General features: G+C 33.5%; 2 protein-coding genes, 1 long non-coding RNA gene and 1 pseudogene across 7 annotated transcripts; 1 reads left to right on the forward strand and 3 right to left on the reverse strand.

Annotated features, from left to right (window-relative positions):
• Window positions 1–879: 879 nt before the first annotated feature.
• LOC114754139 (uncharacterized) lies at window positions 880–3,603 on the reverse strand (annotated as a pseudogene).
• An 11,003-nt stretch (window positions 3,604–14,606) lies between these two features.
• LOC114754156 (exosome complex component RRP45A) lies at window positions 14,607–20,707 on the forward strand. Of its 5 annotated transcripts, XM_028942917.1 has the most exons (11): window positions 14,654–14,669; window positions 14,819–14,966; window positions 15,066–15,275; window positions 15,693–15,788; window positions 15,952–16,066; window positions 16,920–17,000; window positions 17,097–17,285; window positions 17,874–18,130; window positions 18,476–18,534; window positions 19,322–19,576; window positions 20,211–20,707. In XM_028942917.1, the coding sequence occupies exons 2-10, from the start codon at window positions 14,830–14,832 to the stop codon at window positions 19,537–19,539; spliced, it is 1,362 nt and encodes a 453-aa protein (XP_028798750.1). In that variant the 5' UTR covers window positions 14,654–14,669; window positions 14,819–14,829; the 3' UTR covers window positions 19,540–19,576; window positions 20,211–20,707. The 5 variants fall into 5 exon arrangements, with proteins under 5 accessions (XP_028798752.1, XP_028798749.1, XP_028798751.1 ...); XM_028942916.1 differs by having other exon boundaries at window positions 14,614–14,966; XM_028942918.1 differs by lacking the exon at window positions 20,211–20,707 and adding an exon at window positions 20,120–20,204 and having other exon boundaries at window positions 14,614–14,966.
• Window positions 20,708–28,250: 7,543 nt separating this feature from the next.
• On the reverse strand, window positions 28,251–35,916 carry LOC114754126 (30S ribosomal protein S9, mitochondrial). The gene is made up of 4 exons (XM_028942869.1): window positions 35,075–35,916; window positions 32,720–33,160; window positions 29,158–29,238; window positions 28,251–28,529 (listed from the first exon to the last, which is right to left on the reverse strand). The coding sequence occupies exons 1-4, from the start codon at window positions 35,691–35,693 to the stop codon at window positions 28,438–28,440; spliced, it is 1,233 nt and encodes a 410-aa protein (XP_028798702.1). The 5' UTR covers window positions 35,694–35,916; the 3' UTR covers window positions 28,251–28,437.
• Window positions 35,917–38,005: 2,089 nt separating this feature from the next.
• On the reverse strand, window positions 38,006–49,413 carry LOC114754129 (uncharacterized). Its single transcript, XR_003741109.1, has 4 exons — window positions 49,401–49,413; window positions 46,279–46,282; window positions 39,543–39,548; window positions 38,006–38,074 (listed from the first exon to the last, which is right to left on the reverse strand). It is a non-coding gene; the product is annotated as an uncharacterized LOC114754129 (long non-coding RNA).
• Window positions 49,414–72,089: the final 22,676 nt, after the last annotated feature.

A 72,089-nucleotide genomic window follows, 5' to 3' on the forward strand; every position in this document is an offset into this window, starting at 1 on the left:
AATATTTACTACCTCTCTCTAAACAAAAATCAAATTTGCCAAATAATCAGCACAAGAATGGCCTTCTTTGTACACATGGAAGACTGTAATATCAACAAATCTAATCAAAGAATATGCAAGTTTCATTAAACTAAATTTAATATTATATCCATCTTTAGCTTTAAACAATAGATTAACCATAGCTTCATAATCACTTTCAACAATCAATTTCATTATGACATCATTGCTTGCCATCTCCAAACCTATGATCAGCCCCCATATCTTAGCTTTAATAGTAGAACATTCCCCTAACTTCCTTGAGAACCCTCAAATCCACCTTCCATTAATCCTCTCAATAACCCTCTACATCTTGCCAAACCCCCTAACCTTTGGAGGCACCATCAGCATAAATCTTCATGTATTCTACCTTAGGAGGTTCCTATATGATCTCAGTCATAATTCTTCTAAACCCAATCACATCATTGTTATGATAGTGTAGCAAAATTTTAGAGGCGTATCTTTTAACCACAACATCAGTTTCACATGGCATTTCAAAGCCCTACTTAAGAAGCCTCTTACTTCTCTACTACCAAAGTTGCCAGCTAGCCATCACAAACACAATGACTTTTCATCTACCTCTTTATTTCAAATTCTATCTAAACTATTCACACTCTTGTAGCTGAAAAAAAAAAAAGAGGAGTAATTGTCCCTAAGAATAGCTGTATCCATAATTCTTTGGCCTCTTTACAATCATGCAAAAGATGCATTAAATTTTTCCATATTACCATATGAAGTACATTCAGATGAACCTCCCAATAAATTATTCCTTCTCTTAGCTATTAAAAGGTAATTGTGTGTAGCAATCCAAAAGAAGACTTGTATTCTTTTCAGTCCTCTCCATTACCAGATTAACTTCCAAACATTGTCATTTGGTTGTTGCTCATCTAACATATTAGCAACCACAAATTCCTTTCCCAAAGCAAAATTCCCCTTAATCTCATCCTCCCCAAATTCAAGTCTTGGTGGAGGAATAGCTACAATTGGCTTCCTCCCTTTCTCTGTCACCAAATCTCCCAACTTCATAAAATCCCAATTTCCCTTCCTATCCACCATATTATTCACTGTGCAATTGACTCTTTGGTTCAGTCTACATTCGATAAGAGTGTAAACACTAAAATATACATTCAAGCTGAGAAGTCAGACATGAGACTAATTCAGGATCTCCTACTCAAATTGCTATGAATACAAGTTAATATCAACAAAATAAAAGCAGATGAAAAAAAGAAATATATGATGAGTAAATTATAGCTAAACTATAGGAAGAAATGAAATAATATATGTGCAGCCACTAGCTCAGTCACGCAAAACATGACAAGGAAAGAATATAGTTTAACAGAATCATAACATAGCATGCTTAAAAAATAGTCAAGGATTCTGTTGTACACCTCAGGCTTTCCAGCAGAGAGTTCACAAACCAAAGAAGATTTGCCTACATTAAGAGCTCCAACGAGGCAGAGTGTAGGTGTTTCCAAGTTAATTACAGGCATCGCTCTTAAAGTCTGCAAAGTTTAAAAGTAGATGCACAATATAGTAGAGGAAACAATTGTTTAGAAAGAAAAATTCCTAATCCAATGGTTCTCCCAAATACCTTAGCAATGCCCAACAAATCATCAACAACTTTCCCTTCTTGGGCAAATATATCTTCAACTCTTTGAATGCCCTGCTATAAATATAATGTGTAAGAACCATCACAACAAGTAACAAAGAAGATGTTCCAAATAAGATAGAAAGAACACCTGATTCAGTCTCTCTTCTACTTCTCTCTTTGATGAAGACTACTTGAAATCATGGTATCAAAATGTTTAGAAAAAAACAGCAAGAGAAAGCAACAAGATGTTTGCATAAGAGAGATATCAAACTATTGAATCTTAAAAAATTCAATAGAGTCATGGTATGCATGTACAACTAACTCATGGTCTATGAAGATTAGGTGAGAGGGAAGAGAAAAGGAGATAGAAATTGGGCATATATTTTGGGTGGTGGGGTCCAAAGAGGGTATGCATGCCATGAGTGAATGGTCGTGGAAAGCCTATGCCCCTCAAACAAAAATTAAAACAGAAACTTAGCTATCATTACTGCTTTTAGGATGAAACAAGAAGGCCATAAAAATCATCAATTTTTTAAACATAAAGCATAATATAGACAAGAAAATTTATTGCTTCTATCAAGCCGAGAACAAGTTACAATGAACACCTAGTACACGCATAAAAGACTTTTACTAATCCTTACATTAAATCTTACAATACAACAACAACAAGAAGCCTTATCTCACTAGGCAAAGTCATCTACATACTAAATCTTACCATATATCACTATAAATAAAGCCTTTAAACAGCATGACAACTACATAATATTATCTACCCCAGACGTATGTTAAACTTAAAAACATCCAGAGTCTGATCCTATAGAAACTTAAAGTTATTTGATACACACACACACTAAAAAAATTGATCCAATACACATAAAACCAAATAAACTTTAATTTCATCATCAAGATGTGAGTTACTAACTAGACAAACCTTAGCACAAAGTGAAGCATGTTCTTTTTCAATAGATACTAACTTCTTCCTTAAGCATCTGCCTTTCCCAAGACCTGTTAAATAGTACATCCACAATCAACAAAATCATGATATTGTACAATGTGGAAAAAATGTCTAAAAGAACAAGATTAAATCCATGGTCAACAAAATTTGTACTTAGAGGATTTATAACGGCAATGGAAGCCCAAAACAAATGTTCTAATTGCTGTAGAGCAATTTTCCTTATATACCGTTTCATAATATCCATCTCCAACAGTCAATTCAATAAGAGACCTTTCATAAGAATGAAGATATGTTTTCTTTGGAAAGTTCTCCACATAAGTCCTCAAAGGAACAGCCAGTTCCTGAAAATATTTGCAATGTCAATTTTTACTACTTTTTTCTAAAAATAGAATGTGGAAGTTGTAACAAACATTAGAATAACATGAAATATGTGGAAGTTAAGAACATACTTTCATCAATGAATCAAGTTGCTTTGCAACCTTGTTCTTCTCCCTTTTTGTAGTGTTAACGATGCCTAGAGTTTAAAGAGACTAAAAATTAATTTTAACAAAATGTTCATTGATGGAAGACAAACATGCTAAGATTAAACAAAAGAATATCATTTCAATCAAAAACCTTTTGTTGGAGAAATTCTTCTTGCCTTCCTTAGTGCTGAACCAAGAATGTCAATAGATGGCATCACCATGGGTAGCTTTTGAAATGCTCCTATGGCTTCTAATTTTCTAGATTGTTTTTCCTACAATCGAATATCTAAATGGTAACCACAATTTGGTATGCACAACTATTTTAATTTAACACATTGTAAAGAAAGAATAACAAAGATTTGATAGTCACCACAATACTCAAAACAGATTTGAGATCTTAAAGAGTAGCAAAGAATGTAAAATACCCAAAGCTATACTCATACTCAACAATTGAGACATAGAGAAGAACCTTGGAATCGAAGGGTTTCTGTTTGAGTAGAAACAAGACAGAATATATACATTGCATTTTTTATAAGAGACAAGTTAGAACAGATTTGGAAGTCAAATTGGGAGATCAAGTCATTCCATAAGTGGACAAGTTTAAATATTTGGGATAAATTTGAATAGCATAGTTATCTATCAATCTTTTGGTGCTACTAATCCATTGATCATTCTAAAAGTTAATCCTTCTACCATTTCCTACATCCCAACAAATCTTGGTTCCTAGCTAAGCCCAATGCTTCTTAAATTCCTCCAAATTTTTTAGTCATAATTTTTCACAATGCATTCCTTTAACAAATTGTTATTTCTTCCATATATACCTATTTAAACTTAAGAACATAAACTCTTAGGTTTCATAAGTACATTGCATCCAATCCTATTAAGTAACACATCATTCGTAATACCAACATCTTTTAGGCCATATCCACCTTTTCCTTTGAAGTACAGAACATTTCCCAACTAATTGTATGCATTTTCTTCTTTCTATATTCAGAGTTCCAAATAAAACCCCTTTGGATTTTTTTTGCTAGTTGTTTTCTCAGACCCACTGGTATATGGGAGTGATGCATTTGAAAATTAGCCATATGATTGGTGGCAGATTGCACCAAAGTATGCCTTCTTACCAATGATAAATTTTGCTTTTTCCATCCACTAAGCTTTTACTGCATTTTATCAATAAGTATTTGAGACTTTTCTTTAGAATTTCTTCCTTTTGTAATTTGTGCACCCAAATATCTCCCTAAATCCTCTATTCTTTTCAAACTTGGTAAGTTACAAACCTCATCCGGCACAGCTCTGTCAATGTTGTTAGAAAAATAGATGCTAGTTTTAGAGGTATTAATTTTCTAGCCAAAAATAGTCCCAAACTTCTTTAAAACCTCCAGCATAGTACACATTTGTTCACTACTTGCTTCACAAAACAATAAAAGGCCATCACGAAACTATAGATGCAACACTTTCACACCCTTCCTTCCTAATTTTAAGGGCTTCTATTCCTTCCTTCCCACCCTATCCTCAATTATATGTAACAATTTCTCCATTCCTAATATGAAAATATAAGGAGATAAAGGGTCTCCTTGTCTCAATCCTCTTGGAGGATTAAACTCTTCCCTTTTTTCTCCATTCCATATAATGGCTGCTTTTGTAGTACTTATGCACATCAAAATCACCCTTATGACATACTCATCAAAGCCAATTTCAGTAAGGACTTTACTAAATTTAACTCCAAGGCGTCCTATCATACACTTTTTCAAGATCTATTTTTATTGTTATAAAACCTTTTTTGCCTCTCATCTTACTTATAAAGTGAATCATCTCTTTGGCAATTATTATATTATTTTGAATGCTTCTCTTTGGACCAAAACTAGTTTGATGGGGAGAAACCAATTTTCCCATGAGATGTTAAAGTCTATTCACAATCAATTAGTTAAGCCCTTGTATAAAACATTACAAAGAGCTATTGGGCGAAATTGACTCACCATTTTAGGTTGCTCTACTTTTGGTATCAAAACTAACAGAGTATTGTTAATCTCCCTTATTTTTCCTAGATTACTCCATAAGTTTATGATCAAATTCACTATTGTCTCACTAACTAGATTCTTAGTTTTGTTGATGAAAAATAGTTAGGAAGCCATCTTCTCCAAACGCCTTAAAACTTCCCATATGAAAGAACGCCCTATTAAACTCTTTAGCCTTTATATTACTCTTAATTCAACACAGATCTTCTGAATCTATTTTCCCCTAATGCTGGCAAGTTTCTGCTCAGCCTCTTTCCATAAACTCTTTTGTAAAAGGGTTTTTAGAAAACCTCTGGAAGAGTGATACAATTTCTGCCACATCTTTTTCCCATATTTTGTCTTTATTTTTCAATATTTTCACCTTATTTCTTCTTTTGCTAACCATGATCTTAGTATGATAATACTTTGTGTTCCTATCCCCTTGTTCAATCCGAATTCCCCTTGATTTTTGAAACCATAAGATTTCTTCTTATTTAAGAGTTTCTACTAGGTCATTCTCAAGCTTCCTCTCAAGTTAAATGAGGATAGAATTTTGCCTTTTGCTTAATGCTATATTGGACTCCAAACAATCTGTTCAATAGATTCCTCTTTCTAACTTTAGTTCTTCCAAAAACTTAATTATTCTAATTTATCAGGGCATCCCTCAAATTTTGTAATTTAATACATGCCATGTCATCTCCTTTCCAAGTTTCTCTTATCAGTAGCCCAAAACTACTATGAGTCTGGCAAGTAGCTTGATATCAAAAAATCTTTTTTCCTTCTTGTCTTTCCTTAAGATGAAGATTGATCATCAAGGGATGATTGTTTGAACAAATTTTGGGAAGAACCTAAACTTTAACATCCACAAACACACCTCTGCCAAATTATATTACTCATACATCGATCAAGTCTTTTATAAACTCTTTTCAAACCTTCCTATTTAGGGCCCTTCTGCATGAAATATAGGCCTTTTGTATCAATATCAATTAACTCACAACACTATATCTACTTAATGAATTTTCTACACCTTGCCTTATTAATTCTTCCACCCTTTTTTTGCCCTATAAGCATTTTGATTTCATTAAAATCCTCACACAGAACCCAAGGATCCATAATGATAGTACTCAAATCTTTCAAATTTTCCCATAACTATGTCCTTCTTTGTCCTTGAAGTCAAGTATAAATAGCAAAACATCATATCATTATTCATCTTCAGTCTACAATGAATCAACTACATATCTTTTAAGATTATTTGCACATGGGGTACATCATGCTCCCATAACATCTAGATTCTACCCAAGAATCCTTATACCTCAACTCTATTATTTTCAAAATCCTAGTTTTTGATTACTCTACTAGCACCCCATCCGCTAACTCTCGGCTCTAGAATTACCACAGCATCCATGACATACTTCCTTTTATAATTCTTTATAGCAGCTGTAAAGCTTTTGCTTGTTGCTTATTTACTATTTCATACTAAAATATTTATAGTAAATAGAACAATTATAATAAGAAAGGTCTTCAAACCTAAAGACCACATCACAAAAAGATCAATCAAGCTTATCAGGCCCATTAGCCCCCTATTATCCCTGAACTTATTCCTGAACATTCAACCAGGTTCTCCTCTACTCCATCAACCATAGGCTTACCCGGCTCAATAGCCTCTTTCCCTCTCATCCTCAAGCTACTTTCCCTTGGATCTATATTCTCTTTAACCACTATTTCAACTTCCTATCTCTTATAAATAGCCAAATTTGTTTTAAGTACAACAGTAATATCATCAATATTATAATCCATCATGACCACCTTATTCTTTTTAGACTCATCTTTTTTCTTGAGCACCATTTTCAACTTAAGCTCCTTCTTCTTCCTTGTACCATTTTGCTCATCCGATTGTACTTGTACAACACTTGTGGATTCAATCCTTACATTCTTGTTACCCAGGCTTCCTTCAATTGCTTCTTTCTTTATTTCATCCTTTCCACAAAACCTTCTTGCCCATTTGAAATATTTGTTAGAACCTTCCTTCTATTCTCAACATTACCATTCTTTGCCCCCTGTTCAACCTCCTCTATATTGAGCATAAAGAATCTAGAGGCTTTTTGTTGTCCCTGATCCAAGTTAATAAATTTTCTTTGTCTCCTAAGTCTTAAGACAATTTTCCAGAGATTGTTCTCTTCCTCTTCCTTATTCACAGTCTCTCTTCCATCACTGTATGCTCCCCTTGCATCTTCTAAACCCTCTTATGAAAATCATCAGTGTTCTTTTAAATGCCCAAAGATGCCATGCTTCATGCAAAGTAAATTCATACTTCGATAAACAACATTTAGGATTTACCCTTCAACATCAAATTCAAGAACTAAGTGCGTAGTTAGATCTAATTCAACATACACTCTAGCAAAATTTTCCCTAGTGCGATGAGTAGTATGCATATCTAGTCTAATAGCTTTTCCAATTGTGTTGCCTAGATTTAACATGAATTTCTTATCAAATAAAGGAGTAGGGAGATCAAAAAATGTTACCTATGTAACCATGGACTCAATCTTCTCATTCTTAGGATTAAATTGAGGCCCCCATCTTGCAACATTCAGATACATATCAAATATAACCATGGACCCCTAGTTAGTGCCTCATATAATCTTCATTACTCTGAAAACTAACTAGGAAAAAATTATTCCCAATGTCAAAGATCTTAATCTCCCCCTTCCTGGTCCATATTTGTTTCAATTTTTTCACCACTAAGCTGTAAATTGACTGCCAACCCATCAACTTAACAATTAAGGTAGACTTGAATGGTTGATAGGGCATCTCCTTCTCCTTCTTTTTCTCATCTATTTCTAACCTAACAATTAAGGTAGACTTGAATGGTTGATAGGGCATCTCCTTCTCCTTCTTTTTCTCATCTATTTCTAACCTCAACCTTAACAGAATGGAGAGATCTATCCTAATCCCCTTACTTGGGTTCAGAACTTTCTTAAAATCTATTCTCACACTATACCCTTATGCTTCCCTATCCTCCTCATCCTTCACCCATTCCCACTAGCAGGGTCTTGAATTCACATTCCCCATCAAAGATTCCCTATATTACATTAGGGATTTCTGATTAACATCAGCCTCTATCTAATCCTTTGCCCTAGCTGTCATATTTACCTGGCCAGAGAACTCACCTCCTTCGATCCTCACCTTCTTCTTCCTTCTACTCAGATCTTCCATATCTTCCTCTATCACTCCAAACCTCACAGTTTCCCTTTTCGCTATGAGCGAGTTGAGAGATCTTCCTTTTCCTCTATTGTAGTTGATGATGAAGCTCACACTGCAATTATTTTATCAATATAAGAATGCCTTCTTTAATTAAAATGAAAAATTGATTATGTATCCCTCTCAAGTGGTCTCTCATATCTTATAATTATTTTTTGAGACAAAACAATTTAAGTAATTTTGCAATGTTTAAAATTTGTGTGTATATATATAACTAAAAATTTCAAAAATATTTTTAAAAAACTAAATTGCAAATATAAGTAGCCTTTAAATAAATATTTTAAGCAAAGCAAGTGTTGAGTTGCTCCTTAAGATTGTCCTGCTTTTCATCACCACCTGAATTCATATGCAAGGCTCTGAAAGGAGATACTGATCTTCTTTTGGCTTGCAAATTGAGCTTAATGTACCTGTAATGGAAGCTAGTTGGTTTTTTTTATATGAAAAAAAGAAATTCCTAATTAAACTCATGTCCTCATTAGAAAATTATTAAAAGTGTAAGCTTTAATTTAAATTTAAGTATTTTAATTGGATTTAACTAAGATTTTAGTCAAAGAAAAAAATAAAATTTTTTATTATTTAATTTGACAATTATGATAAAAATGTAAATGGAAAATCACTTGCCAAATAATAGGCAGGAATTTAAAGCATATTTAAAATTTTTGAAATTTTCAATATTCTTTAATTTACTAATACCCTACAAAATGTAACATAAATATTTAAGATAAAATAAATGATTAATATAATTTTTGGTTCTTACAGTTTTTTCTCATTTTGGTTTTGGTCTTTAAAGTTTTGAAGCATTATTTTCAATCCTTTAAATTTGTCTATTTGACATGTTAGTTTTTCTAGATTAAAAAGGACTTGGAGCTGTTGACTTGGCAAGATGACTGGGTAATTTTACTGACCGAGCTTTTGATTTGGACATAAGACGAAAACAAAATTGAAACATGAAAGACATTGTAATGAATGCATGAGAGGCCATCCATAACATCCTGAGTTTCTAAACTTGAGGTTTAAAGACTTTTAAGCTTGGACTAGGGTGATTAAGCCTTGAATTTTATGGGAATAAAAGCAAATGTATTGTTTGAGGTTAATTAATGCATAAAAATACAAAGGATGATGGTTGAAAGCTATATCTTTTAGACTTTTTGGAGCAATCTTGGATTTCGAATATTTTAAAAAGTCAAACAATAATATTCTCAATGATTCTTTTTCCTTTTGAAAGTTGACACTTGATACTTTCCAATAAATCCTAATTTACAAATTTTGAAAATGTATAGAACAAAATGTGAAATTTTGAAGGTTAGAATACCTTGCTACTTATAAACGTTTGAGCAGTTTGGTAAATCATCTTTTTCAAGGACCAAATGATAATATTTTTGGTTGATTCCTTTTGAATTGAAAAATAGACAACTCAAGCTTTTTAAAGAGGCCTAGTTTTTAATTTTTAGAGACTCGTAGAGTTAGTTATAAGCTTTCAAAGTTGAACCTATTTATGTGTTTTTTGCTAGACGTTTGCTAGACATTTGCTATAGCAAACAACACCATGTGTTGATTGTGTCATTTGCTAGATGCTCACTAAATATTTGCTATAATGAACAATACAAAGTGTTGACTATGTCATTTGCTAGAAGTTTACTAGATAATTGCTATAACATCAAAATCTAGTTTTATGAATCAGTTGTAGAAATGATTTTAGAAGGTTGGAGGAGGAGAACTCATGGGGCCCTACAAGGATTTGGTGTTTTCAACCTAGGAGAGTATATTTGAGCTTCCAAAAATTAAAGTAAATATTCGTAACCTCATTTATACCCTTTTCTCTTAGGTTTTGCAAGATTAAGATAGTTGAATCTTAAGGTTCTTCAATTATTTCAAATGAGTTGAGGTTTTGACTGACTATTTTGAGTTTAAATGACTTATATGGATTAGCTAGGTGTTTAACCGGTTTAGTTATCTTGAATTTAGAGTTTTAAGAAATCTAAACGTAGGGTTTGTGATTTTTAGGAGGTTTATGATAGTTAATGATAATGTGCTGATTCAAAATGAGTTTTAATGATTGGGCTATGTTAATATGAGTTAAAATTGATGTTTAATTGGTTTAAAATGTTGATTTGAGTTGATTGGGTGTCAATTGAGGATTCCTATGAGTTGATTTACCTATTAGGTTAGTACTTTAATTTTTAGAATGATCAATTTGAAGTTGAGATGAGAATTATGTTAAGCTAGGGATTTAAGTTCCCACTCGTTATTGTTAGCCATTTGATTAGTTTATTAACTAATACGTGGTGATTGTGAGGTTGTGCAGATTATTTGTAATTGGCATTATTGTGCACAGGGCAACTTGATTGTGGTAATTGATCATTACTTAGGTGAGAGGTAACCACTTTTCACTCATTATATATGCTAATATGCTATTTGTGAGAGGTTTTATTGCGAAGTTATGGACGGTATTTTGGAATATAGTTGAAATTTATGTTGATATGATTGAATTAAATAAATCTTATTAGACAGGTTTTTTTTTAATATGCAATTCTTGAAATTTATGATATCATATTATAACTACGGGGTTTTGACTTGGGAATAGGCTATGTGATTTGGATTTGATCACTTATTGAATTGTTGAGCATGATGCATATGATGGGAATTGGTGAGTGAACTATGTGAGTTATCATCTCATGATGAGTACCTCTATTAATGTATGATAGTTGACTCTTTATGTTCTCCCATAGTAAGGGAACAACCTTTTTAGCTTTTATCCCCTAAAGTAAGAGATAGGCCTAGTAAGAGAAGATGGTCACATGGAATCTATTTGTATAATGATATTGAATTATGATTTATGAGATTGGAGGATTAAGATATGAGTTTTGAGAATTAGTGTTATTTGAAATATTTATATATGTTTATAAATGCCTTCTTAATTGTTTCACTTGACACCTTATAAGTACATATTGGTATCTATAATGAATTGAATTGTTAGTTACTAAGACTTATGTCTCACCCTATAGTTATTATTGTTTTTCAGGTGATAGTCATCGTGTGGGTCCATTAGGGAAGACTTTACAGGTTTGAAAAGTGATATAACCGTTCTATAGCATCCTTCTTTTAACTACGCGTCGAATATTCGTATATTGCCACATTAGAGCTCATTATACATACTCTAATGTGATTTAGTACTTCTAATTAAACTTGATATTGGGAATGTGTGCTGACAGTTGGCCGGAAACTGTTAGAATTGCATGGTATTTGTGAATCCACTTTTTGAATTGGTATATTTGAGATGTTGAATACTTTAATATCAATTCATGAATGAATATTATTCAGGAAGGTTTTAGTTGGGCTTGTTGGTGTATTGATATTTTGGGTTTGTGAAACCCAAGGCCTATTTGTTATATTTTAACATTAAACCGGGATTGATTTCTTTAATAATGTTAGACGGGTTGTATTCTATCAATTATGATTTGGTATGCAATTAATTTGGAATGGTTTTATTATCCATGATATCCTTTGAATATTAATTTCTTCTTTTTATATCATGGATACATTAATTATGAAGGAGTTTATCTTTTTTAATTATAATAGGTACACTGAAGTTAATTTTTATCCTATTTTATCATGGTTATCTTGTTAAACTAATAGTGGTTCTTCTTATAATTGTGGTAGTGTTTTCAAATTGTTAATTAAACTCTTTTCTACCTTGGTTAGCATTTGAAGTTGAGTTGAAATTTATTCTACCATGGTAGTTTTAGTGCAGCCTTTTCTCTTTTCTACCATAATAATATTTAAAATGGATGATCTGGCTAGGTAATCGTGGTTAAGAGAATCGATGTTACACCATAACCCCAAGGAATTTTGATACAAATGAAGAAGATTATTATAAGAATTTGGGTAGTAGTATTATGCAAAAACCCCTACAGAAACTGAATGCAAAAATAAGAGTTTTGAACTAGTACCTGAAAAAAGGATTAAGATACAGATGAATGTGTGAAGGTAGCCACATAACTGTGTTTCCTATTATGGCATTTATGTTTTTTTCAAACCTTTCCTCTTTCTCTTGTGCTGATTCCTTTTTCTTCCTTTTCAAAACTCATACACAAATATTTTTCAAAGTAAGATAATAAGAACAAGAGAGTAGCTTCAAAGATACGAGGAAGTAAAAGCCATTGGGATGTCTATTAGGAGTGATCATTCTAGTTGGAAGAAAATAGATACCATGAATTGAAACATAGTAGTTTACCTCATTATTTTCCTATTGTCTTTTGAACACAAAGGATTATAATAAATGTTGTTTAAAGCTGTTTCTATTCAAGAATGTCAAATCGATCATGGTTTTCTACTTTTGGGGTATTTGTTTAATAGTTTAGTTGGGTGGCAGGGGTGGGTTTAGGACTAAGGGAATGGTTAAACAGCAATTGCTAATCGGTTCAACATGGAGAGTCACAGCGATTAAGATTTGGCACAAAAAGCTTGTGAGAAAGTTATAGAATAAAGAATAGGAGGCTATTCAGTTGGTAATAGATTGATATTCAAAGCTGTGTTGGTTTACGGATAATGTTATAGGCTTGGAAAGGAGTTCAAGAGTAGGGAGGTTTTGGGAATCCAAAGAAAACAAACACATATGGACATGATTTATTCACCTCTATTTTGATAACCAAAAACAAAACTAAACCCAAAATAATTAAAATCACTTTGACCCGCTATAGTTTATTCATAAGTATCATTTGTTTATCCCAAAATGAGAAAGATAAACTTAGACCAATAAGTTGTTGCGGCTTATTTTAAAGCAAGAGGTACTTGGATAGAGGTATTTGTAGTTTTGACAAAGCCAGAGTCACTTATGGATCAACATTTTATAGATAGTGATTTTGAAGATACCTGCAAAATTCGAAGAATTATTATAAACCTGACAAAGGGTAATCTAAAACTCATTGTAATCTTCTGCTGCGTATATATGGTTGACCCTATAGATATCACCACTTGGCACGTCATAGAAGTAAGCCTAGGGCAATTGGATTGAATATAATTATTTTGCTCAGTTCAGTTTGCTCTTAGGCTTAATTAAAACCTACTTTTAAGAGCTCTACCAAGATGCATGATCGCCGGCAAGTGGTCCATTATGGCTTCCTCGGTCCATTTGCGTGTTTGCTAAGTTGCATTCTATGTTTCTAATTTCTTTGTCACATGTCTAGGTCAGAACTTTAGCAAGCAAAATTACCTAGTCATCTTGCCCAAGTAGCTCACATTAGTAAAGTTTAATGAGGTTAATGCCACATCATCAAAATTAACGCCGTCAATTTTAACTCGAAGTCCTTTTTAAACCGCAAGGACCAATGTTTCATATGGACAAAACTTAAAAGGACGAAAAACCCTACTTTTAAATTTCAAGGACAAAAATTGAAATAAAAGTAAACTATAAAGACTAATAATGAAATTAACCCAAAATGAGATCATAAAAGAGCAATGAGATTTAAAACACTAATGAGACATATTATGGGGAATTGTGTTAATTCTCCATTAACTAAATTGGCCAAAAGTAAAGGTGACTATTGAGCCACCAATGATCTATTAACATTATAATGCAAAAAAATATATAAGTTCACCTTCATTTTAGTTTTGGTCTGTCAAGTTTCAAACCATAGGTTTTGATTCCTTAAATTTCTTTTTGTCTAAAAGATTTGTCCTTATAATTTAATAAAAACCTAGACCATTTTAACTTTTGAAAAACTAAAACCTATAATTTGAAATTTGAGAAACTAAAGCCAAAATAAAGATAAAATTGAAGGAAAAAAATTATATTAACCCAAAATAGGATTAAAATTAATGGTTTTTGCCATGTCAAAAATTTTTTTTTTAATGACGGAGTTATTATTATGTGATGGAGAAATTTTTATATTTTTTTACTACATACCACGTCATTTAAAAAGTAATAATTGCAGTTTAACATGTAATTTTAAATATAAATTTTAAAATACTTAAATACTTTAAAATATATAATATTTATTTGATCATGTTTCTTTAAATGAAACATTATAAATTATTTAAAATTTCATGTTAAATGTCAAGTGTTATTTTTTAAATAACATGATATATAATAAAAAAAATATAAAAATTTGGTATGGCAAAAACTATTAACAAGCTCTAATTTTCTCATATTTAAAATAAAATAAATAAAAGTATAACTTTGCTTTTTAAATTTGTGTGATAATCAAATTTTAAAAAAACAAAGTCATGAATGGCATTATGGTAATTCGATAAAACACAACCCCAAAGGACTTAGCTCGTCATCGCTGGGCTCTAGTCTCCGCCGTTCTTCTTCTTCCGTAAAGTCACCGTTGGACCTCCACATTCCCCTGCGTTCACCGTCCCCCTCTGTGTGTACTCTTCTTTCAAATATACTGCGTCACAACACCGCTGCCGCCACACACTGTCTTCGCTCTTGTCTCGCATCGCGGCGTCGACCTTCATGCACTCAGCTTCAACTTTGCTGACTTAAAATTTTTCCTGATATAATTGTTTATAGAGTTAACTGAAATGGAGCAGAGGCTGGCTAATGCTTTGCATTTGACAATAAATGAAAAGAAATTCATTGAAACAGCTTTGCTTTCGGAGCTTCGAGTCGATGGTCGCCGTCCATTCGACTACCGTAAGCTCACTATAAAGTTTGGCAGGCAATTAAATTTCTTGACTCTTGCACACTTTACTCTGTTTAAAGCTGGCCGTATTTTTCCGTTGTTTCATGCTTCTGAATGTTTTTATGGGTTTCGCAGAGAGGATGGGTCGTCTGAGGTGCAACTAGGGCAGACCCATGTGATGGCTTTTGTAACAGCTCAGCTAGCTCAGCCTTACAGAGACAGGCCTAATGAAGGCTCACTTTCAATATACACGGAGTTCTCTCCCATGGCTGATCCTTCGTATGAGCCTGGTCGTCCTGGAGAATTTGCTGTTGAGTTAGGGCGAATTATAGACCGTGGTTTAAGGTGATTTTTGTTAACTTAGTTTTTTCAGCCTTCTGATTAAAAACAAAAAAAACAAAAAAAAAGAAAAAGAAAAGGCGGGATTCCTGATTATTCAGGCTTAATCGAATCCTACGTATGGGTTATTTTAATTTCATATATCCTGCTATTCTCCACGAGAATTCGGATTTATTGTTGTTTAATATATATATATATATATATATATATATATATATAGTGTAATCTCATTTAGAAATTGTGTGAGGAGGAATTGATTAGGTTCATATACTAGTCTTGTAAAGGAATAAGATGTTTCGTTCTATTTTCTCTGATGTGAAAGCTTTTGTGGAAAGGTAAACTCATCTTCTGTTTAAAGTACAGATCATTGTCTGTTCTTAATGTTTACCCAAATTTATCTGAATGTTCAAAGTGAATCTGCAGGGAAAGCAGAGCTGTAGACACTGAATCACTGTGTGTTCTTTCTGGAAAGCTGGTGTGGGCCGTTCGAATTGATATCCATATATTAGACAATGGAGGGTGAGCTGTAGTTTAATTTTCTCTGTATATTGTCAGCTTTGCTTCTCCTCTGGTTTTTTACTTTACATTTTAGTAGTTTAACTAAATCAGCTTAAATGAGTTTATTTCCAGCTGTTTGGAGATACTGATGCTAAATGTGTACAATTCTTTTCGTTGGGAATAGAAACCTTGTTGATGCTGCCAACATTTCTGCTTTGGCTGCTCTCTTGACATTTCGGAGGCCTGAATGCACGTTAGGAGGAGAGAATGATCAGGATGTTGTTGTGCATCCACCTGAGGTTAACTTTAGTTTGAGAATAAAGATTTACTACTTGGAAATTTTAACAACTTTCCTAGTTTTGTTATTTTGATGTGAAATTACGCTAAAAAAATCCCAACTCATGAGGAAGTTTCGCCATGGAACTGCAATATGATCTTGCAGCAATCCATGACTTCAAGTATTGTTTAGTTATGTTCCATTGTTATTTATACAAGTAAGCTGGGAACTCATTTGATTTTGTGTTTTGAAGTATATTTTGTTTAAATCTTGACAATGTCTTTTTGGCTATTATTTCTTACATAATCCTGGTTCACAGTAGAAACAAAAAGCTTAATGATCTAGGACCAGTGGCATACATAATGAAAATGAGGGAGAAATCAGGCGAAGAGAAGATATAGAAGAAAGGAGGGAGAACTAGTAAAACTCTAGTAATGATAATATTTAATGATAATATTTATGCCTAGCTAGTAAGCACCTTATGTAAAGTCCAAACTCCAAAGGATAAATTTTAAAAAATGTAAAATAGTACAAAAATTTGACGAAATATTCCAATCCTTTATGTCGACTTAAAATTAAAAACTCCTAGAAAATTAATAAAATAAAACTATTTAGTTTTAATCCTGCTTCATTATTAACCAAAATGATCATGATCTTATTTAAATACGTATCTTCTATGCTTATCTGCAATTCCTAAATTACCAACCATTAATATCATAATTTTTTTAATATATTTTTATTCTCCAATACTTAATGGAGTTGGATTCCAGTAAAGTATCGTCTGTTTGCTTAAGAAGGCCAATGTTTCATGACTAATTACCAGTTATATCTATTTTTATAATCATTTTACTGTATTAATGGGCATTAATTGACAGGTTCGAGAGCCACTTCCTTTGATTGTACATCATCTTCCCATTGCTGTGACTTTTGGATTTTTCAGTAATGAGAATATTGTGGTATGATATATTAATTTTTTTTCCAGTTATGAATGCATCTCTCAAGGCTAGACCCAACTATGCAATATCTATCTAATTTCAAATGATGCTTTCTAGGTGATAGACCCAACCCACAATGAAGAGGCAGTGATGACTGGGCGAATGACAGCTACACTAAATGCTAATGGTGATGTTTGTGCTGTTCAAAAGGCTGGAGGGGAAGGAGTCTTTCAGCGGGTGATCATGCATTGTTTGCAACTTGCTCATGTGAAAGCTGGTGATATTACGACCAAGATAAAAAATGCTGTAAGGTTTCCATGTATGGTGCGTGAGTTTTTAGGACTTGATTTGGTATTGAAGTCATGACCATTGTTTTGTGAAATGCTGAACCCCAACAGGGTCAAAGGTCTATGAAAGTCTCATGAAGTTTTAGCAATTTTCATCCAACATACAGCTCATGATGTTGAGGTTTATTAGCTTATTTGGAATAATAAATTTTATGTTTTGGAATGTTCATGCTAAATTTTGCGGGACTGATTGTTGGATACCGGGCAGTGTTAGGTAAAATTACTTTTGAAGTGCCTAACGATAAGAAAAGGAATAAAAGATTTTGCTATTTGTTTGAGTACATATTGCTAAAATTAATGTGCAGATTCATATTATCTAAAAAAAAAAAATGTGCTGATTGAGTTCTGCATGAACATTGAGAAGTACACTGAGGCTTTTATTACTTTTGCCAATGAACTCTCTACACTAACGTCCTATATGCTGAGTCTTCATACCTAATGAAAATGCTTCCTAAGCATCACTTTTATTGTTATTGTCATATGACTCTTTAGTGTAGTCGTGTAGATTTCCACTTATTCCTTTTTGTTATGAATGAAACTGGTGTAGGTTGAATCATACAACACAGAAAGGACCCTTCAGAAGATTAAGCGTCACTCTACTGATGCCTTAAATGTAAGTGGTTCTTCTGTTAAGCTAGAGGAAAAACAAAGGCAGTCAGATGTTCAGAAGGATGGTGGTTGTTTAGACCAATCAACGCCAAAGGATGAAGGCAGTTTCATGGAATGTGATGCCACATCATCAAAAGTACAAAGTAGCATCAGGGATAAAGGCTCGCAAAATTTCATTGGGGGTCCCTCAAGCTGGTATGATATTATCCTCTTCAAAAACTAATGGATTCCATTCAAGTCTGTCCATTTTAATGCTAAACTTGTCCTTTCATACGTGTAGAGAGAAATTAGCAAAACAATTTAGGTATTCAATAGTTCTAAAAGTTTCTCCTGCCAAAGAAAAGAAAGTTATAAAAGTGTAAGAAAAAAAACAGTTTATAACATCGTCTTCAGAAATATCATATATAATATATACTTAGAAGCCTCTGCATCACGATACTTGGAGGTCATGTCATCCTGAGTTCTGTCTATATCAAGAAGAGTTATGTTTGATTTAATAAAAATTGTTCTTTGTATAACAAAATTTCCTTCTTTGTTCAGGGATCCATACTCTGAGGGAGTCAATTTTGATGATCTTAGAGCTTCTCTGGCATCACGTGGTAATAATTTTTTCTCTATACTTGTATCCTAAGATTGTACTTCATCTATTCTGTCAACCATTGTGATTTTAGCCGTGATATACCTTCTAATTGGCTCTTCAAAGGCATACTGATCCGCTGGCACTTGCTTGCACTTGGGGTTGTTCGACTGCAAGTGTAGAAAGCAACAATGAATGGTCATTATTTTTAACCAAATTTATTTGATTGAGTGCTACATATTTATGTTTCATAAAATATTATTACCTGATCTTCTAATTATCAGGTGACATTGTCTGTTTAGTGTTGGCCAAAAGAAAAAAAGAAAAAGAAAAAAGGAAAATCGTCCGTTTAGCCTTTTTGGCGTTTGTAGTGTCTTTTCTCAAGAATGGGTTATGAAGAAATGCTCTGTGATAAACATCTAGGGGTCAAATCTTATTGATTTAACCAAAAAGAAAAAAGAAAAAGAAAGAAAAAGGTCATAATACTCTCATTGAGGCACTAATCTTGGCACCAATTGCAAGGGCCTCCGTTGACAGACTGAATGGACACCCCTTAAAGTATGAGAGGCTATAACCCCTTCTGCTGATGTGTTGATTCATACTTAGTGCCTGGGCAGGCACCTGCTACTCGATGAACTATTGTTAAAAATTGATTCTCCTATATAACTTGTGAAGAAAGTTTTTAAAGTATCATCAGCTTATGCACTAAAGGAAGCAGAAACAAATCAGCACTTGTGCGTAGCATATGCTTCTAAACGTAATCATCATATAAATGCATAATCTTGCTAGATCATTTCTAAAATGAGCAGGACAGTCAGCTACTTGCAAACAGAAGGATTCAGGTTGTGAAACAATGTCTACTGAAGTTAAGCTAGAGGAACAACCACAAGATAGTAAATTAGATTCTTCAACAGCAAACACAACCTCAACTGCTGTGCAAAAGATGGAAGGCATGACTCTGAAAGATGCAGTGAAGCCCAAGAACAAGAGAAGAAAGAAGAAAGCTGCCTCTAATCTCGAAAGCTAGATGAGCTGTTGTCAGTTTACATATTACCTCTTACCATGTATGTTGTCTAAATTGTTTGCTTGGAAATTTTCTTTTTTGGAAGAAAACCCTGAAGGCTACATGAAAATTTAATCGATAATGAAGACTCTATTATCTTTTTTTTTTAATCAAAGTAATGCTTCATGCTTAAAGATGTCATCAATTATTCAATTGTTATCATTTTGTTCCTTTGTTGCCAAAAGTTCATCTTTTTGTTTTCTCATTTCTCCAGGTCATCCCCTTTTAGTTGACACAGAAGTGCTTCTTGCTTTGTGCTCAAAATTAGAAGGGTCGTTTTGGTGGAATTAGCAACTAGGCATCTGAAAACATTTCTTTTTCCATAGGAACATCTAGTTTTTGAGCAGTCAAATTTAGATTTCACTTAGTTAATGCATTGCCTGGTACCTTATATGTATTTTAGATAATTGACAATGCACGTTAAAATCTTTGGTTGAAATGGGAGCATGAGGCATAGTTTTCTTTGGCTTCGCGTGATATGTTAGCGTTTACCTTGAGCAATTATTTCTTATGCATTTTTCTCTTTATTGGGACAAATTTGCAGAACATTTTTCAAAAAGAAAACATAAAACGTGTGGTGTATTTTCTCTCTCGGCATCATTTTATCAACAAATTCTGTTTATGGATTTGTTCAGACATCACAAGACTCAAGGAGAGATATTTATCTTGGCTGGAAGTGATTTGATGACTAGAAGCCAGCGAACGTTTGACAGATTTTTGGCCCTTCCTTAAAGCTAACTAGTTCCCTATTACTGGGTGGATCAAATGTTGCTCCATCGTCGTTGGTGGCTGTAAGGATTCTTCCCGGTTTCATGTTAATCAGTTTATATATTTAGCATTTTATTTTGACTTAGGTACACAGATTGGTTGTTTCTACCCCACTAAGTTGCAACAATGTGCTCTTTTGATGCTAGAGTGAAAAAAGGAAGGAAATTTCTTTTGTTTGTTAGTGTTAAATGGAGAAAAAATTGTGTCAAATCTGTTATTTTGAAGCCGATGCTGCCGTATCCTTGCTGTTTTATTTCCTTGGAATGACTCACGAAACATGAACTGCTTATGAAGTAAAGATTATGATCTGATCTGTAAAATGCTTAAGTAAAACTTCACGGGAACTCTCCCGTGTTTTTAATCACATAAGCACTTCTGAGATCAATAATTACATTCCTTGACGGTAAAAGGTAGGGTTAGTAATGTGCTCCTGAAAGGTCGCATACTTGTGTGAGGCATTCTTGGCTGTTGGGAGAAAGTGAGGTTATAATATATATATATATATATATATATATGTATGTATGTATGTATGTATGTATATGTATATTTATATGAAAAATATATTTAAATTTACATGTATTTTATTCGGTGTGTGTTGTAAAGTTTGAATATATTGTCTTTTTATTGTTCTGTCTTTTTAGCCTGGGCCATTCTCCTACCAGTAAACATAAAAATATTTTTGGAGCATCTCAGACTGAGTGAAGGAAGACGTTATGCCTCCTTTTCGGCCGTTTTTAATAATGCTCCCGATCCAGTTGGCTAAAGGATAAATAAGTCCTTTTCTTAGGCTTGGTATTTATTTTGTTCTTTCTTTTTTTTTGGATCCCCGACTTTGTTCCACTATGGTGTTACCATAGCCTTTCATTAAATAAATAAAGCAAGCTTGCAATCCTGTTCACCCGAGTTTTTGTTTTTATCTTTTCCCAAGCTTTTACATTGTTCACCTGCCCTGGCACTGTTGCGCTGGATGATCCAAGCTAGTTTAAAAAAAAAAAAAAAAGGAGGATTCAAAGATGAGCTTTGATCTTAGGGCTTTGGTAATCTTAACCAAAAAAAAAAAATGAGGGAGGAAAAGTGTTGGTGTTTTCTTGTGGAAAAATTGACTTGTTTTTGGCTAATTTTCCATGTGGTTGACGACTAAAAAGAAGATACCATTAGTTTTTGTGTGTGTGTATGTGGGTGTTTTTTTTTTTTTTTTGGGGGGGGGGGAGGTTTATTGGTAGGGAGAATAGATTTGAGATAAAATTGATTTATTTTAATTATGATTTAATAATTAATTGTGAGAAGCTCCTTTCAAATAGTTTACGATCAAATAGGTTTTAGCTTAGAAATAGATCTTAGCATGAAAAAGATTATTCGGATCATTTTTAACAAAAGCTGAGGTTTTATTATATATAATTAATTATAAATTTAATTCAAACCCGGATGAAGAGGGATGGTTGTGCCAGGCCTCTAAAACTTTATGAAATTTTTATAAATATGGATCAACAAAGTCATATACAAGGAATAAAAAACCGGATCGGACACTGAACCAGTTTGAATACTGGTTCAAGAGTCAGTAGGTCAGATCAAGATTAAATTGCGGTAAGAATGGTAGTAATTAAAATAATATAATGTAGTTAACATAAGTAAAAATATTCAAATTTTAATTATAAAAAGTAATATTTAATTTTTGAATGGGTAGTCATGTTATTAAATAATTTATATATATGAATTTTTTTTCCTTTTCTTCTTTCCTTCTTTTCTCGCATGACCGAGTAAAAATCTTTTTTTTTTTTGCTTTTTAAATTTCTTGCTCTTTTTTCTTTGTTCCTCTTTCTTCTCTCGCCCATGTGACCCAACTAAAAACTTTTCTTCATAATGCACAAAGTAGCTTTTTCTTTTCTCCTTTTTTCTTGGACAATGAACAAGCAAAGGCGGTAGCAGACTTATCTCCTTGAAGGCTTGAACATGCATCACTCTCTTCGTTTTTCATCAAATTGATTCCTGTGTTCCTCACTTCTTATTCATTCATCCTCCTCTATCTATTCTCTTTCTCCTTCTCTTCTAATCCTCTATGAGAAAAACAAGATTAATGCTTCAAAGTGGCATACAACAGACTTCCAAAGTAAGTTTTGTCTTCCTCTCCATGATATCCCTTGCTTCTACCATTATAGTGTTCATGGTCTCCGGCCTAACAGTCGCCCATCACTTCTCCGATGAACAATAAGAATAAGAAGGAAGTAAAAAACAATAACTGTTAACCCACTAAGGCCAGTGGTTTACATGGTTTTTACCAATTTATTCTTATTTGTCTCGGCTTGTTCCGGTTTGATTGGAAGCTGATTTTTAAGCTAAACCAAACCGGACCGTTAACCGGTTGACTGGGGTCTAAATAGATCATTGCAGCTTGAAGCATTTATTAGATTAGAGGATTGTGACTAACTCCCAGTAGTGACTCCTCATCAAATTGCTTCCATTCGACTTCACCGTCTTATACAAATTAGGAAAGAACAATTCAACAGCTAATTCATATCACACCACCCTCAAACTATTTTTTGCCAACTAGTGGTTCCTATGGTAGATGATATAACCCAACTGCCATGCTCATTACAAGAAGATCCAAAAGCTTAGGCAATTATTATCAAATTATAGCAGAAAACAGATCGTAAGTTAAATTATAGCATTGTGAATGCCGTTTATATTACAAGTCAAAACTGGTCATACCCAAACAAGTTGAACTCTAAAATAAGTTAATGGAAGAAGCATATGCCACGGCTATAGGGGGCCATGGTAGCTACATGAAAACATCAAAAAGGTTAGGAGCACATCTATTTTGGCAAGGAACGAAACACAATGTTAAGCACTATATCCAAAGATATATGGTTTGCCAACAAAACAAGTACCAAAACTTAGCTCTTGCAGGGCTTCTCCAACCTCTCCCTATTCTGGAGCGAATTTGGGAGGATATATCCCTTGATTTCATCACTGGACTTCCAAAATCTAGGGGTTGTGACGTGATATTGGTGGTGGTTGACAGGTTGAGCAAATATGCTCACTTCATGGCTATGTCTCTTCCTTACACTACCAAGTCTGTGGCTCAATTATTCTGCAAAGACATAGTCCGCCTTCACGGTATGCCTCGCTTTATAGTTTCTAATTAAGATTTTGTTTTCTTAAGTAGCTTCTGGAAAGAATTATTTCGCTTAAGTCAAATTTTCCTGAATATGAGCACATCACATCATCCTCAGTTAGATGGTTAAACTGGGGTTGTTAACTGCTATCTGGCAACTTATTTCCGTTGCTTTGCACACAAACAACCCAAAAGGTAGAGTGAATACTTGCGTTGGGCTGAATACTCATTCAACACCAGTTATCATGTAGCAGCTAAAAACATCCCATTCAAACTAGTGTATAGAAGGGATCCACTTCATCTTATCCCTTATGTAAAAAGAGAGATGGTAGCTACAAAATTAGAAGAGCAACTGGAATTAAGGGATGACATGTTCAAAGTTCTGCGTGACAATTTACTGAAAGTACAGAACCAAATGAAAGTTCAAGCTGATCGCCACTGACACGACGTTTAATTTACCCCTAGTGATACGGTTTGGTTAAGTTTACAATGGCCAAAGTTCCTTCAACGGCCCTAGTGATGTGGCATGACATCACATTGGCCCTATAGCTTATGATCTGGAGGTCCCTTCAACGGCCAAAGTTCACCCTATATTCCATGTATCCCCGCTAAGACCAACTGTTGGTCAAGGCCTACCCCTTACTTCAGGTCCTTTACCTTTATCTTTCAAAATAGAGTTGATATGGGCTCCATTAAAGGCGATGCAACACTGCTAGTTAACAAACAACAAACTAGAATTGCTAATTTAATGGGCTGAACGACCAATAGAAGATGCCACCTGGGAAGACTATGATTTATTGGCAACATAATTCCCCAGTTTCTGATTTGAGGACAAGTCGTCTTTTTAGGCAAGGAGTAATGATAAGACCCCCGGTACATTCCAATCGACTTATTCTAGGCGAAAGAAGCGGGGCAAAGACGATTAAGGGCTAATCTGTTGCAATGGTTGCTATTTTATTGTTGTTTCATTTGTTTTATTTTATTATCCTTATTTTCCTACTAGTTGCGTTAGTTAAACTAAGAAATAATTGGTGTACCCACTACAACCTAGGGATAGTTTAATTTATTCATTTGAATTTCATTGATTTTCTGTTGAGCTACTTTGCATGTATTTCTCTCTATAAAAGCTATAAATAGGCACCTTGCCTAAGTAATAAAGCATGTGTGGAGATTTTGCTTGGTATATTTCTAAGTGATGGTGAGATACTTACCTTATTAATAGAAGAAATTATTCCTCCTGTTCTTATTTTCATTTGTTCATTCTTTGGCTAATTCGATCTTTACCACATTAGCCTTGGTTAATTACTCCATCAACCTGATTAAGCAACTAAATCAAATGAATAACATAATAACACCTAAGGATTACCTAATTTGTGGTTTATGTCCGTTGTGACAATTTTTTTAACTCGAGCTACAACTAAACAACCACAGTCTACTTGTTTAATCACCTAAAAATGATGGTGATGGTCTTTTCATCTAGATACTATAAATAGTAGAAAAACACACTAAAATGCTATATAGTATTTATCAAAATGTTGTATTTAAAATTGTTCACAGCCTGAACAGGTTTTTTTACAAAATTTATCCACTCTAAGAGTGAGTCATACTCTTGTCAACTATATCAAATGTGAAATTTATCTTTCTTAAATCAAAAGCAACATTGCTTACCTCTGAAATGATTTTGTTCTTGTTAGATTCTCACAACAAATGATAGCACAACCTTGAAAATCATTTGATGTTTTTCGTTTGCTATGGTATCATTTAATGTGAGAATATGACAAGATTTAAAGGTGTGTTTGGTTAGCAATGATAGAAGTAACTTTTATTTCATTTGATTTTTGTAAAATATAAATTAGAGTAAAAGTCAGTTAGTATAATACAGTTTATGTTTAGATTGACTTTTATAAATAAAAAAAAATCCATTTGACAAATTAAAACTTATTTGGATAAACAATGAAAAAGCATGTTTAGATTGAAAATAACTAAAAAGGACATGAGTTTTATTTTAAATATATAATGCATAAAATTTGATAAATTTAAAAAATATTAAAATTAAAAGTATACAAATAAAGAGTCAATGTATTGTAAAAAAGTTATAAATACTAAAAAAACACTTAATTAGATATATTTAATTTAATTTTTACATATAGCTATTGAATTTCTTTTTTCAGATTTTTAGGGCACAATTCAAAATTAGTAAGACATATCAATTGGGTTTGTAGTATACTCTCATAATTAAATTTTATCAATTAAATATTAAGTTACTGAGTTTTTCTAGTGATTTTATCTAGCTTTTCTTTCAAAAGTTGGTTTTCTAAAGAGTCCACCCAAACAGTTCACAAATTCCAAACAAGCTAACCTTCGTTCCACAAATTCCCAGGCATGTTTGGACCTTTAAACAAAAATCCAAACAGGTGCTAAAATCGTTTGAGATGTGAATGATTTTGCCTTTAATTTAAAAAAAGTAAATGTCACATTTGATATAACCGGTAAGAGTGTAACTCATTTGGACTATTTTTAAATATAGCATTTTATTAAAAACCTTTTACATTGCGGGGTTTTAGTGTTTTATTTTTACTATTTATGGTATCTTAGTTGGGGAGAAAAAAAAAGCCATAATGACAATTGAACAAGGGGGAATTACAATCAAGTCCCACAGAAGAGAAATAATTACTAAAAGGTCTCAATAACAACCTTAACAACCTATAATAACAAGTCTTATAATGAGAATTGTTTTTTTAATTGTTTTCGTTACTTGGGACCTCATTGTAATTCTCCTATTGAACAAACACCTTGCAGGCAATTACATTACAGTCCACAAGTAATCAAGAGTGAAATGCAAATTCAGCATAAATTCCAGCAATATATATAGATATATATCACAATTAATCAAGTCTACAACATTTGTAAAGTGTAAACTCCAATGTACTTACCAAGGTCCGGAAAAAAAAAAAAACTGGAATGTACTTACTAACACAACTCCCTATAAATCACAATTACATTACAAATTCTAATCAGAAATCTAATAATCACAAGATAAAAAGAGGAGGACGAGTAGAATCAACCACTCCCCGATGAAGCTCAATCCTCGATCTCGCCACATCATCACAAGAGCTGAAGAAATTTAATGGACTCCATAGCACCCTGGAACACCTCCATGAAGGACCAAAGGAAAGGGTGAAATGAGAACAGCCACGTGACAGCTCCAGAGGAGATGGAAATTGAGATACGATGGACGAACGGAAAAGAGGAGGTAAAGGATCGGTTTAGAACTGAGATGGATGGAGGAATTGGTAAAGATGATGATGAACACGAGAGTGAGAGAGGTGAAGAAGATGACGTTGAGGCGTGCGTATGAATCTGATTAGGGAGTTTGAGCGTTAGTCACAATGTTAATGGAAGTGTTTGGGACTTGGGATAAGCGAATCTAACGTGGGAATTAAAATAGGTGCTGCATGGAATGCAATGCCAATATAAAATTTTAGCTACAAATCACGAGATGTGACATAGCAATTAACTAGATTTCTTAAGCATCTAATCAATGGTTCGATTCCTGACAGTGTGTATAGAAAACATAGTTCAACCAAAACAAAAAAAATTCTAGCTACAAAAAATATGCCTCCTCTCAAATTCCAACTTTGTCCATTTTCCTTAATTCCGTGACCAATTGAGAAGTGTTGTGCCACATGACCTACAACAACAATTAAAATGAGTAGGATCATATGTTCAAAAATAAGAAATATTTAGGAGTCAAATATTAATAAAAATACAGCAATTTAACCACAAACTCCCGAAATTTACACTCAAATCTCCATTTTTAAGTGTTAACACTTGTTATGCTTGATAACCCATTAAAGCCCACAAAAGCATAAGATTAACTCTTGAAAAACACAAGTATTTGGCTTTGCCAGTGTCTACATCAATATTTCACAAATTAATCTTGTATTAAATGATAATTTTGCCTACATATCGTTTTACTAGCTTTTCCCCGTCATTAAGTGCCGTTATTTCACTAGCTTTTCTTTGTATTCCATCCCATGGATGGCCTCTCACAATACTTGTTGATTTCTTTATAGCACTAGAATTCTTCCACAATATATATAGCCTCTGATTCTTAATATAAGATCTTGTTTGACTTTTATTTTAGTCGTAAATATAAAACCCCAACCCACTTTGTCTCTCATATTTATGCTTTTTTTTTCCCAAAGTAATCCTTCTAACAATTATACTTCTAGTCAATACACTTGATTAATAAAAATATTTTAAGAAAAACAATACATAGTTGTTACAAATAACTAACTTAACTTCTTTCCTTAATCTTCTCAAATTAGTCAACTAGCTTTTATAATTAGAACCGAAAGTAATAGTTCATAGCCACTCCTGTCTTTCATAGGTAAACTCCCATATGTACCAACCATGAATAACCTTTCCTTACCCTTTGTTTGGTTTGGGATTTTTTGAGGGAAAGGAAGGGAAGAGGTGTGTTTGGTTGAAAGGAGAGGAAATGCAAGGAAAAATTGCCTTTTTCCCCCTCCTCCTCTCCCACTACAAAATTAGGGTTTTTGGAGAAGAGAAAAATAATTTAAGATGTCCGGACTAAAATGCCCATGTCATTTTTCTAATATTATTACAATTATGTCCATTTACAACTTTAGCCGCTTCTTTTTCTTTGCCTCTGTCTTGTCCCTGCTCTACCTGATCACCCCCTCTTCCTCCATCATTGTTGTTGCTATGGGTGTTTAAGATGTCCCGTCCCAAAAGAATAAATAAATACACAGACAAAACATGTACTTCATGCAGCACTAAACCAAAATTTCATAATATAGCATAGCAAAAGATCAGATGTTCATTCCAAAACTAATTAAACCCTAGTGTCTCTTTCTATCCCAGGTGAACAGGATGATTGAATTTTGGCAAGTTCATTGAAAGAAGCAAGATGTTCCATACAAAATTCATGGTACATGAACAGAAGCTCCAAGTATTTAACGCTTGACCCATTGGAAACTTTTTCTTGCTTTGGCCTTTCCTGGCTTTTTCCTTTCTACCACACGAGGATCCCGAGTCAAGAAACCAGCTGCTCAAAAATAAACATTAGTACATCATCATGGGGGCACAGTAAAGTTAGGATTGATTCATGGAGAAAAATACAATACCAGATCTCAGGTAATTGTATTGAGAAAGGGGGGAAAAAACTAAGAACTCCTAGAGTCTATGTTCTCTTCCAAATCCCTCAAAAAATTATAGAGAGAGAAAGAGTCCCTTTTAGGTAAATAGCTAATGAAATGTACTACATTTGATTTGAACAATAATATGCATCTTCAATATAGATCTAATGAACATAAGCACCGTTACAAATGTGACAAAATTTTGTTCCAAAGGAAGTTCGTTAAAATTTAAAAATACAAAAAATAATCAATACTAAATTTTGAGAAACACATTTTCAATGCTTTTAATAAAATAATTAATAATTGTATTGAAAGTATTTTGGTAATAGATTTAATTGTTGGTCTATTCATTGGTTTTGAGTGAGAGCTCATAATAGAAGGAAGAATTAATTTTTTATAAGTAATGCTGGCAAGGGTAGAGTAATTTAACCATCTCTAAGAGGAAGCGAGAGAAATATATCCTTTATCTTTTGCACAAGACGTGGTGACTCAAACATAGCATGATAAAGCAACTGATAGAAGGCTTAGTTATTATACCACTTCTAAGTGCGGGACGCAAGTCTGGTTCCCAGCTTTGCAAAGCCCTACTGATCCCCAGCCGTATTGCTCCAACTTGACCTGTCATCACAACACATTTTTTATGCACAAATTATTACACAGCAGATGCTTAGCGAAAAGGATATAAACTACCAGATAATTAAATGCTTTGAAAACCCAATAGACATTTCAACTCCTGTTACAATACGTCCATCCTCTCGTTTGTTATTGCTACTTTCAAGCATTTTATCTTAATGTTAAATTTAAAATTTCAGGCAGGTAGCTTCGTAAAGAACCAAAATAGATTAAAGATGACAACATATCATGATTGATGCTCACCACAATTTTACAATGGTGAGAATATAGCATGCACAATTTCAAGGTATGAACATAGAAAATTGTGTGAAGACCAATGCCAGCACGTCTGAAAAAAGTGCGTGCTAGCTTGTGCCATTGAAGAGACAAGCCCCCCCCCCCCCCCAAAAAAAAAAAAAAAAACAAAACAAAAGAAAAGCACCCAATATCCAGGGCTCCACTTCAATTGGAGGATTTATCAGGGCCCAAGATAATACAGATTAAATTGGCTAGGACCCTTTTGAGTGGCAAGCGCTACAACCAAATATTTAACATGGCAGCATTCCCAAGCTGAAGGTTGAAACCTTTAGTTAAGCTAGTACAACTCCCTTGCCAGTAGCAACATGTGCTCAGTCACCTTTTTTCTTCTTTTTTTTTCCCTCCCCTCCCCTCCCCCCCCCCCCAAAAAAACATAATATCTTCTCCAAAACTTCCAAACAATTGGTTCCATAAATAAATAGGTGCAGGACATTGTTATAAAAGATGAGCAGCTATTTTAGCACTACCTAGAATGAGATGTGATATAACCATCAGGTCAAAGGGCTTTTATGGAACTGTGGGCACACAACACCATTCGTATTAATCCTAGTATTAATGTCTAAACTAACTGTTACTACCTTAGAAAAGGTAGTGATTTGTTATCAAGAAACAATAGAAAAGTCTGTTAATCATCTTCTTTTGAAGAATCATTTGTAATTTTTCAAAACTTAAAAAATGTTGTTATAATTTAATCAGAAGAAATATTTTTGTGGGAAGAAAACCAACAGGAGGAATGACATATGCATCAGGGACTTTTCATTTTTAATTACTCGGAATCTTCCAATAATAGAAAAAAGTCCATTGTTGATAAATCCTACCCCTTACCACTAAATGAGTTAAAAACATTTAACCATTTAAATAAACAGAGACAAGAACAATGGATACTTCTGCCTCAATCCCATCTGTCAATAGAACAAGTTTGTAAATATCAAGCACCAAGCAGATATGCCTAAAAAATAAAATATGTTACCCAAAAAAAAAAAATAAAGAAATAAAATCTCATACAGCTCACTCATGAGTTTTTACAGTTATGATAAAACTCCAAGCAGTCCTTTTACATCTGACTTGAGAATCCTAACAATTCTGGAAAACATCAACAGTGAAACCATAAAAGCCCACAGCATCTCTCCATCCGTCCAGCCAATAACTTTCCCTATTTCTTCCTCCTCAATAGAGTTCTCCAACTAAGCTGCCTTGAGGAATCAGGCAGGCCACAATCCAAGGCTCAAATGAAATGTTTGCCAGAGGAGTCCCTTTATACATACCAGCTAAAGAAAAATGATTTTCAGCAATTACCTGGACATTCATAATATGACCCCTATTCTCAGACTGCAATTTCTTGGCAAAATTTCCAACTACCTGCAGCCACTCCGCAAAATAATTTAGACTTCTCATTCACATCTTTAGCCCACTTAATTGTTGATTTCTTACTCCAAATTATCTCTTTTCTAAAGTCTCCACCAAGTTGATGCTCAAGCATACTTTCCCTCTTCGACAGAGATCATTACCCCAACCTCAAACTTATCTAGGAATCAGATATATATATATATATATACACACACATATATATATAAATAATTATCTCACAAGGGATCCAAATTTCCAGAAAACTCATTATTTAACACCTTAAGCAAGTCTTGATGAAGGTTCAGTATCATCACAGGCTTTAAAATTCCTGATCTAGCCTGATGTTCACAAAAATAATGTATCCTCACCTCACATATTGAAAAAGTGACTTGAAAATAAAAATCTACAGCAAGCCAAACAATTGCCTTTCTTCAAGCTTAAAAAATTTATTGTATTCTAGAAAACGTGATTTTAATAAAATAAATCTGAATAATAATAATAGTTTAGTTACTAAAAATACGAATCATATTAGTTTTATGTCGATGCTACAAGGCCAATTAAGGACATTATGTCACAGAGGTCTCATCTCCTTTCAAGATTTGAACTTAGCAAGAACCTTGTCACCGAATATAAGTACGTATTTGTGTGACCAATTGTGTGTCATTAAAACACACAAGTTTTACCATTATACTTAAATAAGCTGTATGCCGTAGTTTACAAAGTAAAGCAGATATTCTATTAACACTATTGACAGGATCGTAGAATGGCAGTTAAGAATTGATAACCATTTGCAAAGACTCTTTGGGGGAGAAAATGTTCTGCTTTTGTCAAACTTTCCAAATTTGTCCCATCATACCTTTTTGCACGGCTCTCCAATTTGGTGTTTTCAGTCCTCTCCCGGGGAAATTTCCTTTGAAAAATTCATTTTGCCAGAATTCGTTCTGATACCGAAATTCATGAACTAGTGGTTATTTTTTAGATTAAGTACTTTAGAACCATATGTTAGGGCCCATATGCCTTTGTTCATACTTACAGCAGAGTTTGGAAAGCTTAACTATAGGTTCATCAAATGTTCTCTTTTCTAAATCCTTTTTAATTCATAGTTACTTCTACCAATAGGCCATCAATTTATTCTTGAGACTTCTAGTTGGAAATCAGAAACTCTCCTGAAAGTGAAATCTTTTGTTTGGACAGTAGTACTCAAAAGAATGCAGATTCAAAAACAATACAGGGCACCTTCTCCTAGCACTTGATTTATGTGTAGGGACAACTCAGTAATGAGGAACAATTAGACACTTCTTACAGTGTAGTACGCCTACGTCTCTTTGGAATAAGTTATTTGATATTGTTTCCAGATCTGCGTTACTCCAGAAAACCTGGATAAAGTTTTCATTGATATAATTTGGGGGTAGAAATAAGATTACAAAGTTTTGTGGCACAGTGTAGTTTTTGCTGTGATTCAGTTTCTTTAGTTTGAAAGAAATGCTAGAATTCTTAAAGGTATTTCAACTACACTCAATGACTAACGGGGAAAAAGTTCTTATCTCTTGCTTTCTTTTAGTGTTCTATTCATCATTCTTTTTGGAGGGTGCTCAACTGTTATTTACTTAAGTTCGTTATTTCTTTCCTAATTTTTCTTCTCTTTCCTTTTTGGCACGTTATCTCTCATAGGAGGTTGTCTTGCCCAGCAGTTTTCTAATAATTCATTTTCGTTTCCAAAAATGAATTATGAATGAATGAATAGAACATGGCACTATCATAACAGAATCATTGAGAATTAAATGCAAACACAGAAGATGTAATTATAAGTCAGTAACCTTACCTGAAACACCACCTCCTTTCACTGTACAATTGACATCCCAAAGACCCAATGTCTTCGTCTCAGAGAAAGGTCGTAATAGAGTAGCCCGATGTTCAAGCATAGGAAAGTAGACATCAAATTCTTTATCATTAACTATAAATTTTCCATCACCAGGCTGAACCCAAACACGAGCTACACTGCACTTCCTTCTTCCTGTTCCATAGGCACGTCCTTTCTCATCTACTTTTCTTACTCTTGCTTTTGCAGCTTCCTCCTGTTTCTGACGCTCAATTTCAGCTCTAGTAGATTTTTTAGTACTCTTTTCATAGCGCATGTCTTCTATTTCTCTAAGGGGTGGCAAGCCATCAACCCCTTCAAAGTCCTTCAATGCCATCAAACTGTCAATCATTGCATCCGTAATTCCAGAAGCAGCAATAAGGTCACCAAAAGCACGGTTGGGTCCTGTAATAGAAAATAATAATATGAAAACTTCAGATTTTCTCTCAACATTAGGAAAGTGGCATTGCATTCCATGATCCATGACTAAACAAACATCTTTGTATCATATAGATAACCAAAAAAAATAAAAACAATGCAACTTCAGCAAGCGAATTGTATTAAAAAGAAAAGAAAAAGCAACAAGAAGGATAAAAAGAAAATGAGTTGATCCAACTCCTACCAGTTATGATACATAAAATATAAGACAATGGACAAAAATCTGGAGCCTTTGATTTTCTTCTTCCTCAGTTGTGATATTATCATCAAAAAGATGAGATAGAGAACAAATCTAGCATTGAATTTTCAGATTCTCCAGCAAATGAATATATTTCCCAAGTACAGCCCCTTTAAAAAATGTATCCAATACGTGAGTGAGCCATAACCACATCATATCTAAAGTTAGATCATTTTCACCTATGCAAATATGCAGTGATCAGTTCTAACAGACATCCCCACTCAAATCACACTGCGTATATGTTATATTCTCAATGAAGGTCCACCTCTTCTATATCCCTTAAACTAATCTCAATTTACATGTTGTCTACTGCAACATCCTCATCTCAGTTTAATTTGATGGTTGTCCAGTACTTGATCTGAAGTGCAAATGAAGAAGTATAATAGCTGATGGGGGGAAAAAACATGAAAGGCCGCCTGTCCTGACCAAATTTTACACTCAATTGCTCAAGATGAATTCCCTAAATTATTCTCGCTTCAAAATCATCATCACTTCATAGAATATGATGACGCACTGCAAGTGATTTTTCCTATATATTGCTTCCTTAATTAAGCATTATTAAACTATCACTCCCACATTCTTACTAGAGGTGCCTAATTGTTATGTTTCGACTCCTTAACCACTACAACATCCTATAATAACAGACAAAACGTAACTATGATCCAGAGTTGGATGACTTCGAAGTAGGAGATTTTTATTTGCATGCATTAAATACACTATGTTTAGTGCATTTATCACTGTATTTCCTCCTATTTTGTGCCATATTTTCCTTTTATAGGAACCAATAGGGCTGGTTTGATCAGTACCCTTCCTCTCCAAGCAACAAAAAGAGAACAAATACGGCCCAGAAGATAGTAGTTACACCATATGGAAAGCCTTTTCTTTTTCTGACTGTGAAGCTTCCATACATGAAAAGTCCTCCTAGTACCAACACTACTTAAGTTTCACAAACACAGCATAAGCAATTTTGTGCATTATCATGTTACTACTGAACTTATTCTTCATTCCGCTCATCATTAACGGTTTCCATGTAATTAGTAATCATAAAGATGCCAGTGTTCAACCACTAACTATCAGCAAACCTATGTTAAGCAATAGGACGTGAAAGCACATACTCAGTCCTTAACATTTTGATATTGCCATTCTATCATCTTTACAGCCATCGTTAGGCTCTTCTATACTAACACAGCTAGAAGCGTGGGATCCCAAAACAAAAAGAAACATGATAGAAACAGATGAATAGAACAAAGCAGAGTCTTCCCAAAATAGGACTTGTTCAAACAGCGCAAAGGGAAACGCTAAGGTTTTCTAAACAATACTCCACTTCAATTCTCTAAAGAATCCAGAAGGATTGGTTCAAGACAGATTTATAATATGAAAACTCATTAGTCAAGCAGTGCTCACCCCTAAAATTACAAATAAGGTTCCATAAGAAAACGCAACAATATTAGAATTCAACAAATGAGGATTGATTATACAAAATAATTATACTTATCGTCTCATTGCTTAGCCATATTTTGCTTCAAGAATGATACACTGAAATTCAAAAATGAAATATACACTTGCGATCACCAAAACACGAATCATCACCCACTAAAATAGCTGGTAAAAATGACAAAATGCATTCCGGGTTGAGCACTTACCTTTGAGAACGGCAGTCAACTGTTTCTCTTCCTTCTCAAGTTTCTCAGGATCCTCAGTTCCCTGACTGTCAGTTGTCTCACTCTCCACAATACTAATATCAGGCCTGAACTCACCCGCATTGCTTACAACATCTTGGAAATTAAACACATCTTTCCCTTCCTCCCGTAAGGTCCAAGGTTTCAGGAGCTCTTCTCCATGCCATAGCTGGTTGCCAAAATCACCACCCTTCTCATCATTTTTCTTGTGAATCCTTTTAAATATACCATCCTCATCTTCATTATCAAGACCCTTCTCTTCTAACCACCATTGGTCCTTGTTGACTGGGGCCTTGGCGCCGTCACCTCCCTCATTAAATTCATCAAATATTCCACTATCTTTGGCGAACATAGCGTCAAACTTATCCTCACTCTCCCGGAAATCTTTCCAGACACTGGTAGAAGATTGATCCCTGCCATTGTTGTTATTGTTCCCGTTGGTGGAGAAGTATTTGGGGAAAATAAGTAAATTCGTGGTGGTGGCAGAATAGGTGAAATATGGTTGGGGATGTGAGATAGATTTTGAAGTAAGCAAGACAAAGCGTCGGAAATAGGAAGGTTTGGGTATTAGGCGAGAAAGCATGGTTAAAAAGCAGGCATAAAATCGAACTTTTCCAACAACACAGAACAGACTCCGGAAATTTGAATGACTGAAGGTATCATAACTTTGATTTCGTAAAAGCTGAAACAGCCATTAAAACTGCTAGATAATTGCTGCTGACGACGACGACGACGACGACCGGAGGAGGGAAGAGTTTGAAGACGGCGGCGATGGAGCGATAATGGGTACGATTTGTAAGGATGCAAAGGGCGGGTATGAGGGGAAATGAGTTTAACAAACTACCCCTACACCGCTGCTCCGTCCGCTCGTGCCAAGTTTTTTTTGTTTTTTTTATTTAAAAAGAAAAATTCCAAGTTCGACTAAATTCGGAGGAAAATAACAAATACATGTAAATGTTGCATGTTTGTGTTCCGGTACGTTTAAATTGAATTATATAAAACAAAGTGTGCTACTTTAATTTTAAAAAAAGGATTTTTTTTGGGGAGAAAATCCTAATTAAAACCAGTGAAAATACTTAAATTTAAATTGAGGCCTACACTATTAACAAATTTTTAATCAGGACATGAGGTCTAATTAGAGATTTCTTAATATTGTTAAATGATTAGAATATGCCTTTTTGATTAAAAATAAAAATTAATTATTTTATCCTTCCCAAGTAGTTCATCATCTCTTATTATTAATATTTAGGTTAAAAAATATAAATAATTTTTTAGTGTTTGAGATTTTATATATATAACTAAAACCTTCAAAATATTTTAACAAAACATTTTTAATTTATAATATAAGTAGTCTTTAAACAATTTTTTTTATTTTTTAGGTTGTATATATTTATTTTCAGATTTTAAAGTATTTTAATTACAAGAAATATTTGATAGTAAGTTGTTATAATTTACATTTTTTGTTGGATCCAACATTGCTCAAATAAATAAAAATAATCTAAATTATGAGAACTGAAAATTAAAAAAATATTTAAAGGCTACTTGTATTTGTAATTTAACATGTTTTATTAAAATATTTTTAATGGTTTTAGTATGTGTGTGTATATATATATATATATATTTGAAAAACTGTAAAATTACTTATATGTTTGTTGTTGTTGATGTTAAAAAAATAATCATAAGAGATGAGGGATCACTTGAGAAAGGTAAAATAATTAATTTTTTAATTAAAGAGGACATTTTGATTACTTAATAATATTCACAACTTTATAATCTGGTATCATGACCTAATTAGGAATTTGCTAAGAATATAGGCCTAAACTTGAATTTAGGTATGTTGATTGGATTTAATTTGAATTCTCCCCTTTTTTTTTAGTTTCTAATCTTAGCACCATTAATTTTTAAACACTGGTTTTATAATTTTGGGAAAATCCCTAAAAAAAATACCTTTAAAATTTTAAAATATCAAATCAAGAATGATTATAAAAATGTGTTGTTATTTGCTTTTTAAATGTTACTAATTGTCATTAAAATATAGTAAATAAGATTGATTTAAAATTTGGAAATTTAAAAAGATGTCAAGTAGGATATACTGTTTTAAAAACAACTACACAATTTTAGTCAATAGGTAAAACATGTTTACCAGATTTATTAGCCAATCTCAAGATAATATCAATATCAGTCTTAGAGATAACATCACTGTTAATCTCATTCATAGGATAGTAATTAAAAAATAATTCCAAATATATATATACACACAAATATGAATCCCAAGTCCAACCTTATATCCTCATTATTTCTATCAACTAGACCCACGGGCTAAGTCACATCACATGATTGATTACTCTCACAAGCTCACCACATAAATGATATAAATGGACTGAAGTTCACAGAGCACCCAGTGGACTATTGGTCTCTGATTAACTCTGTCGTAGGAGCTTATCAAAAATTCTAGGTTGCAAAAAATATGTAGTAAATTATGCATGTCTCAGGTCAATCTCTTGAAGAGCTAAGATTCCTTGAAAATCAGTTAACAGAGTGCTCAACAAATTAAGTTGAAGAAAAGTTATTTTGTAGAAATTGTTAGTTCAAAAATTCTTTTGATAGAGTGGATAAGAAGGAAAATGATTAGAAGCAGATTACCTAAAGAAATTAACGCAACAAGTTGAAAGAATTCCTTTAGAGAGTCACGTAGCCTTCACTGCCTATCAAGATTTAGTTTGTTTAGATTAGAAGAAAAATCTGAACATCCCTTCAGAGATTAAGAAGATAAAATACATCCAGAGCTCCTAGATGAATACTAGATAGCATCCATTAAGTTTTAATCAACTCAGTCACAAATTTGATTTGAACAAATCAAAAATCACAACTGAATCTACTCTAAAACAAAGAGCATTAGACACCTAAACACATAGCACATTCGAAATCCTGATTTAACAATCATAAAGAAGTACACAAACTCAGCTAATAATATAAGGAATCACAAGTTCTGAACAGAGATGAGTATTTGCAAATCCAGAAAAATAAGCTGAGCAAACTCCCTTTCAAGCTCCATGACTCAAGCTTCTGTTGATCTCCAAATGAAGAGGAAGATTCAGCACCCCATGGTTGCAAGTGTGACTTTGGTAGACTCTGAAATTTGTTTCGCCATTGAGAACTAGTGTGAACTAAAGGTTTGGCGGAGAAAGCAAGAAAATCCGAAATAGAGAGAGAGAGAGAGAGAGTGAAAAGTGAAAGTCAAGAGGTGTGCACGTCTCCCCTTCACTGCTTTGGAAATTTTCTAATATATAATATATCCACCCATCCAGTCCTATCTTCCTCTTGATTTTCAACTTCAATTCTTAGTCAAAGAAAAGAACTACCCACGTATCCTCAAGTGCAACTTGACTCTTCACTACTTCTTTTTGTTCAATTTCAATTCCTTGGCTAAAAGCAAAAGTAATTCACGTGTATATGCAAATTGACTTTTAACAAGTTGAATCCAACTAGCAAGCAAATTTTCATCACTCATCATTTCACTTGCTTTCTTTTTCCCATTTTGCTTCTGAAAGCATATAAATCTGAAATAATATCAAAGCTTCTTAAAATAATTTTTTTTCCTTAAAATTTCCAGCTATAATCTGTATAAACACCATGAATTTTACACATGTAAAATGCAATTAAAGAGTTCCATCAGTCTCTCTCAAAAATTAATGGGGTGTCATAGTCCTTCGAAGAACTAGTAGAACAAGAACAAAGGCTAACTATAGAAGCCAATACCATGTGGCAAGTGTGTGTGTGTCTGTAATCTTCAATCATCTCCTTCACCACCCAACTCATATGCACATGATTCAAAAACATACATGTGGATATACACATAAATCAAAAAACATAGCTCATCAAAACTCTAACTCATACACCATATCCCAAGAGTCAATTATTTCCAAAATCGATCACATTATTTAGACCAAGATCCCACTAGAAAATTTATGTAAATCAGAACTTTATATAAAAGAATTCATTTATAAAAATCACTCAATAGCACATGTCAGAGCATGTCATAGATAAAAATTTAGTTACCTTGTCTCCTAGCTAGTAGTCAAACACAAGCAAGACTGGAAATTGAAAACACCAAAATATGATTTATATCTACTAACAAAATTAAAAATTTATCTTTATAGTATTAAAGTAAGCTACTCATCAAATTTTAACCCTAACTCCCCCTCAAAGACCTCAACTATTACTTAGAATTCTATTTCGAAAAGCCTTTTCTAAAGGTCAGAGTAGAACGTATATATGATAATGCAGATGCAATTCCTAGGATCCCTTAACTTACATTATCCTTAAGTTATTAGATTAAATCATTAGAATCATCAATTCATAACCTAGATAGAAGATCCCCAATTGTTCTATCTTTGAAGATCTAAAAAAAAACATCTTTAATATGAGTTACATTATTCTCACTCAATGTCTAATTATTGATCTAACCATTAAAATTAATTACTTATATGTTTAAAGTCTACTCTCAAATTTTTAGTTTGATCTAACAGTGAACAAATTAAAAAATAATAATTAGTTACCAAGGTTTCTATCTATACAATATGGAAAAACGAGTTCAAAGCGTATCTAATAAATTGCACTTCATAGATTGATCCAATTGTTGAAATCAATGAGTTGAATGTCCTAGACTAGCTGACCAAATTTCAGCTTGATCTAATGGTTTATGATAATTTATTGAGACTATCTTAAGTGTATGTGAAACTTGCTTAGGATATTCTTAACTCTACCTACCACCTCCTATTTATAGCTCCTAAAGCTGCCTCATTTTAGTATTTATTTGATGTGGCACTTCTATAGCTTGTTATGCTATTTATTTCTATAATATTACACACACACAAAGTCATAATCAATTAAATTGTCTATATTTTAATCTCCATTAACTTGATGCTAACAGATATTTGTTTATAAATTTAATTAAATCCTAGTGTTAAGAATTCAAAATGTTTCAAATGGCGTGCAGCTGGTAGTCCAAAGTATTCTCTTATACCTACTCCTTGCCCAACACCCCTAACACGCCCTTCGTGCTATTGCTTGCCCATAGCAACAGTTAATGTTATCCCTATCTTGTGGCTTGAAGGTCCCCTTGACTTCTTGGCATTTAAGTTTGTCCTATAATAACAACAAATAGATAACAAGTTATGATTAAAAACTAGTTAACCAAAGTTAAAAAAAATAATGACAATATGCGAACAATTCTTTGGTTCTTTCAACAACTTTGTGAGCATACCCGCTCGTGTATGTGCCACTTTTCTTTTGGTTGGTGCGCACATAACCATAGATCTTCATGACATATTAGAGATGGTGGGGTAAGGATGAGAGAAGAATATGAATCAACTACTTCTTGTAACCTCTTTCACTTGGTGGTCTTTAAGTCTTTATCTACCTTGGCATAATCCCCATGAGACATTATGTAGTGGCACTCATTTTTGCAGCTGTTCTCCACTCTTTTTGTTCTTTCTTGTTGTAATATCTTAGTTTTTATTCTTAATATTTAAATAATCTTAGAAAGAAATTAATGCTTAATAAATTATATTTATTCTCTAATTAATTAAGTAAAGAGAATTTACTTAGAACAGGATTTATGAAAATAAAAAAATTTAAAAGTAAATGAAATTACTAAATAAAAAAATAAAATAGATTAAAAAAAGAGAAAATGCGAGGAAAATGAGAAAGATGGGGTTTTGAATTGTCATTGTTCCTATTTTAACATGGGGTTTTTAAGTTCAATATACCCCAAATTTTTTTACCCCACAGCGGAAGAGAGAAAATTTCCGGATGCCTTCCTTTCCTTCCAAAATATCGCCATTCTTGAAGCTCGGGTTGTCTTCACAAATCATTTAGGTACTCCAAACCACTCCATTTCATTAAACTCTCTTTCATTCTACTCATCTAAATCTATCTAATGATTGTAATTTTATGCTATTTAGAGAAAATTCTTGGATCTAGGATTTGCAGTAAGTGTTAAGTTTTGACGATAGATGGGTATAGTATTGTAAAGCCATTTTAGTATATTATCTCTATCAGTTTATTTTTATTTACTGGGTGATCTAATATTTTTAAATTAATTTTTTAGTTAAACAGTTTTTTTGGCAGAAAATATGATATTTTTACTATGGAACTTTTGATCAAATTATTTAGTTAAGTATATTTGATGTATATTGAATTTCTAACGGTTTATTTGGAGATTTAAACTTGAGATCGGATTTTTGAATTTTAAACATGATAATTTTAGATTTTAGAAATTTTAGAAATTTTTATTAAAGTAAATATTTTGGAAGATTTAAATAAAAAAATGGATTGTTGGGATATTATAATTTTGTGCTAAAAGATTTAAGCAAGGGATATGAGAGGCATGGGATTTTAGCATAGAATTAGAAACTTTAACTTATATACTTGCTCAAGTAATTAATTAAATAGTTTGTGTATTGATATGCAAATATATTGATTGTTTAGATTAAATTATTGGATTGTTGGTTTAAATACGGGGTTAACCTTGTGGTAATCCTTTTCCTAGTAGATAAAAAGTAACTACTTTCCACTTATTTTGCATGCTTGTATGTTGCTTGTGATTGATTTTAAATTATATAGGATTTATGAAGTAATTGAATTATGATATGAGCTACAAAACTATGTTGTTATTGAAACTGTCTCGTGGGACTTTCTTTATAATATATATATATATATATATGACTATGATGATATTATGTGTTTATGGATTATTGGGAATTGGAAATTTGAATTTATTTTGGCATGTTGATGATTTGTTATGAATATAATCTTTTGAATATTGATATTAGCAGGGTGGCGAATTTTAATGATGGGAATTACACTAAAGAAGATATAAGGAGGTGAATCATGTACATTAGAGGATATAAGGTGGTAGGGACATCAGGTATACATTGGCTGGTCCTTTAGCCTAATCACTTATTGTAGGGCATTGACACCCCACTAGTTGACTAGAGGGGAACTTATGGTTTTGTCTTGTGCTCCGTGGATTTTGGCCAGTTCATATCGCTTGATATGTGAACTCATTTAACTGTTAGTCCCATAGATAAAAATTTAGCCCATAGGTTCAGTCAGATGATACAAGGCAGGTGGATATAAGGGAGGTGAGAGGATTATCTATTGTACTTTGTTATATGCTTCGACAATATGAAATTTGTTTGAATACCATTAATTTGCAATTATCTCACTTGACATTTTAGGAGCATCTACTTGTATCCTTGATAACTAGGAGTGTTGGTTACTGAAGCTTTTTTCTCACCCCATTGATTTAACACTTTTCGAGGTGATAGTTTTCATTTGGATCTGTCAAGGAAGACTCCGGAAGTTTGAGCTACTACTGCAAAATTGTAGTGCTTCCACTCTTTTAATTATGTTGGATAGCTGTATATTGTCATACTAGGACACATGCCACATACTCTAATTTGTTATGAGGCTTATTGTATTAACTTTGTACTTTTAATTGTGGTTTTTGTTGTGAATTGTGAATTCACAATAATCTTTGATCCTAGATGACCTTGGGTTTTAGAAAGTTATGAAAGGCATTATTCAGTAATATTGTGTTATGGGCTTATGGTTTAATATGACATTCTGGGTTTCATAATATCCAAAGTCCCATTTATTGTGAATCTTGGTGTGCATGCAGTCATTAGAAAATCTCTTTTAACCATGATAGATATATTTATGGATTGGTTTAACTCTTTTCTATCATAATTAACTTTGCTTGTGATTTAGATTGGTTATATAACCATGGTAGTATTCCTAAATGTTTTACAAAATTCCTATTCTACCATGGTTAGTTTTTCAATATTGATACATTCAAAGAATTAGAAGTTTCGTTGTTACAAATTTGATATCAGAGCGGTTATGGGTCCACCACGCTTTCGTTGTGCAACTCTGATGCATATATTAACAATATACAATATTCACATTATATCCTTCCCTATCTTGTCTTGTTTGTTGTGTCTTAGTACTCACTTCCTATGGTGGGTTACATCCTTAAATAGGGAGGAGATAGTATGAATGCGATCATGATAGACCGGCCCTCGAGGCAACCGCCCTCTAAATCCACCCAACCTATAACACCTCACATAATTATATCCATTTACGCGATAAAAATATTTCATTTAAAAGTCCATAAGTATTTCTAGCATTCAAAACATGTCATAATTTATAAATATTTTTTTGACATAACTTAACAAAATATAGTATTGAAGTCTTATAATCGTGGCAAATAAAACATAACATGTGCTTGAGGAGTACAGAAGCCTTCATGGCTCACTCTATCAATGCTTTTTCTTGATTCCTACTAGATCCTTCACCTGAAAATACTAATATAAGGGATGTGAGCTAACGTTTTAGTAACTACTGAAATTCTAACATATACAAACAAGCTATATATAACAAACAAAAATCTGATTATGTGTGTGTGCATTTGTGTATAAAAATCACGAATTTTTACATTCAACTTAAATTCACTCTTAATTCAAACAAGATACTAATATCATTTTCCAATATATTGAAAAATAATACAATATACAACCTTCCTTATATCGTCATCCATCCTTATACTACTGATTGGAGTCACAGGCTAACACATAGTCCAATGGAAACTAATATATTTTACTAGATTATTCTAAACTCACCAATATTTGAGATATATTAAGCAAAAGATATAGAATTAAGTTCGGATTATGGCTCCCTTCCTTTGAAAATAAAAATAAGGAGGTGTCATATGTCTCATAGCTCCAATGAATTCACGGCCAAAAAAAAAATGAAAGAAGGAGCCCTGAAAAGTACCATCTATTGTGCACCGAGTGATGACATACCACATAGTAATTTTTTATCTATGCATAGTTCCTTCTATCCTTAGCCCAACAATGTATATGTCATATACAAATAATTTTACATCATAAATACGTCCTCAAGTGTATTATTAGAATGAGAGAGGAATAAAATTTCTATAAAATGTAGCAGCAACTCATTATAATTCAATAATTATCAATACATTTAAATATTGATTATAATTAATAGCAATCAATCTTAATGAAATAAAGTAATATATTAAAACATTTCTTTGAAAACTCATGATATATACGTACATTTCAGTATGATATAATAAAAACTAGTAAATCCACAATATAATTATATGCAATTTACATGTACATGAAAGAATTTTTAGAGTTACCTACTATATTTTAACTTACAAATAATCACACAACGATTACTCCAAAATTCTCAAGAGTCTATAAAATTATACATAAATATTTATTAATATATATAACTCAAAACTATTCTAAAACTACTTTAAAATTCTAAGACCAGCTTTTAAACCAAAATTATATAAAACATATTAATTCTCACAAATCGAACTATTTATAATAGATACAATGTTTATTTGGAAATAAAATTTTCATATAAGACAATATCTAAATTTAATAACTTAAATAAATATATATACACATATTTTTATTACCCAAAATCTAAATAATTCATATTAAAATCTCAATTATTTATTAGTCTTATTTAAAATTTTTCTTCAACCAAAGAACTCCTTTGAATTGTAAATAAATTTTAACTTTTATAAAATTCTCAATTTACAATTCTTTAAGATTTCAAAAATTATTTCAACAATGTATCTTTAACCTACTCAATATTCAAATGGATTGAAACCTCAATGATATATTAAACAGGGAAAAAGACACAAAAATGACACTTAAACTTGGAAATTCCAAAATGGTCACTTGAATTAGCAAAATCTCCTAATTTAAGCATAAGTGACCAATTTAGGATTTGCAAATCTGTTAAAATAATCATATTGCCCTTTAGTCTAACAATTTAACTATATTAGAAACACTTTTCTGTTGAAATGTCCTTACTTTTACTCCCCATAGCATGCATTCGGAAGCGAAAAGGATAAGCAGAATTGTTTCTTAAGCTTGAAAATTTTAGAACTTTTTATTAAGGTCCTTGGGCACTATTCACATAGAAATTCTAGATTACGAGTCTAACTTCAAAAATTCATAACTAATTTTATAAAAATCATATAGGATTGCTCCAAATTTCTAATTGAAACTCTTTCAATGCTCTACTAGGAAAAAATATGAAACTGCAATTATCCTTGACCAATTCATACAGTTTATTCGTTGAACTTTACTGCTCATTTGGTCAATTCTAGAACTTCCAGATTCTCTGCTTCAACTTCTAAAATTTGTATCTCCTAATGTACACATCCAATTAAGGCAACCTACCCATGCTTTTAAAGATTGGGATGTGTACTAGATGATCACCAAAAATTGTGATTAGATTCCACTATTTGCTGGGTCAATCTGGAGCTGGAAACTCACTGCCCTTGGACCCAAGTATTCTAATGGCTTCCCTTAGGATTGGTCTACCATGACCTCAGGAGCTACTACGCTCTACTGTAAGCCTCTTCAAAATCTATTGTGACCCTAAAATTTCCCTCTACATGAGCCATATTCCAAATCCCTGTGAGACTTTAGACCACAGGATTGGGTAATAAAATAAGCCACCTCTACTCAATTGATAACTTGACTGATCATTCCCCAAGACTGATCACAAATACGAATATTGTCTTCTTAGGCCTTACTTAATCCTTTTCGTCCACTTTGAAATTCTTAGCCTTTCCATATTTTCTTAGCCCTTAGTTTTAGCTTCCTCAGGCCACTTTCTTTTTTATTATGCATCTTTAATCATCAGGCTGCATACTTGTTTGTCAACTATTAATTCTTGATTTTCTTAGGCTAGTTCCCTTCCTTAGACCTCTTTTTACTTCTAGGCCCTTTCCTCAACTACATAGCTTTTTGACTTTCATATCATTATCACATTGATCTATCTTGTCGCATGACTCCTCTAACTCCTTTCCTGTTCTCGCTATCCATAGTGACACGAGATTGCTCAAGGAGAGGAGTTACATCATCACTTTCTCTTTTTCCTCCTTTGCTTTCCCTTAGTACCTTAAGCACACCTCATCGTTGCCTTACTCTTGACCAATTTCTATTCTTATTGGGGGAAGGTTACTCCGTATGCCTTGTCTCAGCTACTATTACTATTCCTATAGGAGGACAAATTGCTCTCAGCAGGGTATTGTCAATTCAACCACTCACTTTTCTTAAGGAAGGACATATTGCTTTTACTATCACAACGTCAAATTGACCATCTTGGGAGGACGCATTGCTTTCCATAGTGATGTCCGCTGCATAATAACTACTTTCCTTTTCATTCCTTCAAAGGATAGCTCACTCTTACTAGAGCAGTGTTGCTCTGATCTAGAGAACCACCTCCCAATCTTGAGGGATACTCCATGGTCAAGACCTTTCCTTTACTCAATTTTTGTTAGGGCACATTCTTCCCATGTCATATCACAGTTAGGAGTAGCCTCTCAACCTGATTTGTTTAGTTACATCAGCAGTGGTATTTGTTTATAGGAATCCCAACTCTCATATTCCTCACTAGCTTGAATACTATGGTTGCACTTCCTTACGATGACTTAAAGACACAAGAAAATACCACTCGGTCCCAACCACTAACATCCGTCTAGGTATCAATGAGGATAACTTCCTTTCTCTGTATTAGTTCGTGGTGCAACCATTTTCCTCTATCATTCATTATCTGTATCCTCAAAGAATACTACTTGACTCTTTCTCTTTCTAGCTTCTCTTAGTTCTAGACCATTTATTACATGGTCACACATCGATCATTACATTTGACCGCATTACTTAGTAGGCAAAGATCATTCAATTACCCTCCATGGAACTCTTGCTAAGTAACATCTCAGTCAGGCATCTAAAATCAATCACCTAAGGCTTGGGTTGTCACTCTGCTTCTCTATTAGGATATAGACTTATACCCCTACTTAACTCACTGTATCCTTAGCCATTATCCTCTAGGGGAGTCTTTTGATTTTGACTTATACCTTAGTCTAGCTTTCTCAGCTCAACCATTCCTCTTCTGAGGAAAAATTCTCTTAGTAGCAACTACCTATCTCTAGGTTACTCTCTGTCATTCATTATTTCTCTTCTATGCCTGTTTCTCTTGGAGAAATCACCTCAATTTCTTAACCTTAGTTGGACTAATCTTAGTAACCCGTTACTTTCCTAAATAGGGGTTTCACTCAAACCAAGTTTTGCTTGAACCAATACCCCATTTATACCTTTGCCAGCAACTTACCAGAAGCTTTGTTCTCTTTAAACACTTGTCAGAACCTTTGCTCTGATACCAAAATAAAAAATCCTTACTTTTACTCCTCATAGAACGCATTTAGGAGCAAAAAGAATAAGTAGAATCATTCCTTAATCTCGAAAATTTTAGAACTTTTCATTAAGGTCCTCGAGTGCTATTCATGCAGAAATTCCATATTACAGGTCTAACTTCAAAAATTTATAACTAATTTTATAAAAATCATATGGGGTTGCTCCAAATTTCTAATCAAAGCTCTTTCAATGCTCTACTAAAAAAATATGAAACTAGACTTATCCTTGACTAATTCATACAGTTTATTTATTGAACTTTACTGTTTATTTGATCAATTTTGGAATTTCCAAATTCTCAGCCTCAATTTCTAAAATTCATATATCCTAATGTACACATCCAATTAAGGCAACCTATCTATGATTTTAAAGCCTGGGATGTGTATTATATGATCACTAAATTTTGTGATCTGATTCTGTAATATCCTAAAGTTTATTTTAGGATTTAAAAAAATTCAGAAAAATATATAAATAAAATAATAATATTTTATTATTATAATAAAATAATAATATTTTAAAAAATTAAAAAATTAAAAAAATAATGAAGTCAACTTTTCACCGAATTTCAGTGAAAAGTTGAAAGTGAAGGTTGAAGGTTAAAGGTTGGGAGTTGGGAGTTGGGAGAGAAATATGAGGGGGCCTAATATATGTGTGGGAGTGTTATTTTAACATTCCCCACAATCCAATTTTCCCCGGCGTATGAGAGCGGTAAAGAGAGAATAGCGTGTGTGAAAGAGTAAGAGGAGCATACCAGTAAAGGAGAGGGCAAGTTTTGAAGATAAGTTAAATACCTGAAACTTTCTTCATAAATATTTCATATATATTTTATGCTTTCTAATAGTAGTATTACTATAGTGATTAGAGGAAATTTTGAGACTTATATGTGGTTATATTAATTGTGTAGATTAATTATTGGCTGAGCAAAGGATTGACCTTGTGGTAATCTTTTTTATTACTTTGACGAGAGGTAACCACTTTTACTTGTTATATGTACTAATATGTTGTTTGTGAGTATTTTGCTATTTTAGAATAATATTTGTTACTTGGAATTCGAGTAGATATGTTATATCTTTTAAGCTATGAAAATTGTCTTGTGGGATTTTTGGAATTGTGATTGAGAAGTTTGGAAAAGATATATGGTTTATATCTTATAGATTATACTAAGAAAAGATTGAGACATTTTTGTTATATTGTGAATGATTGGTTGTTATTTGGATTTTGGATTGAGCCCTATCCTACCACGTGGTAGGGCCGCCATTGGTGTATATTGGATGGCTTCCTTCGTTCCCAAAGTAAGGGATAGACCTTTGTGGCTTTTTATTCGTCCCCCAAAGTGTGGGATAGGCTTATAATAAGAGATAAACCTTTGTGACTACTTATTCGTCCCCCAAAGAGTGGGATAAGCGTATATGTCAGATTGATCCCCCATTATTGAGGGATAAACTTATCTGGCTTGTTTGTTAGCCCCCGTAATGAGGGTTTGGATGATTGAGATTATTTGAATATGCATTTTTATATTTTCATCGATATATATTGAGATTTAATAATTGCCCCACTTGACACCTCACGAGCACATGTTGGTATGTATAATGAGTTGGAAAATTAGTTACTAAGACGTTTGTCTAACCCTATGGTTTTTACTATCTTCAGGTGATAGTCTAGGTGGTGCCCCATCAGGGAAGGCTCTGGAGGCATAGCGTGCTATTATAGCTTTTATAACCTCTCGACTTTTGTTCTATGTGCTATTGGTTATATATTGCCACATAGGGCTCATCTACTCTAATATTATAAACTAATATTTTTAATTACTACTACCTGATATGAGAGGGCCATTAAAAGGTCAAAGACGTCTAAGACTCTGCATATGGCACTCTTTAAAAGTATTGACTTTTGACTAATGGACTCCATATATTAAAATGATTTATCAATTAGTACGTTTGAAAGTATGAGTTTGATTTGGGCTAATGGTTGAATGATACTTCTGGACTTTGAAAGTTTAAGGCCCAAGTTAATGATCGATGTTACTTGTGCTATAAGATTATTTCTTTTAACCATGATAGTGATTTTAAAATTTTAAGGTTTCTTCTTTTCTATCATGGTTAATCTTTTGAATAAATTGTTTGATTTAATCTAAATGGGTTTTGAAAGAACAGTTGTCACAGATTCCACCATTTGCTAGGTCAATCTAGAGTTGGAACTCACTGCTATAGGATCTACGTTTTATCTTTCATTAGCTTCTCACTTTTAATTCTTCCTTAATTCAAGCATGTGTAAACTAGCCTTATGGTTTCCCATTTATTCTTATACTTTAAATTACATGCCATTAATATCATACATCATCATATTACATCACATTTCATGTTAAGCATGTCTACTAAATAATTACATTACTAGCGAAATGAAACATCGCATTGTAACACATAGAAATTCTCCACCTTCTTTGCTTCCATCTTCTTGCCTTCTTCACGCATGCTTTCTTTCGTCATTAGACCTACTATGGTTGCTTAAGGAAGGGGTGAGATTTGAGAAAATCTCAGTATCAAATAATACTATCAATACATGCAAGATGAATGCAAGTGTACGATATGCCTCCTTGATTATCTTTATGCAAATTTAGTGAACTAACCTTATGCTTAATGTCTCCTACTACATGCATGGCCTTGAAATCATCAAGATACAGAACATAAATCATTTATACATAGCTCATATCATCACAATTAGTATCATACAAATCAATACAACAAGCATAAACATCAATTACATAAAATAGGTAAGTTCACTTGTACCATAGGCTTTCCTCTTGTTTTTTTTTTTACTCCCATGACTTTCCAACCATGAGGGCTTTTAGTCAACATCATCAAAACATCTTCTTGGATGTTCTGAGGTCCTATACACAGCCACAAGATTCACATAACTCCTTAGGACTAAGAAATCACACAAAGGTCAAGACTTGCTCTCTTGAACTTCAACCCTTTCTCTTGATTTTAGGGTTCTCTTTCTAGCTTTTCTATCATGTAGCCATATTTCTAACATAAATATCATCATTTACCATACTTAAACTTTTCAGTTATTAGCACCATTTTAGATAGCCTTAGATGCAAGAAGATCAAATCTGGAATTTTTGCTTCGCGGGTACTATTCATTTGGTATTTTTAGAATTTTTACTCAATTTTGAAAATTCATAATTAATTCCAAAAAAATCAAAATTGAGTCGTTCTAACTCCTACTAAAATCTCCTTAATTTATCTTTAAAGGAAAAATATTTTAGGAACCAATTTGGTGTGAAAAAGTACCATAATTGTGCAAAATTTCTACTATTCCAATGGTCAAAAACTATTTTCATATTTTAAACCCTAACTTTGAAAAATCACCATAAATCATACACATATCCAAATAAGTGTTCTACCTATAGATTTAAAGATTAGGGTTTTAATCATGCCAAATTTCAAATTCAGATATGAACAGGAACTTAATCAAGGTGCTGGGATCATTACAGACCTTGATCTTGAAGCTTGAATCTTATTCCTTCTTCTTGGCCTTCACCCCCACATTTTTCTCTCTAATTTTCTGTAGAGTTTTCTCTTTATAAATGCTTTCCAAAATGCTCTTCCAAGAAGGGGTATTTATAGCCAAAATTATGACAAGGGTTGCCAACTTTGCCCTTGATAAAATATGACCATTCAAAAGGCTACTTGTCCAAGCTTCAAGTCTTTATCCACAAGAACTTGCCAAATGTCCTCATGACATCATACCCTTGACATCATCAGACTTCTTTCTTGCCTCACTATGTCATGTGGCGAAATCTTATGGAAAAGAAAGGAGAAGATTAGATCTTGACCCTTGGATCAAACTTGAACTCCAAGTTTCTTTCTAATTTACTTGGCTCACATTTATTCACCTTTCTTAATAGCCTACTAGAGCTCAAAAATTTTTCATGTCTGCTCCATAAACTTCCTTTAATTATAGAGAAATTTTATGAATTTTCTTGGGCTATAACTCTTCCTTTAACTATTTCTTTTTGACTTTCCCGTAACATGCCTCTTAGGGCTATGACTGGACTTTATATTTTATTAAAACCACTCTACTGGTCTTTTGGAGTTGAACTAATTTTATAAAATTTTTTAGTCTCTTACTATTTATTCCCTATTTTTACATATGTTTTTCAAGCCTTCTCATAGCTCAAATAATTGCATCTAGATAACTACCTCAAACTGAGTTACTATATTGACAATCTCATTAAAATTACTGTAGGGATATTTTTATCATTTATCTTCATCAAAAGACCTCTATACATCATTTCCCATTTTCTGATATTTTTCTAAAATTTTTTGTATACTTTTCTTAATTATCCCTCTTGGCCCGTAACTTTTTGAAATGACGATTTTGTCCCTATTTGGGTTCAACCTAATGAATCATCACTTTGAGGCCTGCACCTCAATCTTAGACCTACACCTAACCTATTTTTCCTTTATGAGCCCTTGAGACTCTCCTGGGAGTCCCTGACTTTATTTACACTTTGCCCCTAGAAACTTTCTCAGTTTGCAGTTTAGTCCCTATTCCCATTCTAACTTCCTTTCACATCTTTGGGACTTCTACTCAAAGGGCTTGGTAGCTACCTTCTTTAAGCTACTTTCTTGGCTTCTAGGCCTAAAAATTGGGATATGACACCTCTTCTCCAACCACTTGTTTAAACCATTATGCAAAACTTTTGTGATACTCTGTGATTAGCCTTTACTCAATCATTCTCGATTAACCTTTTTTCTCCTTACAACATCTTTATGAGCAAATATGTAGCCCTGTGCTCCATCAATATTATTCAAGATGTGTAGGTGTACTTGTTCTATTTCAATATGATCTACACTCTTCATTAAAACCCTACTTTTACCCCCATATTTGGAATAATTTTTAGGAAGCCTACCGATAGGTCTTACTTTTGACAAATAACTTTGACAAGATTTCATAGCTTCTTCTAAAATATATTTTTAAACAATAGATGCTTTAGGTTGGTTTAGGTTCTTCACATGTCCTTTAAGAATTTTCATATATATTTCAATTAGGTATATCCACAGTAAATAGATAGGGCTGCACAACTTTATCTCTCTCACTAAATGAACAATTAGGTGTATCATGATGTCAAAAAAAAACAAAAGAAAAAAGAGCTTCTCTAGTTGGCACAATATGGAATTATCTTCATCTTCCAATTCATCCAATTTATTAGGCTTAAGGACTTTATTACATATTGTATTAAATGAGAAGTAAAGTCTCATTAAAATGTGTCTTAAATTATCTTCTTGTAACTCTTGAATGGCCACTAAGAGTAATTATTGCATTAAGACATGGCAATCATGAGACTTTAGGCCAGCTAGTTTCAAATCTTTCATCGACACAAGATTCCTTAAATTTGAACAATACTCATAGGGTACTTTGATGCCATGCAAACACTTGCAAATACTCCATTTCTCGTCCTTAGACAAAGTATGACAGGGTAGGGGACAATAATTTTGCTTACCATATGTCCTTGGATGCAAATCCTCTCATATTCCCATTTCTTACAAACCTAACACTGCCTTCACGCCATCCTTAGTGCTACCTTCACTATTAAAAAAAAAAAAAAACATGCGTAGCAATGAATTTTAGTGATGGAATCGTATTAGGAACAAAATTTGCTCTGTTGCTAATTCTTTTGTCACTAATTGGATTAGTGACAAAAATTTTTTGCCACTAATCTGATTTTTTGAAAAAAAAATTAAAATGCCACGTGGTGCCTCCACTATCCATCACCTTATCGCCGGTGGTGGCTGTTGGCTACTTCCATGTGTCGTTACCATCTTCTACTGCCACATGTGTCACATTCTGTAAATTTTAACCTACGAGATGAGGGATTCATAACTGATTAAGGACCAGATAGAATAGTATAGATAGAGATGAAATAACTTTTAGAGTGAAACCCGAATAGGGACTTAACTGTCATTTTGAAAAGTTCTAGTTAAGGAATAGTAACATTGGAAATTATGCCTAAAATTTCTAAAATTTCTCAAAAATTCATGAAAAATAAAGTAGTGTCTAGAATAATATTTGAGGCATAAAAGATGAAAACATAATGAGAATTATTTATCAGAGAATTTTCTATAATTACAAATGAGAATTATTAAATGTATGGAGGCATCAATTGTTCAAACAGAAATGAGAAAAATTAGTGGGATATTTATTACAAATTGTAAAATTATTCCAAACCTTTGAAGGTGAGAAGGTTAACTTTAAAAACATTTAATGTCAAATTATATTGATAGGAGGCCGATTTTGGAGATATTTGAATAGAAGGAGTTATAGGTTGAATTTTAGTTTGAGAAAAATTAGGAAACTTCCTCTCATTAAAAGGAGTTTACTGGCATGAAGAAACAAATTTTTAGAGCTTCTAGATTAGATAGAATTTAAGAAAAATTTAACTGATTAAGTGTAATTATTTAGTAGAATGACCTAAAACTTGGTGGAGCAATTTTTCTCCCTAATTTCCTACCATTTTGGCGCCATTTTATAAAGAGTGGACATGGCTGGAATTTTTCAAATTTATGAAGGGCATGCATGGAAGAATGAATTATGTAATAAAATAATATATTTAAACACATGTTGTTTTCGAAGGAAGATACCTCATAAGGCCAATGATATGATCTTAGGATTTAGAAGACACATGGTATGATCTTGATTTGGAAGAGCTTGACCTAAAGCTTGGTAGAGCAATTTTTCTCCCTAATTTTTTACCATTTGTGATGCCATTTTATGAAGAGAGAACATGGTTAAATTTTTCAATTTATGAAGGGCATGTCTAGAAGAATGAATTATGTAATAAAATAATATATTTTTAAACACATGTTTTTCTAAAAGAAAGACACATCATAAGGCAAATGGCATGATCTTGATTTGGAAGAGCTTGATGATGTAAGGGAGATGATGTAAGAGGACACATAGTTAGTCATCTTATTCTCCCATGACACTTGGCATAATCATGTAAAGATGGCTTGATAACAGGGACAAGTATACAAGAGAATTATAACATTTTACTATGGGGAAAGTAAGAAATCCATGCCAAAATTTGTCTATGGATACCCCTCCTAAGGCCCTCATTTTTAGCCAACATAAAAAGACATAAGGAGGGAACGTTTTGCTCTCTAGTCAAAGGAGAAAAAATAGAGAAAAAGGAAAAAGAAAATCAAGTCAACTTCAAGGCAACATACAAGGTAAGTTAACAATTCTTTTAAGAGTTTAATTGCCTTGATTAGTGATTAATTTGAATCTAATTTTGATAGAGAAAATGGCTAAAACCCTAAGGTATTTTTCTACCCAAAATAGTATAAGTCATAAATTAAATGACTAAAGGATGGCTTAGGGATTAAATGATAGAAAAATGTTAGAAACTTGTATTGTAACTTGATTCTTGTATTGTAACTTGATTTATGAAAGAATTTCAACTTGTTACACACATATATATATGTTTCGGCCAAAGGGAGAATTAAGGGAAAGAGTTAGATTTTGATGAATCTATGTCCAAATATGGATTCTACATACAAAATCATATTGAAAAAACATATGGTAGTTATGTTAAGAAAGATGATACAAAAATCCTAAACTCAAATATAAGGGTTAGGGTTATATCAACTCAAGTCATTAATGTTGCTTGAGTTGAACATAGAATTCCCCTATTCTATATTTGATTGTTATTGTCCATTGGCAAGAAAAGCTCCAAGAGTAAAAGAAAGGAAGCAAGAGTCAAGCTTGAAAGAGGCAGCAAGAACATACAACTTTGATGTTAACTTGCATGAATTGTTTGGTTGTTATATGTGTGTATGCCATGAAGTAGTTGAACTAGATATAATATGATATATTGAACTCCTTGCATTTGATGGCTTAGCAGTATGTATAGTTATGGAATGGTATGATGATGTGTTCCCTTTTCATGGCATAATGATGAAAATGATAATGCATAAGAATGTTAACAGATACATATATAGTATGACATAACATTGCATTGTTAGCATTTTTGTTGCGGTTCATTGCTATTGAGATTTTTATGAAATTTCACCCCTTCCATATTTAAAATTACACAACTTAGAGGCTAGTTCACCAAGAAATAAAGGGAAAGAAATGAAGATGCTATGAAGAGTTTTAGGTAATGCTATAGAGTTGTGAAGCTTTATCTTAGTTTATGTATATTTAAAATAATTATAGATGAATGTATGAAGTAGTAACTTTAATAAATGTAACTTATGTCCATACTATTATATGGATGGAGATGTATGATGAATAAGGTTACATGATTTGTCTGTGGCTCAAAATGTCTAAGACATTAAAAGGGATAGTAATTAACTTAAAATGCCATAATTTGATGAGCACAACTTTTTTGGGCAAATAAACGAATTTGGCCATAAAATTTGGTAGGCTACGAGTAGTACTCCTAAGCTTCAAATAGATTGATAGATCTTATATCAAAAGTTATGAATTTTTTAAATTATAGAAGAAATCAAGAAAGTACAGTTTTGACGAAATAAATAGTAAACTTTAGCAAATTAACTATACCAATTGAGATAGTTTAAGTCCATATATATACATATATATTTGTAGATAATTAAAAGAGTTTCAAATGAAAATTAGAACCATTTCGTTTTGATTTTTTTAAAAATTAGTTATGATTTTTTAAAGTTGGCAATTTTAAGGTTTTCTTTAAATAACAACCCGAGAAGAAAATTTTTGAAAACTTGATTTTCTAATCTTGAGGCCCTGAAATGTGTTTTTTTTTAATTTCTATTTAATAACTTATATGGCTTAAAAGGAGAGACATTACAACGTGTCACCTCCTCATAACTATTTTTATGACAAAATAATTTTAAATATTTGCTTTACTATTTATTTTATAACATTTTATTTTTTAAAAAAGTATTTTTAATTTAATATTAATTTTCAATTACACTAATTTTGAATTTTAAATTGTAAATAATTTTTTCATAAATATATTTTTTAAATTTAATTTTTAATTAACATTGACAAGATATATAATGTAATTATATATGTATTATATTATATTATATTATCTATATGTGTTTTGTATATTTGATGAAAACCAATTATAATTAGTAAGAAATTTCAAAATATAGCTACTATAGTAAAATCTAATAAATTATTCTATATAAAAAAAATTAAATGATTTGAATATATCATGATAAACAACATTCTCCTACTTATATATGTATCATACATAATTTATCTTCTTCAAAGCCTTTGTATATACCTTTTTTACTTGTGTTGAAGACTAAAGTCAATTTATATCATGGGTATTAACTATATTATGATTAAATTTCAATGTTTAATTATTCAAATTCAAAATTTATTTGAACATTAGTTTGATTTACAATTATAAATTGAAGTGTTCATTTAAATTCATTTTTTCGGTTTTTAATTTCTATCATATATTATATCTTTCAATATATTGTACATATAATAGAATCATTTCTTTCTTATATCAATTTGTACAAGAAAGTTATTAATATCCTTGTCATATTTGTTTAATTATTATTAATAATTAAGAGCAATTGATTTTAATGAAATGTCAACAAGTTTTGTAAGATATTGTCTTCCTATTCTTAATATGTATCTAATGGTGAGATGAATGATGATGATACCTTCATTAACACTAACTCTACAAATATATTAATTTATTTTACAATTAAAAATATATTTAAATCATTATATTCTTAAGTATGTTATTATATAAATTGTTGTAAGATTACAATATAAAATAATGAAATTTAAAATTAGCGATGGCTTAGTGACGGAATAAACTTAACGATGAAAATTTCGATGACAAACAATTTAACGAGAGAAATTTTCATTGCTAATTCCGTTGCTAAAAGTTTTATAATTAAAATTAGTGATAAAATTAGCAACAGAAATTTCTTATGAAAAAAATTCTGTTGCTAAATATTTACTAATGGATTTTTCAAATCCTTAATGATGGAATTCTCGTCAGTGATCCATTAGAAATTAGCGACAAAATAATTTTTTATCACTGATTCCATCGATAATAAGCTTTTTTTTTTATTTTTATAGTGCTTGTATGTTAAGAAGTATGCCAAAATGCTATCACACGCTTTTTTCTCAATACATGACATCAACACAGTGCTTCATATTAAGCTCTCACCAATATGAAAGATCAAAGAATATGAATCTCTTTTTTCATATATTCTTTTCACCTCTACTCTTGTAGTCTTACAAAAGACAACATTAATTTCTTTTACCTTACCATAAACTTGCTCTCCAATCATTGGCTCTAGAGCATTTTCATGCTTTTTGCTACCAAAGAATTTTTGCTTCAATTTATGATATGGGTAGCCCCGTCTAAGAAATCTCCTATAACTAAGGTAGATCATCTTCCTATTATGTTGAGGTTGATAGTACCTTGTCCCTTCCTCACAAATCAGGCATGTTTTATGGCCTTTTATATTATACCCTGACAAGTTTTCATATACAGAAAAATTATTAATAGTCCACAATATCATGGCTTGCTTCTTAAAAACCTCATTCTGATTCGCGTAAAAAACATCCACACCTTCCCACAACTCTTGCAAGTCTTCGATTAAAGGCTAAGTAAACATAAATGTCATTCCCTAGTTGTTTTGCTCTCTAGAAAACATTATATACTTGTGCTTCATGCACAACAAAAGAGAAAGATTATAAATCACCAACATAACAAGCCACGAGCTATGTATTCTGCTAAGGCTACCACAAGGATTCATTCCATCCATACTAAGCAAAGTCTTACATTTCGTGGCTCATTGCTGAATTGGGGAAATAATTGATCAATTTTCTTCCATTGCAAGCAATTGGCCAGATGCCAAAGTTTCCCATATGAAATCCTCTTATTTCTATGCCATAACATATATTTGGCATTTTCTTCATTCGCAAACAAATACTTTAACCTTGGTATAATTGCAAGATGCCATAATACTTGTATAGGAGATTTCTTCGATTTGCATATTGGTGTCTCATATTGGGTTCCTCTCCTCATCTTTAAACTCTTTTCTATACAATATGCAATCATTAGGGCATGCATATTATAACATCCTAATTTTCTTATCACTTAGGTCTAGTAGATGTTTATTATGATCTAATTAAAAAAGGTTGAATATATATATAAGCAATTAAAATAATTATGATCTTAGGTATTTATGTGTGTGTGTGTGTGTGTATATGTGTGTCTATATATATATATATCATATATGAGAAAATGAATAAAATAACAATATTAAGAAGTCCCATATTGACTAAATAATTGGAAGATGGATAAAGTAGCAATGTTGAGAAGTCCCACATCAATCGGCTAAATGATGGGTAGATGAAGCTCTTGGGGGCTATATATAGGTGGTAGTAGAGGAGAGTTAAGAGTAAGTTAAATAATTTTCGCACAAAACTGAAATAGTCTTAGTAAAATGCTGTTTACGAGTTTGTGAACTATGGGATCCAGTTGCAATTCGGTTAGCTGGTCTTGGACTTCATACGCATCAATTTCAAAGGTTGGATCATCAATTTGATCTCCGAGTTACAAGTTATCAGGTACATTTTTAATTTATTTTTTTAGATTTGGTAGATAGAATACTAGATAATACATTAGTCTTTTTAAATTTGTTCACCGTTGGATTAACCCGAAATTTAGAGAGTAGACTTGTGTAAGACATTAAATTCAACAGTTGGATTAATAATTAGACTTCTACAGTAGGAATAAATTAACTCATATTGATGTTCTTTGTCTAAATTCTTCGAAAATATAACATAAGCTATAAATTGAGGGTTCTCTATCTTGGTTATGAATTTGGTGATTCAAATTATATAATTTAATAATTATAGATAATATAAGTTAAGGGAACCTAAGAATTAAATCTAAATTTTCATATATATGTTCTTACCCCAAACCTTAGAAAAAACTTTTCAAGCTAGAATTTTGAGTAATAGTGGAAAGTATTAGATGGAGAGTTAAAGGCTAGAAATTTGTGAGTAGTTTATTCTAATACTATAGAGATAATATTTTAATTTCAATCATAGATGTAAATACTACTATGGCATTTTTGAGTACGGGTCTCGTTTGTCTTTGACTATTAGCTAAGAGTCTAGGTAACTAAATTTCTATCTGTTACATGCTTTGGTATGAAGTTGGTGAGTGGTTTTACAACCAATTTTTGTACATATATATTTTTTATATAAACTGTCTTGTGGGATGCTATTTTGAAAAGGGTTGAAATTGTTTGTATTGTTAGAAATTAGTGATTATGACTGTGAGGTATTATTCTGGAATTCAGTTGATTACGTATATAGATGTGTTATTGTGAGTCTTGTGCCTCTAGTTTGGGTGAGGAAAGAAGATGATTGGAGTTACTGATATTTATATACTTACCACGTGGTATTGGCCTTCATACGAAGCTTTATGATTGGCTACTATAATTGTCCTATTAGTTCTGTAAGGGACTGCGACACCCCACTACGTCTTCAAGAGGGGACTCATGGTCCACAGAATACTCTATGGTCTTGGGTTGGTCCATATTACTAGTGTAGTGAGCTTGTCAGAGTAACCAATCAAATGAAAAGAACTTAGCCTATGGGTCTAGTCGACAGAAACAAAGAGGATATAAGAATGGATTTGGGGTTCATAGATTGCATATGACGTGAAATCTTCATTTAATATATATATTTATATATCTTTTGAATAAATAAAAAGTATGCTTATCTCTTTTGAAATTATCAGCTACATGAGATTGGCGGAAATATTTAACTTGTATGGTTATTACAAGTTTAACTGTTAAGTAAATGTCTATTGACTGTTATTAACTCTATGTATCCCACCTAACATCTTGCTAGCCCATGCTAGTGTGTATGATAGGTAGGGATTTAATTACTGAGACGTTGTCTCTTTCCTGTTGTTTAACATTTCTTACATGAAAGCTTAATAGAAAAGACGTTAGGGAAGGCTCGGGAGGAGTAAATCTACATTAGCAACTTGTAGCGTCTTCTTGATTTATGAGTTATGTTGTTTCTTGTATATTGTCACCTTAGGATAAACTGTGTTAATTGATTCATGTATTATTATATGTCCTTTGATTTGTAATGTTGTGGTATGCGTGCTAGTAGTTGGTCGGAGGCTTAGGATTGCATGTGATTTATTTATGAATTTATTATAAAATATGAATTAAAATTTTATTCTTACTATTTCGATTTATGAGCTATATTACATATTGTTTTATAACTATATTAGATGAGATTGATCTTTTCTTACATAGTTTGTATTTCAATGAGTTGAGAAAAGTTCTTTTATCCATGATAAGATGTATGATTAGGTACTGCTATTTTCTATCACGGATAATATTATTATATAATTAGTGTATATAATTGTGATATAATTTGAGTTTGTATTTAGCATGGTTTAGCTATAAAAAGTTATTTCTTAAAGTTACTATGAAAAAGTTAATTTTGTTGGTTTATTTAAAAAGGTTGTTTCACATATATCCTCTTATACTCAATACCCATTGCACATAATATTTTCTTCCCATCATCGTAGCTATTTGGGAGCACATTATCTTTAGGGAGCATATCCTTAAACAGCTGAAGTAATTCTGTAAAACTCTGGTCACTCCACCCATGTCATGCTTTTAAACTCACCAATTCCAACATTGTCTTTTAACAGTTTGGTAATTCTCGCACCATTAGCATAAAGGCTTATCTGCCTTACTGCATCATTTGCTCGTCCAAAAACCTCTTGACCAAGATCATGTTTCATATCCTCCATTATCAACTCATCAGTATTATTATGGACAAATGCCTCTTCACCTATTTAAATTCACTCAACCTTTCTAAATCTTTACCACGCCATGCCCATACTATATAATTCTTCACAAACCCATCACAGATTAAGTAAGTATATATATTGGAAGAACTTAGTCGCCTCCAATTCATATATTTCCATACAAGGGCAATAAAACCTTCCCTTGTTATCAGCACCACCATTTTGTTTAACAAACTCCAGAGAATCCTTTACCCCATTCAAACACTCAATGCCAGTTCGTTTAGCATTTATCAATCTATGATCTGTTATTATAACATCCAACTTTTAGTTAAGATATACTAGATAGCTTTAGTAGGCTACTCCTACTAAAGCAAAACAAAAATAAAAACAACCAAATTCACTGTTACTGTTTCATAATCCATACTCATTATAGAAATTAAACAAATAAAAAATAAAAAAAATACTTGTAAGCACAAAGACAACACCTGGGAACCAACCACAATTTCAAACTCACCTGCGTGAGAACACAAGCATGGGGGAAGCACCCAGAAATTGAAACTAAAACACGCTGAAGTCTAAACAAACTTCATTTGATTTCAAAGACCTGGAGATAGATGGAAACTCCACAACTCTATGTTCCTCTTTGGGTGACAGAAATAAAGGATGAACTGGGGCTAGAACTCAAAGCAAGAATGACAGAAGCAGGGGAAAATTTTGAGATTGAAGACGATGTCTGGTCACTGGGGTTCTTGAAATAGATTTACCCTTGCACAAAAGGAAGATTGAAGACGAAGTAGGGCATGACATCGCTAAAGATATTGACTAAGACTCTTAGTGCAGTAGGGGAAGGTGAGAACAAAATAGGTCTTCAGTTTCTACACCGGCCGTTTACTAATGATAATGTAAACGTGTTCTCCAAACTACTGTACATCGTACTCCTATATAGCAGGTGTAAACATTATTATCTACGATGGACATTTTATAATCCAGTGTAAAAATTGTACATTTACTTGCGAAAATACCATCACCTCATTTATTATACTAGTGTAAATAAGACAATGTAAAAAGGGTTTTTTTTTTTCCCTGGCTGTGTAACTTTACCATGACAATTAATACCATATTCCAATAACCAAGTGATCTTCTCCATAATCCAGATGATTGAGTGCGTTCATTTCTGCGATCTGAGATATAAATTACATGGTAAGTAAATGAAAAATTTTTCGTGGCTCATCAATAAAGTAATTGAATTGCACATAAATAAATATTGAACCATGACTAGTTTTTTAAAATGAGAGAGTTTTACCTCAATAATTGAAGTTTGTAAAATACTTGAAACAAATATGTGAGAATACACATTTATTAGTACAGATTTCACAATTTGGAAGAGATAAACATGGTTATTAATATAAAGCGTGTTTCCTAACCTTTCAAATCCATATTAACATTTGACAAAAACAGAAAATAAAGATAAAAAACCATAATTAAATAAGGAAAAATTTTAATTAGGTCCCACCTAAGGGAATTAAATACAAAAAAATCTCTTGAAATCATGAAATTATTTTAAAGTCCCAAGGCATCTTATTGCAATAAATTTTATTTGTTTAATTATCAAATTACCCTTCTTCTTTTTTTTTTTTAAATTTGTATTAACAACTGAAAGAGCAGTGGCTGACAACCTAAGGTGCAATGATTGATAACTATCGCGGTAGGTATTAACAATTCATGCATTACATTTTATGATGTGCTGAGAAAATGTGTTGTTAATACCTACCTCGATAGTTGTCAATCTTTGCAATCTTAAATTGTCAACGACTGCTCTTTCAGTTGTCAATACAAACTTAAAAAAAAAAGGACAATTTGATAATTAAACAAATAAAATTTATTGCAAAAGAGTCCATTGAGATTTCAAAATAATTTAATGATTTGAAAGGATTTTTTGTATTTAATTCCCTTGAGTGGGACCTAATTGCAATTTTCCTATTAAATAAAAATCCAACAAAGAAATTCTTTTCAGCGAAAAGAAAACAGTAATAAAAATACTAATATTATTCTTCTAAAAACTTGTTTTATTAAAGGAATTGACACAAAATGAATAACAGGCGCAGCGCAGAAGCCACAAATAACATGCATAACTCCAAAGTCATGAATGTGCAAGCGCTGCTCGGAGGCCACGAATATCCAGGTATACCTTAGAGGCTCCAAATATGCAAGTACGGCTTAGAGGCTACAAATAACTACTGCTACTCGAAGGCTACGAATGACATATGTGCGTAGTCCATTTGAATAAAAAATTGTTTACACAATCTTGTAAGAAATCATTTCTTTCAATTTATAAAAAATCATTTTGTAGACTTTAAAAATTTGGTCTTCTAAAGGATTCTGCAAAATATCCATGAGCCATATCTTAAAATGCCTTCTGGGCATGTGTAAAAGTTTGATTACAAAAGGGAAGGAATTAAATGAACAAAATTCTCATTTCATTTTCTTTCAAAAACTTTCACATGAAATTTTCTAGGCTGCTAATGCTCGAGAGAACATTAAGGAAAAATAAAATGTATACAAACATTTGAGGCAGAGTCTAGTAAGATATTAATTCTTGTTAGATTTTTGGACTTGGATCCGCCCTTGATGGGCCGGATTATTTGACCAGGTATAAAGAGAATATATCAGTCAAATATCCAAGCGATATTGTGATATGTTTGACTTGGTCAAACACCCTGAATCATATCCAATCGGTTACGATATAAATCTAATTAATTTATATTAAATTAATTAGATTATATTGTGTAGATTAAATATATATTAAGTATATATATTTAGAATTAATTGTGATTGATTCTGGATTTAAATTCAAATATCATGATATTATGAGATAAGAATATATTATATCTTATCTCGGATTTTATCTGATGGGCTCAGTGGATATTTTTATGCTACCCAAAATATCCCTGACAAAACCTATAAATAGAGGCTTCCCCCATCAGTTCAAATCACTCCAGTAGTAGAGCTTTCCTACTATCTCTCTCTCTCTCTCTCTTATTTTCTTTCTTGCAAAAGAGGTGCTCTGCTGTGCACTTAAAAGCTCAGACTTTTATAGTCTAGCTTAAGCGTGAGCTAAGAAGATCCGACCGACCCGACCCGAGATCCGACCCGGTATGTTTTCGATCCATTATGAAATTATTATTACATTGGTATCAGAGCCGAGATGTTCTTGAGGCTCTCAATATATGTGTGCATATATATATTACACGCTCATTTTTTTTTCCGCTGCATCGTGAATATGCCGTATGCAATTCAAACTCTATATGCTTGTGTTTTAAATTCACATACACACTCCGTTTATATAAGTGAAGTTCGAAAACATCACCTGTTATTCCGTAAGGCTTAAAAACGTGATCGAAATCTACTTTCTGAAGCTCCCAACGTCGGTCGTTCCAACCATTTTTTTGGGTCTTTAAAATTGATGTTTTTTAAAAGAAAATAAACCCATAGAGTTGTAGAGCACGAAAATACGAGTCCATAGACACCTAAAATGCATAAAACGGAGCTCAGAGGAGGAAGATACGGCGGTTCGAAAATGGCGGGTCGCGACGGACCCACCGGAGCTCCAGCCGGATCTGGGGCGACCCGGCTGGAGGTCAGGGACGACCTGACCAGCCCAAAACGGCGTCGTTTTGGGCTGGCCAGGACGCAGCGTTTCACTTTAAGTGAAACGCTGCGTTTCGGGTCCGTGGACCCGGATCCCCTGGAAGTCGGGTCGGTAGACCGACCCGACCGAAATTTAAAAAAAAAATTTTTGAAATAAAAAACAAGTTTTTTTTGAACATTTTTTTTGGACGCGCCATGTGGGCGTGTGGGGTCCACCTAGGGACCCTTTGGTCATAAAAAGCACATATATAGACTCCTTGAGACGTGAGGAATCAGTTGGAATAGGTCAGGTGACGGCGAGAGGCCGGAAAGGTGGCGCGTGTATGACACGCGCCGATCCCGAGAGTGGGCGAACCTAGCCCTAAAAAAAAAAAAATTTTTTTTGCTTATTGGGGCGCGTGAGGGCGCGTGAGGGGCTATTTTTGAGCCCTGTTTGACCTGAAATATTTCTAAAATCATGAGCTATGAATTAATATATTATGTGCTGTTTTTTTATGACTTTTTTGGGTACAAAAAAATAGCAAATAAATGTTTTTGAATATTTATTTTTTATTTTTCTTAACTTGTTCTTTTTGGGTTTAGGAAATGGCCAACTCAAACTCAAATACTAACTCCTCTTTTGGAAAATATCCAACTTATTCTCCTCTTTCTGATGATTCGAAATCTTCAAATTATTATGCTGCCGAAAGTACAAATAAAAGAAAAGCGCCTCAATCACAAGTAAACTCTAATGTACCTGAGAGGAGCAGTGGTAAAAGGAAATGTGTTCCTGACCAACAAGAGGAAGAAGTCTGCAGACCCAAGGACATAAATAGAACAGATAGCAGAAAAGCATGCTGATGAATACAAGCATCAAAAGTGCCTCTTTTCAAAATTGACTTATTATGCTAAACAAATTGTCAATGAGCAAGACGCACTCTTTTTCTCAAATATTGCAATCCAATACCGAGAGGAACTGGCGAGGAGGGGACACATATTTACTGAAGCATTTTTTAAACAAAGTCTCTGTAGATGCTGGAAAGATGTTAAAGAGGGTTTGAGAGAACCAATGATAAAATATATCATGAACGAATGAGTTTCTGTTCACATTTATTTCTTTTCATTTAATGTTTACTCTTGAGACTTTTTTTGGAATTATCCAAATTTCTTTTGTAAACATTTATGCTTCAATAAATAAAGTTTTTTTTAATTTCAAATGCTTTATTTGAGTGGGAGTTTCAGGAGGAAAACTCCAATTAGGGATATGTTCAAGGAAAGTCAGAGGTAAGAAAGGTAAGAGACTAACCAGGAGTAATGGGATGGGAGCCAACCTAGTTGTCTCCTGATCATGAAAATGGTGAAACTCTTATCCGGACGACCTATGACCTACTTGAATAAAGTGTGTGTATTGCATACCGTACTAAAATGCATTGTTGTCTATGTGATAGCACGATGTCTCAAAGAGGAATCAAGTCCACTATAGCTGACCTCGTAGGAGGTGACAAGCTGAACGGAGACAATTACAGCATGTGGCATCGTAAGATATCGTATGTCCTCGAAGAACAAGAAGTCACTGATGTGTTGACTACTTTTCTTCCAGAGCCTGAGGCGAATGCATCGCGAAGGGACCAGGACGGCTACGCGGCCTGGAAAAGAAGGGACACTATCGCCAGAATTACCATGCTGAGTGCCATGACTGACGATGTGTTGGTGCAATTCGAAACACACCCTTCAGCCTCTGCCATGTGGGCAGCACTGAAATCCGAATTTGACGGGACCTCTGCTGCGAGGCTTAGGAGACTCACCGTCAAACTTGATAATTTCAAGCTGGGTCCTAACACTCCCATAAGGCATCACCTAAGGGTAATGCAGAACTTAATCAGGGAGCTTAAGGAAGCCGGAGGCGCCTTATCTGATGAGCAACAGATTCAAGCTGTCATGAGATCTCTCCCAGCAAGTTGGGATACCATGAAGCACACCATTACTCATAATGAGAGTATAAAAACCTTTGCTGATGTAGCTCGCCACCTCCAATTGGAGGATGATCGGATGGAAACTGTGAAGCCTGTCAGTAAGGCATATTTAACTGAAGGAAAGGGAGGGGCAACCTCCCAAAACCAGTCCAAGAGAAGCAAAGGCTCTCAAAATAAGAAAGGCGGCCCTAAAGTGAAGAAAGGAAAGAGTTCCTTCAAGAAAGGCAAGAAACCTGCAAAGAAGCGGAACATAGCAACCGTCAAATGCTATGCTTGCCAACAAAAGGGGCATTATGCCAAGGACTGCCCTGAGCAGAAAAAAGTATTGGATTCAGATTCAATACATTTCTCTTATGTTTCTAGCACTGCGTTTATTGCTGAAACTAATCCTGTTTGGGTTATAGACTCAGGGGCCACAGACCACGTGAGCAAGGATCGTGGGAACTTCACAGAATTTCGTCAGTTACCAGCAAGAAGCAGATGGCTTTATGTTGGGAACAACGCGAGAGTAGAAGTCAAAGGGATCGGTACTTGTGAGCTGACCCTGCATGGAGGAAAGACCTTAGTCCTGCAAAATGTCCTCTACGCGCCGGAAATCCGACGAAATCTTGTGTCTGTTATTTCCTTAGTTAGATTTCATTTCAATGTCTTTTTTCATGATTTCACAGTAGACATTTCGTATGGGACCAATTTTTCAGTTTCTGGTTATGTTTCGGATGGTTTCTTTGTTTTAGAAAATTTCAATGATAATTTTTCTAGTTCTTGCTATGCGCTTTCTTCCGATGTCAATTACGATATATGGCACGCTAGATTAGGACATATTGGTCAAGAACGCATGACCAAACTGGCAAAAGAGGGTTTGCTAGGAAACGTGTCCAAAAAGGAAATGTCTCTGTGTGAACATTGCCTTGCTGGCAAGAGCACAAGGAAGCCTTTCGGAAAGGCAACCAGGGCTAACCATCCTCTTGAGTTGGTACACTCTGATATTTGCGGACCAATGAGTGTTAGGGCACGTCATGGAGCATGGTATTTTATTACCTTCATCGATGATTCTTCCCGATATGGCTATACTTACCTGATTTCCCACAAATCTGAGGCATTAGAGTGCTTTAGAAAATATCTCAATCTAGTGGAAAATCAGCTAGGTTCAAGAATCAAAGCCTTAAGAACTGACCGAGGCCGAGAATACCTCTCTGATCAGTTCAAGGAGCTCTGTGAAGAAAGGGGTATTGTTAGGCAACTAACAATCCCTGGCACTCCTCAACAGAACGGAGTTGCTGAAAGGAGAAATAGAACTCTCCTCGATATGGTTAGATCAATGATGGCACAAGCTGAGCTTCCAACCTCATATTGGGGAGATGCTCTTTTAACTGCCACATTCATACTTAACCGAGTGCCTTCTAAATCAGTCACTACAACCCCTTATGAATCATGGACAAACCGCAAACCGGATCTAAGCATCCTAAGACCATGGGGGTCAGCGGCCTATATTCGTGATTCTTCCCATAAATATGACAAGCTAGAACCAAGGGGCAAAAAGTGTATCTTCATAAGATACTCTGAGAACTCTAAGGGCTATGTCTTCATTGGTGAAAATGATGACGGCTCAGTGACTGAGATAGAGTCAAGGGACGCAACATTCATAGAAACCGAATATCCTAGCAAAGGGAGTATTGATCGAACAAGCCGTCTTTATGAGAATGATGGCAATGAGGTACAACAAAGTGTTCCTCAGTCTACTAATCCGAGTGGGAGGGTTGAGCCATTTTCACAACAAGGTTTAACCCAGTCACAGGAAGTAAGTCCTACAACAACCCCACTTAGGAGAAGTAACAGAGATAAAACTCCTAAGAGACGCTTCTCAATTGAAGGAGCAACCTTCATCGTTAGTCCAGAACACGATGAAGAAGACCCTGTAAGTGTTAAAGAAGCACTAACAGGACCTGCTAAGGAAAAATGGCAGAAGGCCTTACAAGAGGAAATGGATTCCATGGAATCCAACCAAGTATGGGAATTAGTTGATCTACCACCTGGCCGAAAGGCAATTGGGAGCAAGTGGGTTCTCAAGTACAAACGTAAGGCTGATGGATCAATTGATAAACCCAAAGCAAGGTTAGTTGCCAAAGGGTATACACAACGGGAAGGAGTGGATTACGCAGACACCTTCTCACCTGTTGTACGTTTCAACTCGATACGACTGATACTGGCTTTAGTAGCAAGTTTAGACTTAGAGTTACATCAGATGGATGTAAAAACCGCTTTCTTGAATGGAGAACTAGATGAGGAAATCTATATGGAACAGCCTGAGGGCTTCATACAGAAAGGGAACGAACAAAAGGTTTGTAAACTCTTGAGATCCATTTATGGACTCAAGCAATCATCTAGGCAGTGGTACTTAAGGTTCCACAAAGCCATAAGCTCCTATGACTTTGAAATGATCGAGGAAGATCACTGTGTTTATATCAAGCGGTTTGGAGACAACTTTGTCATTCTATCCCTCTATGTCGATGACATACTACTGGCTGGTACCAATCTGAAACTAATAAAGATGATCAAAGAGTGGTTATCCTTGAACTTCGAGATGAAAGACATGGGCGAAGCAGAATATATCTTAGGTGTTAAGATAAGAAGAGATCGTTCTAGAAAATTGCTGTCATTGTCACAAAAGGCATACATAGCAAAGATTCTTGAGCGTTTCAATATGAGAGACTGCAAGCCTATGGATACCCCTGTGGTTAAGGGACATAACCTAAGTGAGGAAATGCGCCCTACAAAACAATGCGATATAGAACGCATGAAGAGAGTCCCATACTCAAGTGCCGTTGGCAGCCTAATGTACGCCATGTTGTGTACCAGGCCAGACATATGCTTCGCAGTCGGACTTGTGAGTCGATTCCAATCCAATCCAGGAGTCAAACACTGGGAAGCTGTAAAGAGGATTATGAGATATCTAAAAGGAACCATGGACTATGAGCTATGCTATCAAGGAAATGGCCTTCGTGCGGAGGGTTATTCCGATGCTGATTGGGCAGGAGACCTGGACGAGCGACACTCGACGTCAGGCTATGCTTTCCTACTGAATAACGGAGCAATCTCCTGGAGCAGCAAGAAACAAACGTGTGTGTCTCTTTCATCCATGGAAGCGGAATATGTAGCTTGTTCTGCAGCTGTCCAAGAAGCTGTATGGCTCAAAAGGTTCTTAGTACGATTGGGAATCCATGGTGGGAGTGAGGGACCAACTCTGATTCACTACGATAGTCAAGCAGCAATAGCCTATGCAAAGGACCCTAAGTACCACAATCGTACTAAGCATATAGACATAAAGTATCACTTTGTAAGGGATATGATCGCTAAGAAACAAGTGACAGTTCAATACTTGTCCACTCATAAGATGTTGGCAGATCCCCTAACCAAGCCTATAGCTAGAGATCCTTTCGTTAAGCATGTAAAGGCCTTGGGCATGCGTAGAGCATGATGTATTGAACTCCTTTTTCTTTTTGATCCTTTTGTTCAAATACGCAGGCACAAGGCATGTTGTACTGAACCTTTTCCTCTTACTTAGTAATTCAATGCATTTTATCCAGTTCAAAGAAATTTTTCTTGTATATTTGTGTATTTATACATGCATAGGCACAAGGTATGCAATACAATTATGTCGTACAGGTCACAAGGTTGGCTCACTCACACGAGCAACCGCCTCGCTATGTTCTCATGGGATATAGAAGGTTTGACAGCAGATGATCACCATGAGATGGTAGAGAAGAATCACTGCACAAATGTCACCTCAGCTAGACTGAGATGAGACCCATAAAAGTTTGGGCCGAATCATGGATAATGTGTCATCCATGAGACCTGTAGCCAGACAAGGAACTCTTTACTAATGAGACGTCATATATAGTTGTGATGAAAGAGCTCCTGGTTCAAATGTTGGAGTGCATTTGGAACTTAAGTCTGTATGGTGCTATTAAAACCAAAAGCGACATACTCCACTTGGTGGATTGAGCACCATAACATGCAATTCATACTGCATGAGCTCACTCAAATCCGCAATAAGGGACGTAGATGGAAGATCCCTGATCCATTACGGTGTGAGTCCCAGAAAGGAAATAAACCTTTCATAATGCCCTTAAGACTTAGACAACATCACAAGGTTTTGGTTTAGTGGCAGCTACTCTAGCCTAAACCCCATGGTCAAGAATGATGCGATCTAACGGGCCAAGACTGAGAAAGCGACTATGCCAAATCTAAATGATGAATAGTCAGAAGGAAGATTTATCCTGAAATACACATCTACGTTGGTGTCTGTGACATGTCCCTTGCAGGTTGAACAGAACAACTAAGCAAGTGTGGATACCATACGTATAAAAAGGCAATCTGAGTAAACAAAATAACTCGAGAGGGATTAGATATGCCACAAGTAAAGTGTATGGATAAAACTAGGGCATTCGAGGCAACAAGCATACAATTTGCAGGTACACCAAGGGTGTTCTTGTGTGCTGGTCCTACATAAAGGATTCCTAGTGCACAGACGCCCGAATCGATGACGTCATGCCCACGCGGTCACGGCAGACACCTAGTATGAAGCAATGAAAGATTTAGCTATCACACGATGGGCAGCCCATCAAGTGCGAGTGGGAGATGTTAGATTTTTGGGCTTGGATCCGCCCTTGATGGGCCGGATTATTTGACCAGGTATAAAGAGAATATATCAGTCAAATATCCAAGCGATATTGTGATATGTTTGACTTGGTCAAACACCCTGAATCATATCCAATCGGTTACGATATAAATCTAATTAATTTATATTAAATTAATTAGATTATATTGTGTAGATTAAATATATATTAAGTATATATATTTAGAATTAATTGTGATTGATTCTGGATTTAAATTCAAATATCATGATATTATGAGATAAGAATATATTATATCTTATCTCGGATTTTATCTGATGGGCTCAGTGGATATTTTTATGCTACCCAAAATATCCCTGACAAAACCTATAAATAGAGGCTTCCCCCATCAGTTCAAATCACTCCAGTAGTAGAGCTTTCCTACTATCTCTCTCTCTCTCTCTCTTATTTTCTTTCTTGCAAAAGAGGTGCTCTGCTGTGCACTTAAAAGCTCAGACTTTTATAGTCTAGCTTAAGCGTGAGCTAAGAAGATCCGATCCGACCCGACCCGACCCGAGATCCGACCCGGTATGTTTTCGATCCATTCTGAAATTATTATTACAATTCTAAATCAAT

Source organism: Neltuma alba, unplaced genomic scaffold (genome assembly GCF_004799145.2).
Source record: "Neltuma alba isolate B1F8T4 unplaced genomic scaffold, ASM479914v2 tig00010087_pilon, whole genome shotgun sequence".
Lineage (NCBI taxonomy): Eukaryota > Viridiplantae > Streptophyta > Magnoliopsida > Fabales > Fabaceae > Neltuma > Neltuma alba.

Coding starts and splice junctions, on each gene's coding strand:
- LOC114754156 (XM_028942916.1), top strand. CDS start 14,830: ATGGAGCAGAGGCTGGCTAATGCTTTGCATTTGACAATAAATGAAAAG. Junction 15,276..15,692: donor ATTATAGACCGTGGTTTAAG/GTGATTTTTGTT, acceptor GTGAATCTGCAG/GGAAAGCAGAGCTGTAGACA. Junction 16,067..16,919: donor TTGTTGTGCATCCACCTGAG/GTTAACTTTAGT, acceptor ATTAATTGACAG/GTTCGAGAGCCACTTCCTTT.
- LOC114754126 (XM_028942869.1), bottom strand. CDS start 35,693: ATGCTTTCTCGCCTAATACCCAAACCTTCCTATTTCCGACGCTTTGTC. Junction 33,161..35,074: donor GTTGACTGCCGTTCTCAAAG/GTAAGTGCTCAA, acceptor TTTCTATTACAG/GACCCAACCGTGCTTTTGGT. Junction 28,530..29,157: donor GCGTCCCGCACTTAGAAGTG/GTATAATAACTA, acceptor ATTTTTGAGCAG/CTGGTTTCTTGACTCGGGAT.